At 45.2% G+C, this 72,089-nt stretch overlaps 1 protein-coding gene across 4 annotated transcripts; it reads right to left on the reverse strand.

The window, feature by feature from the left end:
* Window positions 1–9,354: 9,354 nt before the first annotated feature.
* LOC134525227 (potassium voltage-gated channel subfamily A member 6-like) lies at window positions 9,355–32,012 on the reverse strand. 4 transcript variants are annotated; one of them, XM_063355883.1, is made up of 5 exons: window positions 25,655–32,012; window positions 25,264–25,347; window positions 22,328–22,591; window positions 17,794–17,887; window positions 9,355–11,577 (listed from the first exon to the last, which is right to left on the reverse strand). In XM_063355883.1, exon 1 carries the CDS (start codon window positions 31,873–31,875, stop codon window positions 30,295–30,297), a length of 1,581 nt encoding a protein of 526 aa, XP_063211953.1. In that variant the 5' UTR covers window positions 31,876–32,012; the 3' UTR covers window positions 9,355–11,577; window positions 17,794–17,887; window positions 22,328–22,591; window positions 25,264–25,347; window positions 25,655–30,294. The 4 variants fall into 4 exon arrangements, with proteins under 4 accessions (XP_063211953.1, XP_063211964.1, XP_063211946.1 ...); XM_063355894.1 differs by lacking the exon at window positions 22,328–22,591; XM_063355876.1 differs by lacking the exon at window positions 17,794–17,887.
* Between the last annotated feature and the right edge of the window lie 40,077 nt (window positions 32,013–72,089).

Consider the following 72,089-nt stretch of genomic DNA (forward strand, 5'->3'; position numbering starts at 1 on the left):
GCCCTGTAAATGCAACCAGCTTTTCTCTCACTGTCACTCTCATACCTTCCCTATCATCTAAGCCTACAAGTTACCCTGAAAGGATAACCTCAGCAGGCAGACACCCCACACTTCCATCAGCAGTGGCTTGAAACCCCACACTAGTGAGGCAAAGGACCTACCTTTAACCACCGAAATGTGGTTAGTAAAGGAGAAGTGAATACAGCCCAAGCCTAAAGTCACCAACGCTGTCATATCAACTTACTTGTCCAGCTTGGGGAGTTTTAAAACAGCTGTGGCATGTAAAGACAGATGCACGGGCAGCTCCATAGACACTGCCTAATTCATGAACAGCAGCAAAAAAAACCCCCCAAACAAACAAACAAACAAAAAAGAAAACCCCATCTACTTAGACTGCTAAAAAAAAAAAGAGAGGGAAAATTCTAGACAGCTTCCGAGAGGAAGAGTCTGTAGGAACAGGTATTTACACACCTGAAATAGCGCTGCAGAGGAAAGACGAAAATAAGAAAAAAATTAAATCAGGCATTCAAACCTTCTCCAGCTCACCTCTGAATGCATCCTGCGCCCTCTCCTGGAGCGCTGTGTTCATCTCAGCTAAGGCGGGGCGGAGGGAAAGGGAAATAAAGGTGTGGAATGGAAAGGATCAGAGCTAGGAAAAGGCAGGAGCCATTTAGAAGTGAGAAAGCTCAAGGGATAGAATGATAACATAAGAGAAAAACGAAGCGCTACGCAACAGCTGATGTGCATGAGCTTGCTTGGACAAAGGGATCTGGGACACTCTTAGCTCACTCCACAGCAGAGTTAAGAGAGTAGGCTCCAAAATTTGGAGACTATAGTGGAGCAGGCAAGCAGAGGTGGGGTTCAGAATTGCAGATTTACTAAAAGTTTGAGCAGAAGTCTCTGGCATCAATCAGAATTATGCTATCCTCCAAACACAAGCCAAATCAGTGGTACTGACAAAGGGTGTTGCCAGCACGACCCTTAGCCTCCGGGAAAGGTTCCTCCGTGTCGGGTACGTACCGTGTTGTTCACCTCACTGCGGCTGCTTTTGCCAAGAAGTTTCATGGACTCCTCTGATGTCCCAACAACAGCTCGGTACAGCAGATGTAAGGCAAGCTATCCACTCCCTTGCAGACTTCTGGCTTCAAGGAGACTCAGGAAGAGCAGGTAAGCAACCCAAAATAGCAGCTCCTGAAGTGGCCCTTCCTGAAGCTCACTCAGAAGTGTGAAGGACACTCTCTCAGCAGCTGGGACTTGCCTGGGAAATACCTAATGCTACAAGTGTCACACCAGCCATTTCCCTTGCAGGCTTGTACACTTCTAGAGAACTCAGGGAAGAGCAGCTGATCAGGTCTTCAGTTTTTCTTTCAAAAGGTGGATTTTCCTTTGAAATCATGCTTCTCCAGAGATTTCTACTGAATGAAATTCAACCCACTGAGCCCAAAAGATATGAATTTACTGCAAGAAGTTCTCACTGAGTTTTATGAAGCTGCAAGACCCTTACATTTAAGCTGGTTGGCATAAATTTCATCCTGGAGTATCACAATCAATAATGTGGTTTATGCTGGGAAAGTATGAGGCATAAAGCCTGCCAAAACACTATGGCCTCATGCAAACTGCTCATCTGAGGATGATCTAACTCCCAGATTCCCAGAACAGCTCCTCAAATTATTAGGGAGAGTACAAGTTGTCACAGGCAAAATCCACATTGGGGACCACTGTGGCGAGTTGGTTCCAGCATCCAAGACTCGCCAATTGAATTTATTAGCACAGATGTCACCTAAGCATCTTGTGCAAATAAGCCTCAGAATCCACGTTTAAAGTCACTCCAAGTGCTGTACATTGCACCGTTAAATTGTGCCCTCTTCTGTCATTGGGAAGAAGGCAGAGCAGATGAAATCAGTGCACCCAGCCCTGAAGATGAACCTCTGCTGCCTTGTGCCTTGAACAGTCATGAATGCTGTTGCAGAGAAGTGAAAGGTTTCCGGACACAGTCACATTTTCCAGGGAAAAGTAACTAAACATCAATCAAAACTGAAAAAGAAAAAAAAAAAATTAAACCAAGAAAGGCCACAGCAGACGCAGCCAAGAAAAGGTAAGAAGATGTCAGCTTGCACCCTTCCCTTTCAAATACAGTCATGCTGCCCTTGCCAACATTACTGCAGTGCTACCCCAGCTGCACACACCAGTGTTGGCACAAGCAGAGTCAGCGTGTGTATATTATCTTTTTCCTTCTCACGTCTGTATTTCTTCCTGCTGCAGCATCCCATCTCCATCCCATCAGCGTTTAAACTAGACCAGACTGAGCAGTATGGTCTGGATGTGGTTTAGTGTGACTGCAATCCAATACACCCTTCTCCCTGTGTACTCCAAGAAAGGAGCTCTGAGACATCTGACTCCATGTGTAAGGGCCATAGTGCATCTCCCTCTCATCTGTATGAGCTATGGTCGTGGATGATACAGTGTCTGGATCTTTCATGCAACACTCACATCAAACAGCATCACAGCACCACCAAGTATCATTAGCAGTGCTAACACCCTCGCTCCCTCTCTCTCCCCCACCACCAGTCCCCAGATCCTTGCTAGTCTCACCTCGTGGGTGGAGCAGGTTCCCAAAGACAGGGGAAAGTCATCCCTACTTCTGGAGACTCTACCCATAGTCACAGTGAGGAGACCAGGCACCACACCAGAAGCAAGTCCAGAGGGAGGTACAGAGGCTGAATCATAGTAGGACTACACATCACCAAGCAGGTCCTCGCAGGGTGGCTGGGAGTTGGGCCCTATACTAAAGACACTGCAGTGTATTTGCACCTCGGCAACTTGGTGGTGCCTCCGATTTGGAATTGCACTGCTCCCAGCTTAGTCACCAACAGGAGTGCACAGTATGGATGAAAGTCCTAGATGCTTCCTTCTTTCCTTATGTGATGCCCAGGTTTGATTCCAATACAGACATACAAAGCAACAAAAGGACTAATATTGTGTTTACAGACTAATCCAAAACCAGAAAACGAGCAGCTGCAGGAGGTAACCAGTACCCAGCTGATTTGGAAGAAGCTACGACTACACATCCTCATATAGTAAAGCAGTTTAGGAAAAGAGGAGACTTCCTGAAACACAGTATCTCCTTAACACTTTCCTCAGATCATCACTACACCTCTCCCAACCCAGGGATGTCCCAATGCTACCTTCAGCCCCTGCTTGATGAAGATGCATACACACGGAGCCTCCACAGACACCTCCAGCTCCCAAAAAACTTTCAGGTGCAAAATTACAAAAAGCAAAATTGCTTTACTGAGTGTTTAGGCTTGGATTCTCACTATCCCCAAGCTGCTTCCTACAAACCACTGGGGAAGGGGTCCTGCTGTTTTTCACCCTCACAATTGCACGCCAAGAGAGAAAGATCAAGTGATCATAGCAAAAACAAGTCTTACATGAACACTTGCTTCTCCCACAGGACTGGCTTAACTTGCTAACCCTAAAGACACCACACTGGGCCCAGAATCCACTCCAGGCTTGTTGGCTGCAAGCGTAGTAGAGATCGTGGCTACATGATGCATCTTTGTCTATTACAAAGTGGCTTGAAATGGTCATTTTCTGTTCAGCGTCAAGGCACACTGTAAAAGGTGAATTTTTCTATTAATAAACAATGCAATTATTCCCCTATGAGTATGCAGATCGCTAGTCAGGAAATGGCCTGGGCTATTAGGAGCTATTAATGTGCACAAAATCAATACACAGGCAGATTGTCTGCTCCATTCAGAGGTAAACACACCAGTCACACTGTCTCAGATTGGCCTGGGGGATGGAATATTATTACTTCCGTTTTAGAAGAGCAAGAGTGTACTATACAGACCTTGTGTTATCTGATGGTGTCACCAGGAACATCTTCACTTCAGTTCAGTTTTTTGGACATGGTAATTAATGAAGACACATTTGGCCAAATCACAAAGTCAAATAGATGTAGAGCTCCCATCTTTCTCTGGTGAGCCCTTCGTGAACTTCAGACTTTTACTGTTGTATCTGGTGACTTGCCAGTTTCCCAGGAGTGGGTGTCTGCTGCCTACAATAAATTCAAAAAGTAAGAATACTCTACATAGTGCAGCCAGTGTCCATCGAACCATTGTTCAAGACTCTTTGAGGATCTATGTACAAGTTTTAAGGAGTCCATAAAGGTGACTAAGAAAAAATAGTCAGTTGTCAGTAATCTGGTATTTACTATATTCTTATTCTCACCTCCACAAACAATATTTAGAAGATCTGCAAATCAAAAAAAGGTTGGAAAACAGTTATCTAACTCCATCAAAGCTTGGGAAAGGTCAGATCTGGATCTTCAAAGGGTCAAAGCTATATAAACCTATTTAATATAATTTACTATTGAAGTTGATCTGATTTTGGTCTAGATATAGGCTTTCTGTTTCTGCAAATCTTCTGCATGAATATTAGCAAGTTTTAAGAATGGCCACAAGCAGACACATAAAGAAAAATAAGAACAGAACAAACATATATGCTAATTTCCCACCTTTTAACCATTAATAGGTCTCAGGGTCTACTGAACCTGATGTGTTCTGTTTGTTTAGTAATCTGCAATCCATCTCTTTTACTAGTATTTATCAGGTCTCCCCTTATTTCCGTGCAAATTTCTTGCCTCCTCACTGTCCTTTGTCAATGAGCTCCCCAGTTCTGCTTCTCTTTGCATGAAGTACCACTTCCTTCTTTGTGTTTTGAAGCTGGATCCCAACAGCCTTATTTGATTACTCCAAGTCTAGTTACCCAAGAAGAAACAGGTAACTCTTAATCCCTATTCGAGCTCTCCAAGCCATTCATAAATTAGACTTCCGTCATACATTCCCCACCACCCATAGTCCCTTTTCCAGGTAGAATAGTGGCAGCCAACTCAGTCACTCCCCAACCAGAGCTGTTGCTTACATTGATGATTGTCCTTGCCTTCTCCAAATATTTTCCAGTTAAGGTCTGAAGATGGGGTACCAGGACTGCAGATGGTCCTCAAGCGCCTAGCAGAGCCTTACATTTGATTTGCTATTTAGACTGCTACTGAGCGCTGAGATGATTTTTGATGCAGGTATCCATCATAACCACATTGTCTCATTCCTGATCGCCGAGGACCAACTCAGTGCCTATCACTGTGAAGCTAGGATTATTTTTTCCCATACCCATCACTTTACATTTACCCACACAGAATTTTATCTGCCTTTTCATTGCACATTCAGTGCACTTCATTGCACTTAGTCTTGTGAGGTCCTTCTGCAACTCTTTACAGCCAGTCCTTTTCCTTACTACCCCGAAGAGGTTTGTTATCATCCCCAAAGCTGATCATCTCACTGCTCACCCCCTCTGCCAGATCATTTATGAAAATGCAGAACAGCACAAGTATCAAGACCGATCCCATCCAACAGTGACTTCTCTCCACTCTATCAGTTGGCCAGAGACTCTGCCGCTGTCTCACATTTTTAACCATGACAGGATCTTGTCTCCTACCCCACGTCTGTACAGTTCCCTGTGAAGCCTTCTGGAAATCTAACCTAGCCAAATGGACTCACCATTATTGTTGTGCTTGTTTATCCCTTCAAAAATTTACTTTTCTAAGGCAAAACCTCCCTTAATAGAAACCATGTTGACTTTTCCCAAGGAAATTTTTTGCATTTATCAGTCATTCATTAATTCAGTTCTTTGTTATATTGTCTATTAATTTGCCTGGTACACATGTCAAACTTATGAGACCACAGTTCCTTAGACACCCCTGTGGAAACTGTTTTAAAGAATGGCACCATGCTTGCTACTCTCCAGATTTCAGGCACCAGTGGAAGTTGAAGTGGATTATACAGCCTGACAAGTAATTACACTATTTCTTTTGAAAGTCATGAGTGAATATCACTCAGTTCTGGCGATTTGTCAGCAGTCATTCTGTATATCTGCAACACAATTTCTGCCACAGTTATTTAATAGGAGAGATGCTAGTCTGTTTTTGATCTAATTTCTTCTAATTCAATGACTCTCCAAATTGCATTCTCTACTGGGATCGCTAATTCACTTCTAGGAAAATCATTATAATAGGCCAATTACGATCGCAAATATAAATTATGTACACAAAATTAATGAATTTATATTCCTCTCTGCTGCTCCTTCTTTATGCAGTTTCTTTTATACCTATATAACCCACGAGTGCAGTTGTGATCTCATGCTCCATAGGCTCAATGGGCCTTTACAGCAGATGTAGCACAACAGATCAGCTCCTGGATTAGCCTTGCACAATTTATGCCTTCCTCCATCCTTTCTCCAAAAACAAGCTCCCACACTTACCCTAAACCTGATTGGATCAAAACGCTCTTTGGCTCATCCATCATACAGCAGTTACACTGGAGTAAGTCAGACTAAGAGGATGTCACAGAACTTAAGATCACATTTGAAGACGTGTAGAAAGACAGATTTCTGGAGCTTGCGGACCCCGTCCTGAAGTAGTTGTATCTTTTGCCAGGACTCTCTGAATCACAGATTTCAGAAGGAAGCCATGTAATAATTTGCTTTACCGTCAGCATCACTGAAAATTAAAGTGTGCCCTTCCCTTCCCTTCCCTTCCCTTCCCTTCCCTTCCCTTCCCTTCCCTTCCCTTCCCTTCCCTTCCCTTCCCTTCCCTTCCCTTCCCTTCCCTTCCCTTCCCTTCCCTTCCCTTCCCTTCCCTTCCCTTCCCTTCCCTTCCCTTCCCTTCCCTTCCCTTCCCTTCCCTTCCCTTCCCTTCCCTTCCCTTCCCTTCCCTTCCCTTCGCGCAACTAGTCCATTAGCTTCAATTTGTGGCTGCCTCCCCCATCAGAGTAGCAGAAGTCATATTGTGTCCATGAGCCAGGCTGCATGTCACACTGTCCTGTTAAAAGAAGACAGCTTGTCCAAATAGATAAGGATGTCGAATTTAGGAATGGTGCCAGCATGCAGGGATAAAATGGCTAAGGGTCCCAAGGCCAGGCTGGATGGGGCTTTGAGTAAGATGGTCTTGTGGAAGGTGTCCCTGCCCATGGCAGGGGGGTTGGAACTAGATGATCTTTAAGGTCCCTTCCAACCCAAACCATTCTATGATTCTATGAATGTGAAGCGTACAGGAAATTATGATCATTGATAATACAGCATCGCCACACATTAGTGCAGTATGGTTCTGTGCAAAAGTATGTGTTTCTATGGGGTCACATTTTTATTCTGTAAGTATTTACAAGAGTGGATGTGGACTAAGCTTACAGCCTGACTAGAAATGCTTTTATCTCCATCATCCATTTACAGTTCTGACCCCCTACATGCAGCCTGAGAAAGATGACATGACCACTCCTCCCTTGGTAGTACTTCAGATTTTTGTTGCCTGCTGGATAAAATGGGCATTTTCATAGGAAAAACAATTCATTTTTTTCCTAGGGCATTTCGAGTTTCACTTAATAAACAGAAAAGGGGGGAGATGGGGGCCATGGGGAGATAAGGGGGTTTGCATCCTTGGACGTGACTAAATCTGAATTGTAATGCGAACCTGATTAATTATAATAGACTTTTTTTGGCTGAATAGAATGCGATTTATCTGATGCTATTGCCTATAACATACCTGGACATAATGCATCCATCTGTAAAATGCTTTGGCATTTGTGAGCAATCTCATTTTTACATGTTGCTGGAGGTTTTGACCACTGCTGATGCAGGGTTTGCAGTGATAGTGTCCGTAATCATGGGAATAAAGACACGTTTTGGTTCTTCAATGGCATTTGTGCCGTTCACTTTAATGTAGAATTTTTTGGGACAGTAACTTTCCTCTTTCCTCCAAAAGAGGAGTCAAGAATCATCTGGACTGAAAGAAGAAGGGAAAGAGATGAAATAAGACGGCAAGTGGGGTCAGGCTGAGACTGTGGTTTGAAATAAGGCAGCTGCAAGAACAAAGGCTTTGTAAGACAAACAAAAGATGGGTGTGAACTCAAACTTGAAAGTGAGAGAGTCCAGGGCTCAAGGAACTAGAAAGACAGCCAAGGACCTTACATGATGGTGTGTGAGGCTGTGATTAGAGACAGTCAGGTCTTTGGATGAGTGATAGGGAGCAGACAAATGCATATACTCGCTGGTAACACCGCCATCACAGCGTCAAGCTAGAAGAAAACAAACGCTGTGTATGAATCATTGCCCTTGCTTCATTCAGCAAGATACAGACTGCTGCATCTACTAAGGGAACAGGATCTGGCGTTTACCTTGACTGCTGTCTCATCACCCTCTTTCAGTGTGATTGTAAGGCAGACAGAATGCCTCCCTGGTGGATAAATTACAGGTACATGGACTTACTGCTGTGGCTGCCAAGTCAAGGAGCAAGCAAAAGATGTGAAGAGTAAGTTGGGGATTACCATCGAGTATTCCCAGATGCAGGGGGCCTGACGGAGCAAGCTAGCTCTCCTGGGAGGTGGCAACACTCAGAAAAGTGCCTGAGTCAGCTCGATTTTGCCTAGGTTTCCAACAAGTCCCAGAATCTGGGAGATGAAAAGGCACGCACCTCACGTGTACCTTCAAAAACATCTTTTCTTGGGCAAGGTCTGGAATGGAGCCAGACGCTGTATAGAAAAGGAGAAAGTCCTTTAAAACACATCCATCCTTTGGTATCTGTAGGGCCATGAAGCGAGAAGGGGAGGGACAGAGGCAGTAGCAACAGGTGTGATGAGACACACACACCTCTCACCAGCACTATACCGATCGATCTCTAGCCATGAGATCGCTTCAATTTGATGTAAGCTCGAGCGGCCTTGGCTGCTCTGTCACAGAGCAGAGGGACCACCCCTGCAGCACTAGGAGGAGGACGTGCCAAGCTACCTTCACATCCATCCTTGTGGCAGGTGTTCAGCGCGGCACTGCAGTAATCACCTCTGAGGGAGAAAAGATGCACTTCTGCAAGTGGATGTGAACTTCCCTAAGAAAGCTGTACAGCTGTACTAATTCCACATCAAATATTTCATATGAACATATTAAAGTCCAAGAGTGCATCCAGTCTTTTTGATGTAAAAAACACACCACACTTTAAAAAATATTGATTTTATTCATGTCTAGCCTATTTAACAGTGGATCACACTGGTAGGAACAATCACAAATACCCAGTTACACGATTTCATCAGGTTCTGGCCTGTGCAACATTGGGTTTGAGTCAAGCACATATTATGGCATCACCAATAAGGACAGCGATTGCTGTTCAAAGCTCAGTTGAGTCCCACCTCCTTGGTCAACTTTCAAGCCCAGTTATCTCTTCTCCCACTGTGTGTGGGATTCTCTACAAAGAACTTGTACTCTCAAAGTCTGAATCAGCAAACAGCGTGAAGGACACGCTCCATCTAAAAATTCTGTTTACCTCATGTACTTTATTTGAAAGGTTTCAGGTTTTCAGTGCAACAAACAAAGAAAAAACCCCTACCATCCACAGTTCCTCATAAATGTTGGACCAGACTTGTAATAATCAGTCTAGCTCCAATAAGGGAGCTGGAATTACTTATCCCACCACATGATCTGGCCTGCAAATCCCAACTGTCTTCCTTGAAATAATGCATCAGAGCAAGGTTTCACAGCAAAAGCAAAGCAATCCTGTAACTAACATTGCTACTGTTTGTGCTGGCACATGGTATGGTCTAAAGTGTCTGACCTGAGTGCCATATGTCTGAAGGGTACCCATAGACTTCTGCAGCATATTCACACCCTTCTAAAGGCAGCCTGCGCTTTGCTCGACTCTGAAGACAACTGCCCTTGCAAGAAGGGTCCATAGCAGCTCTGGTCAGCCACATGGCCTTGCCACACAGATCAGGATACACAGTACCTCAGAGAAGTCCTACATTGCAAGCCGGCCTGCACCAAGATATAGAGTAGGTCTCTGTTTTGTTTGCACCCAAGCAATATGAACGTGGAGGAAATGTTGCCTCCTAAGAACTACAGGCTCACAGCCACCCTCAGGACTACTGAGCAGACCTGCTCCAGAAGCATCTTTGGATCTGGCACCTCAGGTCTATAAGCCTGTTGCAGTCACAGGTAGTCAGGAAGACACAGGTCATCAGAGGATCAGATCCTCAGCCAGCAGCCATGAGGAGGTATTGTGGTCCTGGCCTGTTAGAGGTGCAGAGCGCTGCCAAAGTAGAGTGAGCTGCCTTCCGCCACTTTTCCCTCACACATTGACTGCGAGGACTGCCAGACAGGCTAAAAGTCGCTCATGAAAATGTAGAGGGTGTTATTGACAAAGAGTCCTAGGGAAGCTGGACGCCCGGCATCCATCAGAGTACCTTCTGAAAATCACAACTGTCTTGCTCAGGGTATGCTTTAGTCCACTTTTCCTCTCAGTCTCTCCCCTCCCAGAATCAATTCTTTCTACCCACCCTCCCACTCTCTCCCCTCCCAGAATCAATTCTTTCTACCCACCCTCCCACTCTCCTATGCAGAGAGCTGACAACACATACAGGGTGGACCCACCTTTGGCCGTGGACATTCGGCTGCACGCCTGACCTTGGCTGCTGCCAAAGGAAGGGGATTCCAGGCCAGAGCATCCCTCTCTACCCTTCACTTTTCAGTGCTAATTGGGGTTTCCATCAGTTTCAGCACAGCACAGCATGGACTTGGGGAGCTTGAAAAGCAACACAGGGTTTTATCACAATGGTGCAATGGGGGAAGACTTCAGAGCATTTTCTGGGAACACTGCATACAATTATATTACATTTTCAGAACTAGCTGGCTACTGTGCCTTCTAAATCACATGAAAGACTACAAACAGTGCTATTTCAGAGAAACTCTCTACAGCCACTGAAACTAAGTCACGACCTCCTTTAGAGCAGGCAATGGACTCACATGTTCACAACAAGAATTGACTGTACACATGCTAAAGCAAGACACTTCATAGGTAAATGAGAAATGCCTCTAGTTTAGGCCCATCCCTTAGATATCAGATATTATGAACAGGATGATTACTACTGGTACAGCTATGTGAAACATCTACCATTTATCTGAGTTAAGAAAATACAGTTTTAAATAGCACAGTAATCCAAGGCCAAAAGACAGAGAGACAAATGGACAGACTCTGGCCACTTGTTCGATTCTCTAGAGAAAGCTATTTGCTCTTCTAAGGGCTAACCTTAAGCATTTGCCAGGACTGGATCCTTCACTTGAAAAAAGGTTTAAAATAAGTTTCAACAATGGAGTCTTTTTCCAGCTTCCCACAGGACTTGGTGCTTGTCTGGGGCTTTTGATGAACAGCTCATAAATTGCTGCTATTTCACCACTGGCAATGGAATCCTGTTTTATTTAGTTTCCCCAGAAATTACACATATTTGAATCTTGTATGGGATTCTCTCTGCCTCCTCCTCCAACCCCTGTTCACATCTAGTTTCAGTTTCCTGGAACTAAGAGTGTTATCCCCTTTAAAAAAAACAGCAACAAGAAAACGGCAAAGCAAAGAAACCAGTTTCCTGTCCATAAATGTTGTATTCCCTGCACACAGGGAAACTTCACCAACACTACAGTGAGAAGATGCAACAACCTCTTTTGCAGCATCCTGACGTGAAAGCCTTGCAGCATCCAGGATCCAGCCTAGTAAGGAAAAAAAAAAAAGTGTTAGGTGTTAAAAAAATGTCCAAGGCAAATGTGTTATTTTGCGTGGATCGCAGTTAAGACATGTCAATCTAAGGGTTCATTTCTTAATGAGAATGTTTGAAGGGACTGTATTTGAGGTAACTTGTCAATATAACTGCAGCTGCCTACAATGGCAAGTGCTACATTTCCTTGCTTACCTTCATGCCTGGTGGGATTTGATTTATGGGGGAGTTTTCCTTACAGCTGCTAGGAATTACACACATCTCTTCTTGCATGAGATGAAATATGCATATTAGAAGGTTGCAAAGTTTGTTAGGATGCACTGGAGTTCTGTGCTGTTCCAAGGACGGAGTCCAAAGGTCTGTTCTTTACTGTAACTGGGACTTTGTTAATTCCTGTAGCCATTTTCTTGGTGTCTAATCTTAAGCCCTTTTAAGACAGATCTATATGAACAATTTGGCTTATAACCCTCTTCCTGCATGCCAGGCTCAGGAAAGTCTATCAGAGCAAGAGAGATTTTTTTCTTTCCCTTCAGTCGTACCTGAAACAATTTTTTGAGGCAACTAAGAGAAAATGTGTTGGGCCTGCAAGGACTTTTCTTCATTCAGAGACCTCTCCATTGTCATACTTTGATGTAGTCCATTCTAGCTGCATCTAGGTCCGTCCGTGCCAGTGACACAGGAAGGCCTATTCATAAGTTATTAAAAATATCTGCAGTCCTCCACAACAAAAAAGAGAGAAAGGGAAGACAGAAGTAACTGGAGTAAATGTGGCACCTGGGCCTTCCTAAATTGGACAAAGTCTGTTACAATCTGAAAAGTCACATAGCAGTTTCTCATAATGCAAGCAATACTTACATTTCTTTTCCCTCTGCATGCCAACAGTGCAAAGTCTCAATTCTGCCAGTCTGACACACCCCTAAAGGTTGCCTGTTGCATTTTATTTTACACAGGATGGCTCACGTGTCACTATGATACATAGTTAGGACGTGATATTAAATTAATCATTTTTGTACTGAGTTCCAAACGAACAAAACTCTGAGGTCCAGACTTAATTTGTCTAAGTAGTTGACAGGGGTAGTCATGAGGGTAAAGAAGTTAAGCGTGTACCTGCCTAAATGCCATGAGTAGCTTAAGCCTTGCATTGCAAGGAATTTACACCATTTATAGTTTTTACACAGTATTTTCCACCATTTCCCACTCAGTACAGGAGTGTGAAAGCAGCTTATTCCACTATTAAGACCATACACTTTCTAGTTCTCTCCCGCAACTCCTGCTACTGCTCCACAATGATTCAAGTAGCCAGAAAAAGAAGAGCAAGACCAGGCTATAAAAAGAGTGTACCAGTGAGAAAGCTCTGGGCCAGAAAGTTGGTTGCAAGATTGCCAAAGGCCACAGAAGGAGAAAGAAACAAGTGGGAGAAACATCAGAGACAGGAGAAGCCTACAAAGTGAACAAGATTTGTCAAGAGCTCTATTTAGATTCAGAAAGGAGAAAATGGCAGTGGTACATAAAATGTATAAATATCTATATGTTATGTATATGTGTATGTGTATGTATATGTACATAAACATAAACAATATAAATAATCATATAAATAATCATGTAAATAATTATATAAATATAAATATAAATATAAATTCACACTCACACAGAAGCTACATATATACGCAATGACTATAGATATAGAGAGAGAGATGTAAAATATTACAAGTGAGAATTCATGAAATGCATTTGCCCTTCAAAAACTTTTCTAAGAAAAAGCCAGCTCTACCAATAAAATGTACAACCCACTTGCTTTGAGTTCACCAAAATTGTGAGAAATCTCTGATTTGCACGCTAAATCTGTGCTGATCTTCAAAGCAAAATTCCCTCACAGAGTTTTCTCTTGTGTAAGCTTTTTCCTGCAGATTTGTATGTTGGATACAGAAGTTTTCAATACAAGGATTACAGAGAGTTAGAAAGCCAGTAGAGAGACACGAAATCTAGCTCATAGTTTTCCAAAAATTCAGAGCAACAACAACTGGATAGTAGTGATTGCCTGGAGTTTACTAAGTCAGAGACTCCATCAAACAATTCACAGGCAGAGACAGACATCTGCAACAGCTGCATTAACTGAACCTGTAACAAATTTCTGTATTTTCCTGCACAGTGAACAATCACAGTGGGGTTTGTTGGTCTGATTCTACTCTTAGTTTTATACTGATGTACCTGATGTGGATCCTCCCCAAAGGCTGTAGAGATGCTCCACTGAAAAAGAGTAGAAGTTGAGAGTCTACACATTCAATAGTTGACACCTAGGACCTCCTTTTATCCATTGTGTACACTAATAATCCAATAAATGCTTAGAAATTGTGAAATATACTTCCTTATAGCTTGTTTCCTGATCTACAGGGAGAAAATCCGTGCTCCTTCATCATTTGCGAATTTATTTAGAAAGGCTCCTTAGCAGCAAACAACACTTCTTGCACTGGAAGTATTGCATGGTTAAGGTATGTAATGTCATCTGCCTGTCCAAGGGAGGATTATGCAAAACAACATCACTAGCGATAGAAATGGTCCCAGTAAACAAAAAGAGATGTGACATAATCATTTAACATTGGAAATATTGTGGAAATCCCAAAGAGAATGGCCAAATGACAGCAAAACTGTCCTTTTAAATCTTTCAAATAAGCAAGGGATTATCTAGTATAATACAGCAGTGAAGGACTGATATGACACCAGGGGCCAGATCCAAGTATATAATGGTGTTTGAAAGCATCATTTAAATAATGATCGCTATCACTCACACAGAGAAAGTGTCAGTAAGATTTTGACTGGGCCAGAAGAATGCAGAGGGACTGAAGAGGATTTTTCTATGCCTATAATTCTATAAATGTAGAAGTAATAAAGTATCTAAAAGGAACTGACATGAAGTAAGGCAACTGTGGAAACAGAAGATAAATTAAAGTACTCCTTGTCAGCCTATGACTTATTCATTACTTAGCTATTGCTTATCTACTTTTAAATACTAATTTAATATGAAGTACAAAACTAAACCCGGAATTTCCAAAGTGGCCAGTGATGTTGGATGCTCAGCTTGACACTCCAAAGGGACTGAATTTCAGAAATGCAGGTCTTGTACGGGCATCCAGAAAAAAACCCGCCACTTTCTCTCCCGTCACACCAGACAGGGGAGAGGCAGTGAGGGTTATAAAACAGCTCAGGGGTGAGGGCACTCATCCAGGATACCAGACACCTTGTTTCTGTGCTCTTCTCTACCACAGCTGCCTCCAAAGATTGCTCCAAAGCTCCAGGCATTAGCAATTTGGCCACCAGATGCTCCCAGAGCTGCCTGTTTATATGCTCTTCGCAAAGTGTTACGATTTCAAGATCCACTGGCAGAATGACAAAACAAGGCAGATCTGCCAGGTTGCTGGTGGAAAAACTCTCTCCCAGGAAAGAAGGAAGGAGCAAAGAGCAGGAGGTCTCATGCCCTGCTCCAAGGAGTGCTCTGGAGCCATACCTCCTCCTCTGCATCATTAATCCTATGACAATAATTCCTATCCTACGAAGCTTCAGCAGCAAGAACATCCTGCTGCACCCCTAAACCAGCCTCTTCTGTTGCCTGGTGTCCAGGGGGCTCTCGCAGCAGTGCGGGGGTCCTGCTCACTGCACAAAAAGAAGCTGCGCTCTCTCTCATGTCGTGAAAAAGCCAGCCTGTGCTCAGCTAAAAATAAATAAAAAAAAAAAGGGGGAGGCTGTATCTCTGCTATCAGGGGAGGTTTCTGCCCTGTGAGTCCTGCTTCTGCGCAGCCAGGGTGTAGGGCTTCATGAACATTGTGGAGGCTTCATGGCACAGCCCAGCACAGCTCTCCAGCAGCAAAGGAAACGGCTTAAATACTTTAAACGCCGAGGCAGGCCACTCTTCTTCATGCAAATGGAGCCTTGGTGGCCAAACTCGCCTCTGCCACAAGCTGCCAACACTCCACCGCAGCGCGGGTCGCGCATCCCAGCGTCGCCTCGTCAAATACCTCCATAGCCCACAGGATGGCACTGTGCCACCCCACAAACCCGTCAGCGGCTTTTGGTGGCGTTTCCCGACAGCAACAGCCAGTCTAAGGCAGACTTTTCCCCGTCACAAGTTTTTTCCTTTGAATTTTCAGGCATTACAGACTTCAGCATAATTCTACAGGCTCTCCCGTGCCAGCACACCAGCTGATCCTCTGTGTCTTTGCTCAGAAAGATCACCATCTGCTTTCTGTGGGCATTTTGCTTGAATAAACAACAGTAAGCTTAACCCCAAAAAGGGCTATCCTAGTACCTACGCAGCAACCTCCAGAACAACTGCTTCTTTTTGCTGCTGAGAAATTCTATTTGGTAAGCCTGAGACTAATTAATAACGCCTATTGCTTCCAACGTGCTTTACACGTTCAAAGTACCGCACGAAACTAAATTCAGTTAACAGTCTTCCTAATTACCACATCATTTGCATTCTACTTAAGATCACTGCAAAAGCTTGGAGTTTGTTTAGCCTACAGCCACCCAGCACGGACTGGAAGGGGGCTCAAGCCTTTGCATGCACATGCGTGAAGACACCTGGCTTGTGCTCCAGCTCAACTGATACAGCATCCACACGGTTTCACGACCCTCTCCCACTTATGGGTCAAAGATGGAGCCAAACCACAGACGGTAAAATTTGGAATGTGCATCAGATTTCAAAGCCTTCTTATCAGTGTTTAAGGATCCTATGACACGGGATTTAGAATTTTCCCTAGACTCACAAAGCATGCCTTCAAGAAAAATATTCTGGGAGAACTGCAGAGTCAGTGACTTTAAATTAAAATTCAACAAGATATCCTTGTCCTTATTAAAACTTTTGAAAAGGATCACCAAGGTCAATTATTTCAGCTTAAAGCTGCTGAGAAGATGAAGTAACTTGAGTTTTACTCAACTTCAGTCTAACCTTCCTTAACAGCTTTAACTGCAGTTGCTAGCCCTTGTTAAAGCCTTATCTGTTTTATCTTCATTGCTGTTTTAAATGTTGGTTTGGGGTTTTTTTCAGTATAGATATACCCAGGGAACCAGCACAAAAAAACACAACAAAATATTAGAGCTGGATGTACAGCAGAGGCAAAGACAACAGTTGCTAAGGACAACAGGCTGCTGGGGACAGCAAAACAGCCACGGTCCTGCCGCCTGCTCTGCTTATACCTGAGCCCTGGGAAGCCAGGATTGCGGCTGCTGGTGAGAAGTGTGGAAAGGGGCCTGGGGACAAGGCAACTGCTGGCATGGTTGTGGCGGTGGTAATAGTCATCTCCACTCTGCACCTCTCCCCTCCTCCCAAGGGTCTCCAGGGCCCCTCCGGCTCAGCTCTCCTTTCCCTCTCTCTCTGCTCCTCCCCAAGGCGTAACTCTGGCCCCACTCTCACAGCAGTATTTAATTTTGCCTTCGCAGCTGAGCATGGTAAAACATCAATAAACTGAAAGCAATCGTGTTCATTTATAGGAAAGTCACCACGCTTCGATGAAGTCATGGAGCTAAAAGAAAGCACCGTCAGGGAAGGCATTGCTTGGGTGGGCTCCACACGTGGAGGTGTGAAGGGGGGTGGCGTGGTGCAGCTCATATGCTCAAGGGATCACCAGAGCAACAATTACCTGGAGACGAGGGGCATGATCAAAACCAGCAATGTAAATACAAGCAGCAAGTTCATTTACGGCTCACCAGTCCCTAAAAAGTGGGTGACTTGGGTCAAAGGATCCTTTACTCCTGTCGCCGTTTCACTGCCAAGCACTAATCCAGCTTAGACCAAGAGGCGGGACTTTCAAATGTGCTTGCTATCAGTCCAACTCCGTTTCACTAAAATCACTAGAAAAAATTCCCAATGGCCATGGTGTGTTCAGGCTTTAACAAGCTTTTTTTTTTTTTTTTTTTTTTTAAAATGCTACCTTCTACCGAAGTTCTGGGAGTGAGATTTATAGTACCATCTAAGTGCCTGTCTGATTAGTTAAGTATTTATACTCCCACTATGGTAACCTGAAGACCCAGTAGTCAGGTTTATGATTATTGATGGAAAACATGGAAAGAGGTGTAGGGGCATGGGGAAATATTAACAGAGGCAACGTCACTGAAGCAGGTGAAGAGGGTCAACATCCCATTTATCCTGTTTCCAACTGTGAAAATAATTATGCCCTTTATGGAAGTTACAACCACATGAAATCAGAAACAGGCTTACAGAGAAGCTGACTGAAGGTCCCACAGTAACCAGCTGCCCAGCTGCAAACCCATCAACTTCCCAGCCCCGCCTCACAACATCTGCTGGTGATGCCCTAGAGGAAAAAGGGTCATTTGCATTATCTGGAGAAAAATGAGTTTACCAATGAGTACATTGATTGTTCCTATAGATCCTTATCACTGACAAGCACCCAACTGCATGCTGAGGAGAGTAAGACTTTATTTCCCTTCTAGAGTTGTGGAAATTGAGGCACGGGAAAAATGAAATGTCAGATACAGACCAGATCCAGACCAGAATGTCCCTATGAGCATCAGTCTGTTCACAGACTGGTATGGTGCTGGGGCAGATCTGACAGTCAAAACTCAAACACGTTCAAATGGGAACTTCAGCTATGCTTCAAGACACTGACTTTTCAAGATAACAGGTCTCATTTCCTAACCATATGGAAAATTGACCAGCTGAAAAACTAAAGACTTCTAAAACACCCCGTTACCACCCTGACTAGTTGGCATCAGAAGAAAAATGTGCTGATGTATGAATACCAGCTGAGAATTTGGCTCCACTTGCCCGAAACCAGCTCTCTGCATCAGTAGGGGTTTTTGTAGTATTTTGGCCATCAAGAAAACTCTTCATGCACATTGGTGGGCACAAAGACATGGCAATGAGCCCTCTCCAAAAATGTAAGTGACTCAGGCACCTAAATAGACTATAGGACAGGAAGGAATTTGCAAGAGGATTCATCTGGCCCTTTCTGCATATGCTTGCTTCTGAATCACCAATATATGACTAAACACAAACCATAAGGAGCCATAATTGCTATTCTGTGTATCCTCATATTCCTCTGAAAGCCCATAATGGACTAAAAACTAGCAAAGCATTTAGGAGGATTAGTTCTTAAGAATGCCAGTGAAAATCTGTAAAACAATGATCTTGCCAGATTCAAAGTGCAGATTTGACTGCTCAGTACCAGTGATGTGCTGCCATCCAAATTACCTTCGTGCTTAGAGAACTAACATAAATCTATGAAAAAGATGGTGAACTCCTCCCATCTCCAGCATATTTTCTTCTGCTGCTTTAATACCTTGGTCCCTGATATCAATTCAAGGGGTGAAAAGAGAAAAACCTGCATAAATTTACTTCTTTTGGACTAGCTGTGAAAAGTTGATGGCAGCCTCTTATCTCCATGGCGCATTCAACGGGCTTTCAATTTACCTTGCAGTAAGTCAGCTCTGGGCTTTGTCAGATAGAAATATTTTGCACGCCTTTAATTATAAGGCAGCCAGCAAGGGAACAGAGAGTCACGAATAAGGGGGTCGCACTGAATATTTTGTGTCTGAGACTAGAAAACAGAAATCAGATCGGCGTGGCCAGAGCATTGGCCCAAAGCCAACACAGAGCTAGGTGACAGCAGGACTTGTTAGCGTTTGGGTATTCCATGAGCCTCATGCACAGGGCCAAATGTTTTTCTGTGTGTGTTTGATCCTTGCGGCCCGCATGTTAGTTACTACTGTTACGACAGTAATACAACACGGTGTCCTTAGGGAGTAAGGGTCCCCAGCTGTGCCTGACATTATATAGGTATTAAGTAAGGGATGAGGCGTACTCAAAAAGATCTCCCTGTGTAAGTGGTTTAGGGAAAAGGAGCAACTAAAAGGCATAATACTGTCACATTTTATTGCCGTGGCAGTGAGATCTGTGGGACATCCAACGGCCACGTGACAGTACTGGGGACTGTCCCCTTGACTCCAAGTCCAATATTTAATTACAAGACTTTCCTTGTTAAGTGGTGGCTTAACTAATGAAAAACCTTACACAGCCCTGTGATGCATCTTACTAATAAGCAGAAGCACCAGCAGAAGGGCCAGAAGTACCAGTGGCTGTTTTTTCTGCTACATAGGTTACATGACTGGAGGATGGAGAGGAAAGCTGCATCAGTCTCCAAAACCCACCACCGCTATATCACAGCTGCAGCTGGCTTGATCAATATGTATTCAGACATCTTCTATGGAAATGTTGATTAATGGTTACTACACAAAGAAGAGCTCACTACTCATCTGCTCTGAAATCCACTTAGCTAAGTGTTAATGGCAGTTCGCAAATCTGCGCAGTATTTTTTAAAGAGCCAACCAACAAAGTTAAATAAGGAGGTGAGCTACAGCACACTGCAGATAGCACCTTCTACTTCCGTTCTTCCCAATACCCCCAGAAAATGGTCAGTAATCATTTTGGGGGGTTTTGTTTGTTTGTTTTTTTTCCTATTACAAAATCTATGAGTAAAGAGATCCTACAAGATTACCCGCTGAGTGGGAACAGGGGAGCTCAGAATTCATAATGACGTGTTCTAGTAAGTCAGACTGCATTGTAAAAGCAGTCTGGACTTATTAAACAACTTTTTTTTTTTTTAATCTATGCAGGTTTTCCAGTTGCAGAAAAGAACAACTGGCTTTCCTCGGCATCCCATCTGTCACTACTAATACATGCTGTAGTATCCATACCGTTTAGTCTGTCATTTCATCTCTTTTGGAGCATCTGAGTATCACCTAACTGAATTCAAGGAAGTACTGGAGCTGACACTGGAGCCACACTGCTAGCAATCAGGAACAACTAATGGCTACCACTACCTTGCTTGGAAAAATTTTTTTTAAAAAATAAACTCTCCTAGAACATTAAGAAAATGATCACACAAATTACAAAATTTTCCAAACGTGCACATTCTAAAGAGTACCAAAATGAGCTGAAATGAAACTCCTGCACTCCTTCTTTAGACTCTTGCTTTCCCACCACTCTCCGCTAACTGTGGACACTGCTAACTGTGTCTTATTCTGTCCCTACTATAAAATCAAAATGCAATGATGCCTCCTCACCATTGGAAAGTTCTTCAGGCTCAAAAGAGGTATATACAATTTTAACCATGTAAGCCCTTTGACCAGCTTTTTGCTCTGTGTTTGTGTGGTGATTGCTGCAGTAGGATCTTCACCATTAATACGTTACACGCCTCAAGACCAATGCTCTGTACACAACGGCACTGCACGTGATATAACAACAGTAAATTAAGAAGCACATAAACATATGCTGGTGGTGGTGGTTTCTTCCATCAATTTCAAAGTGAACTGAGCTTAGAAACAGATGTGACACAGTTTTCGTGGTTCAGACGAAATTCATGGGCTCACTCTGTAGTTGTTACAATTCCTTTTTTAGTTTGGCTTACTGCCATAACTCAAGAACTGATGTCAAGCACTTGGGACAAGCCCTCAAGACATCTTATGGGCAGCTGGATTTGTGTGCACCATCTTGCTAACTTCACTGATAAAGCTCAAGCGGTGTCTACATTCATATGCTTTCATAATGTACATGGCTATTCATAAAATTTTCTTTGCTTTGCTTTTTCTTTCTTTCTCCTTAAAGGAGAAAAAGCAGAGCTATTTCAAAGTTAAAAAGCAGAACTAGCTAGCCAAAATATAGACACAAATCGCAAGATAATGGTTTCCTTAGAGAAGTGAACAAAGAGCAGCAACAGGCTAGAAGGCTCAAGGACAAAGTATAAGGACAGATTCTTCTTGGAGCTTTTGTGACATCGAGCTGGCTGGATGGATGAAGGTCCCATCTTGGCCAATGTCTATTCTATCTGATGAGCAGAAGGGGATGGTTTGTGACTTTTCCACAGAATGAAATGAACTGAAAGAGGTAAGAAAGGAAATGTGAAGCTTTATTCTGTCTCCATCAGAACAGTGCCTGGAATAGGAAATTATTCTGCTAACATCTTCAGGCTGTTGATTTCTGCATGCAAATCAGATAACCTGGCTGAGCTGCAGCAGAGCTGGCTCAAGGCTTTTCTCAGAATCCGGTGCAGTGCATTGTTCCGATGATTCCAGGGAGCTCACAGTAGTGAGGAATTACCACAGACACCAGGAAGGAGGAAGGTCAGTGTAGAGCTGCAGAGCTCTGGAGAGGGGAGAAAGGGCCAGACAAGGTCGGCAGAGGTTCCAGGCCGAGAAGAAAAGCAGTGAACAGAGATTGGTGTTCTTTTTAAAGGGAATGAACTTTGCCTCTGTCTTCAGACTAGCTCCCAGAGTGATGTGGTATGCCCTGCCCCATCTTACCCCACTCGTAGGACTGCTTTCTCTTCCCTCAGTCCCATAGAGAAAAAACATGGGTGCGGTGTGGCAAATGAGATGGAGGACACAAGAAACGAGGGAAGATCTTACAATTTTTCATCTACTTGGCATCTCAAATACATCCCAGGTACAGGAGAGCATTCTAGTAGACAAAGTCACTGAACTTAGGCTATTTCCATTGCATGTAACTACTTCCATACTATCCCTTTCATAAATTTAACAAAGTCCACCTGAAAAAAAATATTTGATTTTTGCCCTCACTTCTCCTATTCAGCCTGGAATGAGCTTTCATTTCTCCTTCTTTGTCTGTTATATTAGAAATCACCACCTTCTTTCCAGGGTAAATTTATTCATAGCCAGCGTATGCTCTATTGTTCAAACACCAACATTGCCTTTTAAATAGCTTAAATAGCTCTTACCTCTTTTGGCTATTCTGCCCCCATTATTTTTGTAACTATAGGTCTTGTCAGTCTTTTGCTGGCCTAGAAAAGTCAGGCTCTTCCAGCTTCCTCTTGCAAAGCAGTTTCCATTCACCTGATCATTCTTGCTGTTCTTCCGTGCATCCTTCCTGACAAAATTTAGGTCACCAAAAATACCACAGCATTCCAGATGAGGCTTTATGGAAATAACATTTCCCGGGTGGTACTGAACGTGCTTCTTCTGAGACTTTCAAAGGCTTGCACCTGCAATTTTTATGGCTGCATTACTCTGATGGCTCACTAAGTGACACTGATACTCTGGCTGATCTTAGCACCTCCAATCGTTCTTTTTGTCTGTCCTTCCCAATGGATAAGCTTGCCACCAAAATCTCTACCAAGACTTTAACTTCCGTGCTATTTAATACCTTTCAGTTTCTTTACGTCAAGTATTCAGTCATCTAGTTCTGTGTCCTAATCCACAGTCTTGATGATGGTGCTTAGGTTGCTTCATTGCTAAATTTCACAGTCTCAGCTCTACTGCTAATATTTTAAACAACCCAGGACTAATCCTGGAGGAACTCCTTTAAGAATCTCCCTCCTGTCTCAAACTGCTTATTTACTGTGTTCTTTACTAACTCTGATTCTTCTATTCACCCTTATCTGCCCCATCTCAAGTGGTATTTTTCCATACAGCATGCTAATGGCTTTTATACGAAGCTTTTTGTCCCGTTTCAGGGAAGGCATGACTGGGATCAGCAGAGTTAGTGCAGCAAAAAAGTAGCCCATTTTTTTTAAACTTAGTATTCCCTGAAAATGGAGACTGTGAAGCCAGCAGATGTATAGTCAACCTACCAGGGCTGCAACAATTTTCACACAGCCATAAGAGCAAAAAAACTGTAGGAGGGGTAGAGTTTGTCTCCACATCTACCTCTGCTACCCTTCTGTTATTTTATTACTTAAGACTTGCAATCACACTTCTTCAGCTTAAAAAGCTCTGTCTCCTTGGAAGACATATCCAAGCAAGAGGAAGCTGGTGGAAATTGGAATGGGAGAGCAGTCAAGAATCTAGGACCAGCAACTGCTCCATCCAACATGGGGAATCTGGTGACCACGCACGCCCCACACCAGCCTGACTTCTGCTCCAGCCGGGCACATGGGTGTGATGTCAAGGACACAGAAGAGCTGAGCATGGCACAGCAGACAGGCGCTCGCCTTCCCCTTATGGTACGGTAATGGTGCACCTTCCGGAGAGCACCGTAGCAGATAAGCAAACAAAAAGACTGTGGTCCAATTCTGCTTTCACCGGGGATAAATTTGGAGTCACTTCACTGACGTCAGTGGAGTTATTCCAGAATTGCACCAGTGTAAAAGAGGGCAGCATCTGCTTCCTGAAAATGGATGCCATCAAGCTAATTGAAAACAACAGATGCATCAACAAGCAGCAAGAAGAGACAGTAATGTTCCAGTTTTCTTGTAAAATACCATTTAATTTCTCTCCAGAGAATGTAAGAGAATAAACCAACATGTACTCTGAAAGCTAAATCTTCTGTTGGTGTAAAACTGTATACAACCTTTTAGGGGAAGGGACCAATGTGTATCTGCAACACCTAAAGAGATCTGTTCTAGACATCTGCATTTGCAGCCCTCCTCTTTGGGCCTGATTCTTCTCTCACAGTTACTTAAATTAGGAGTCACACCATTTACCTAACCTCAGGTAGAGAGCAGAATCCAGACCCCAGTTTTCTTCAAACCAACAATGCCTACAACACCAATTAAATATGGTAATTTCATTGGTAAATTTGGTAATTAAATTGGTAACATTTGTGATTTATAGAACTTTTTGACTAATGGTCTTCCAAAACTTTACACCGAGTAAATACTTTTATATTCATTTAGTGAAAGTGAAGCCAAAGAAGGACTTACTGAACTTTCAATGATACTTTGTATGAAGACAGAGCTCTCCTATGAGTCTTGTCTCTAATGAATAGGCAACACGGCTTCAGTATTTTAGGGTGACCACGGAAGTTGATGAGCACTTTCCCTCCTGTAAATCCTTTCCTTTCTTCCACTAAGAAGAAGTCCTACACGGGGAAGTTCTATCTATTACTTCAGCCCCTCTTAATTTGCACTACAGACAACATGGATATTTCCTGTGGTGAATGTTTATCAATGAATGTTTATGCTTTAGGAAAATAAAACCCACACTGATTGCAGTTACGTTTCCCAAAGTATAAAACTACACTATAATAGTCAAGCTCTTGTGCCAGCCAACAAGCTCCAGACTTCCCTGGAGGAAGTGAAAACCCAGCCAGTTAGGCAAGGCAAATAGAACTGACATGTACCAACAACACAAGCTACACTGGAAATCAAGCTTACTGCTGCTTCCCCAGAAAACATTATTTCGGGTTTTTCTCCCTGACTAGGGTCTTGCTGTTACGTGGGACCTGACCCTCCACAAGAAGAGCTCCTTCTTGTAATTGTCGGGCTATTTCATCACCAACTGTCTTTGGTGGCAGCTAAGGACAATCAGCATTCGCTGGCGATTGTTCATTTTATCAGAGGATTAAGTCTTTTCATCCTGCAAGCACCTGCTCCCGTCCTTAACTTTATGTGTAAAGCAGATGACTGCAAGTCAGGGATTTGACCGTGAGCCTGCTGATCATATGGCTACAAATGTCTTCCGAATAGGATTTGTCTAGAGTGCGAGCTCCAAAGAGCAAAGATGAAGAACTCAGTTTAGGTTACACCAACGTAAATAGAGCTATCTTGTGCTTAGAGGGCTGCAGCTGATGGCAGAATCTCGTTTAGTCTTAAACTTCCCTACAAATTCATCTGCACATTTCCACCATTGAGGAAAAAAAAAAATGCTGCTGCTCTTATTTTTGTCAATATAAACTTAAAGAGAACCTTAACTTTGCTGAGTTTGGTAGACTTACTTGGACTCAAGTCAGATGAGAGCTTTTGGGAAAGCTGTTAACTCCTGCTGTGATCTTCAGATCTTTCCCTGATGTAAACAGGACCTCAAGAAAAGAACAAACAAAAATAAGCATTTTAACCAATAGTTCACATGCTTTGACTTGATGCAGAAGATTGAAGTTGCAGCCCAATATAAACCAAGGTAGTTGTACTAAATGGAGATTTGCCAATTTGAATCAGCAGATGGTGAGGATCTGGCTCATACCATATTTTTGTAGTTTATAATTATCTTTCTTTTTTACCTAGAACCAGATTCTCCCTTTAGGCTGCAAATCTTAATTAGGAAGTCCTTCCTCATTAATCGCAAGAAACTCTTAGTCGTTAATTTCACAGATGAAAAAGAAACCTTACCTACTTCTGCTATAGCAGCAGACGCTGGAGCTGTTTGTTCCTTTGCTTTTAGGGTTGATGCTGTTCTTTCCATCACAGTATGGAAGACACTTCAGTCCTTAGCCTGTCTCTTGCTGCCCTGAATTTCCTTTATGCTCATTCTTCTTTATCTCCATAGGCATCTCTGTACGCTGAACGAAAGGGCCTAGGAGAAAGCATCAAGTCCAGTCACCTTCACCCCCACAGCTGCTCTAGCAGTGAATTTTTATCTGTGAAAGCTGGATCAAAAGGAACAGGGCCAAAACAGAAAATTGCTCAGAAATCCCAAATTGCAACATTTTCCAAACAGGAGCAGAACAGGCGTTTCATCTTGGAGGTAAGTGCAGGAATCCACCAGTAATGTAGACTTTGAAATATCGCAAAACAGCTCTTCACGCCTTTCATGCTTACAATCTTTTAGGTGGTTGATGAGTTGCGTATAAAAATGGTGTCCTCAGTAAAAATTCTTCCTTTCCTTCCACCCCCACCTCCAACAAGATGGTTTCTGCCCTGTCCTGCTTTGGTGCAAAACATCCTGTGGGAAAATTATCTGGGGAACTCATTGTCACAGAACAGCCAAGGGTTCGGGAAGGAGCAATAGCCTTTTCCACTGCAAAGCTATTTCCTAGTGAGATTGCTGAAAGAGTTGCTGTTTTTTTTTTTAATGTGATGCTTTAGCTCATATTCCTCACCACCGCACACCCAGACGATGGATTCACAGGCCAGTTGCCCCTCAGCCCCTTGACTTGAAGTGCTCAGACTGTCCTTCGCACACGCCCCACCTCTCTGTGTGCAAGGATATACAGATAAAATCCCTTCCCATCTCCTGGGTTTGCACACTCTGCTTTCAAACGCTGGTAACTGTCTGTCTGGAGCTGGACAGGACTGTTGTACCTGATGTAAGTTGACGGGATCATCTTCAGTAAGCAAAGAAAACAGCTATAAAGATAAGGTACTAGTTTCTGAGAACTGAAAATATTCAACGAGTGCTTTTGCTTGTAGCCAAAGTCACGGCGTAGAGAGAAACAGTCTGGGAGGTTGTTATGGAAACAAGTCCCCGGAGGTGCCTACTTTGCTTCACGAGGATGCGTGCTCTGCCTTCAGAAGGAAAAAGCTAGACAGACAGACAGATTTGTATTTCGAACATCCAGGAGTGAGTGCTAAGAGCTGCGAACTTGAGGTAAGATTTCTGAAAGCATCTCTGTGATTTGGCGACACGAGTCCTCTGTAAAGTCAACGGCACGGGTGCCACTATGTGACTTCAGTCACTTGAAAAAAATCCAAAGGCTCTTTAACAAAAATGACAAATTCCAGAAGTCCTATAATTTATAGTATTATCGATGACTCTGGGACTTACACTGCCTAGCTTTTCAGGAGATGCTTAGAGAAGGATTTACATGCCCAAATGAAAGTCCCTGGGTTACCATCTCCAAGCTTCTGTTGGCTTTTTGTATTTCTCTTAGCTCTAACACAGAAAACCCAGGAAGCACGCCCCATTCCCGTTTTGCACATTTCCACTTGCACTTTCTTTTCAGAACCAGAAAACGTGGATCGCAAAAAAAAAAAGACAAACGCACAAAGGTGTCTGTTTGCCACAAAGTTCCTTCGCACCAGCGCTCTGCGCGTGCACGCGCCAGCACGCGCGTGTCTGCATGCAGGCGACACGCCGGCTAGAAACTCACTGCTGAATTTCACCTGAGAAATCTCTTGACAAGAGCATCTCTGCGAGACACGTTGGGATTATGCTACCAGTATCATTTGCCTCACATCTTTTTCTTTTTTTTTTTTTTTTTTCCTCCCCGGTGTCTCCATGCCTAGCCGTCTGTCACGCTGGTCGGAGCAGAACAACCTGCTCTGAGCGGGGAGGGCTCCTGCCTGGCAGGGCCAACAGGGTCAGGCCCAAGGGAAGAAACAAGCACGGGAATTTTCTGACGTAGGCTCAGCGTGCCTCATGCCTCCTCCTGAACTTGTGCTTAACCTGAGTTTTTTATATCTTACTTTGGGGAAACTTTTATCAGCTGATACGCTCAGGCATAAAATAACCCCAAACATGGGCATTCTGCTGAGAGACGGCAGCAGCCTTGCAAAATCCCTCTTAAATAGCATATTCTTTTGCTGCTTTCTAGTGCGTCTGCTATAAGCAACACAAAATTTGTAGAAGAGTCACACTCTTGCACTCACAGAAAATATTTCAATATAGTGGCCCTGAAACACAACTAAGAACGGCAGCTTTTTACTGAACTCAATGACCAAGACAACTTTTTACACAAAATCAACAGAGATGCCGCCGTGCTGATCCTTCCTCAGTCCCACTTACTCACCACGATTACTTATCCACTGGCTGGTTACATGCTTCAAGGGATGCAGAATGGCTCCCAAGGCCCAGACCTTCACCGATATTTGCCCCAGTCCCGACGACCCAAGGAGGAATCAGGCACCTATGTATTCAGGCAAACCCCCCTCAGCTATAGAGCCCTCACCACATCGCACTTGTGTCTCCCAGACTGACTGGCAGTAACCGAGACAAGTGGCATTTTGCTACTGATTTCAGCGAGAGAGAGAGAGAGAACAGAGGTTTTAATATAATGGTTGTGCGCTGACCCCGAGGGAGATCCCAGTACATTAAAAACCTCTGAGAAGACGACAGGACTCTGGAGAAATGCAGCAGTTCGGATTTACACAAACAACTTCTACCTTATGATCAGGGCCCAGATGAGGAGAGGCCACAATAAAAGCACTCTAGGCACAGAGCCAGATCTCAAGACGACAAAAAACAAGCAGGGTAACGAAGATGCAAACAGATCCCATCTCACAACCAGTTTTATAGCCAATTCTGACTATATTAAAGTATGCGTCTTTAGCATTCTTAGCCTTACGGTTGAAAAGCATAATATATACATATACATAAAATGTATTCTATATATTTTGCATCATGGTATTATGTCTGGTATTACATGTGTCACATGCAATATGTAGTACATTCTAATATGCATATCATACAGTATGATGCAAGGCATTAATGGCTGCCTTTGCTTTCATACACATGCACACATGTGAATGCAGAATATACACTTAGATTTAAAACAAGAAAGAGATTTCCTTGCAGGAAAATTTGCCAATAGAATCTGAAAGCATCCATTTCCCCTTCTCACCCACTGGCAGCATCTGAAATATTTTAAAGTTAGGTGTAAGGCAGAGCTGATTGATTAAAAAAAAAATGAAAATATCTGGGAAGCAAAATGTGCATCTTAAGATGCAAATCTCTGGTCCCTTGGCAAACCCAGCACTGCAGGCCAAGCTATGCATTTTGCCCAGCGTTAAGATGCTCTCACAAAACCTAGTGCATACAAAAGACGTTGCTGTGCCTTCTATCCATGAAATACCAAGAACTGGCTAGATCAGTAATACAGCAGAAGCATCTCTCCAAGGCTAGCTGTTTCTCCCCTTATTTTAAAGGTCTGGGGTGTGCTGTTGGGTTTGTGCAGATGGCTTCGGGAAGTTTGTATCTGTGCCAATCTCAATCTCAAATGTTGACACACTTACCCTGGGGCGACTTATTCCTGTGACCTGCTAAATCAGGGCAATCTTCAGACAGCACAGGTGCAGCTGTCTGGGGGGAGGGGGGCGTTCAGCAATGTCAACAAAATACCAACACGCAAACTTCCCTCAGCTATACAAATGCTTCAATAAAAGCGCAGTGGAGTCAATTGTTCTCACATGCCTGAATACAGAACTGGATATCTGAAGCATAAAGCACATCTCATTAAACGCTATTGTGTGGAGATAAACTGCGGAGATAACAAACGAATTTACTCAAATGTGCCTTGCATCAGAAGGCACTTACCACTATGAAGATTAAGTTGGTACTATAAAAGCTAATTAACATCAGGGCACTGGCATAAATAAGGCTGAAATAAGCTCAAAACAGAATCTCCATCAAGCCTGTTGATTTCTTTAAGCCCGCTTTCGGTAAATGGTGTACAGTCACAAGTAACGAAGAGCTTTTAGATCTATGCACCTTTTTTTGAAACACAAACCAAGAGGATCTTTAGCACGCCAAGGGTTGCAAAGAAGGAAGGCATCTGCTTGCTGACTTTCCCCTACAGCTGCAGACCTCGCTGTGATGCTGGCTACAGCGTTTCCATTATTCAAAGGCAATGGCATGGCAGGCGTGACTGATCCCACAGCCAAGGGCACTGCGCTGGCACAGGAACTAAGGGCACAGCTTGAGCCAGATGTTTGTAGCCCCTTTAACTGTTTACTCCCTGCCGAATCCTTCGGCTTGAAGTAGCGGCAAGGGCTTCTCTGCTAGTGGAGTAGAAAGGCTAGGTTTCAGAGCAAATATTGGATTAAAGCAGTCTTCGAAAACAGAGAAAGAAATTCACGAGGGAGTGGGGGATGACAGCTAGCACTCCACGGAATAAAGCAAGAACATTTCTGGCTGCACACGGTAATGAGAAACAGCAAATCAGGACAGAAGAGCCCATTATCACAATCGTTCTGTTTACGGTATCACAATTCACAGTCTGGCATGTAAATGCTGAATAGATCCAGCTGCTAGTGGGAAGACGGCTGTGCAGCAGCTTGCAGCTCCGTGTCTGGACCCAGGATAACAAAACTGATCACACCTCTGTCAGCATTTTCTTCTCTTTATAACCCTGGTTGTTGGGAGGAATGAAGTTGGAATATTTCATGGACTCCAGGTCTTCTGCTTCCAGGAATTCAGATTTGCTGAGAGACTGATTACTGTCCCCCTTCTTGGGCTCAGAGAAGGGTGACTGCTGCTGACCACAGGTGACATGGGTGTACTGGCACTGCTCTTCGTGATCAGTCTCTCGGTGGTAGAAGTAGTTGAAATTGGACACGATGACAGGGACAGGGAGGGCAATGGTCAGCACACCCGCGATGGCACACAAGGAACCCACAATCTTGCCACCAATTGTCATGGGATACATGTCCCCATAGCCCACGGTGGTCATGGACACCACCGCCCACCAAAAAGCATCGGGGATGCTGGTGAACAGGGAGTCGGGGTCATCAGTCTCTGCAAAGTAGACAGCACTGGAGAAGAGGATCACCCCGATGAAAAGGAAGAAGATGAGGAGGCCCAGCTCCCTCATGCTGGCCTGGAGGGTCTTCCCCAAGATCTGCAGCCCCTTGGAGTGCCTGGAGAGCTTGAAGATCCTGAAGACTCTGACCAGGCGAATGACTCTCAGGATAGCCAGGGACATGGCTTGCTGCTGGCCCCCATTGTTGCTGCTGCTCCCGGGCTGCTGCTTCTGCTGCTGTTGCTGGGCCAGCTCGGTGCCCAGGGTGATGAAGTAGGGGATGATGGCCACGATGTCGATGATATTCATGATGTTGCGGGAGAACTCGGGCTTGCTGGGGCAGGCGAAGAAGCGGACGAGGAGTTCAAAGGAGAACCAGATGATGCACAGGGTCTCTATGAGGAAGAAGGGGTCTGTGAAGAAGGGTCCGGCGCCGGCGGCGGGGCGCAGGGGCGGCGGGGACCCGCTCGGCGGCGGCGGCGGCGGCAGCAGCAGCGCCTCGTCGCCGGGCGGCGCCGCCTCCCCGAAGCCGGGCTGGGCGCCCTTGGGCTCCTGGCGAAACTCCGGCAGGGTCTCGAGGCAGAAGATGACGATGGAGATGAGGATGACCAGCACGGAGACGATGGCGATGGCCCGGGCCGGCCCGGAGCTCTCGGGGTACTCAAAGAGCAGCCAGACCTGGCGCTGGAAGTGGTGCTGGGGCAGGGGCTTCTCCTCCTCTTGAATGAAGCCCTCGTCCTCCCGGAAGGTCTCGATGGCCTCCTGGCCCAGTTGGTAGAAGCGGATCTCCTCCAGGAAGATGTCGAGGGGCACATGGACGGGCCGGCGGAGCCGCCCGCCGGACTGGTAGTAGTAGAGGATGGCGTCGAAGCTGGGCCGGTTGCGGTCGAAGAAGTACTCGTTGCGGAGCGGGTCGAAGTAGCGCACCCGGCGGCTGGGGTCCCCCAGCAGCGTGTCGGGGAAGATGGAGAGGGTCCGCAGCTGCGTCTCGAAGCGCAGCCCCGAGATGTTGATCACCAGCCGCTCGCTGCTGCAGCAGCTGCCGCCGCTCCGCTCCTCGCCCGGCGCCTCCGCCTCCGCCTCGCCGCCACCGCCGCCGCCGCCGCCGCCGCCCGCCCGCGGGGCCGCCAGCGCCAGCGGCTCCTCCGCCCGCATCCCGCCCGCTCTGCCCCGACACCCGCCGCCGACACCGCCTCGTCCCCTCCGCCTTCAGCGGCCGCCGCCGCCCGCCGCCATCCGCCCGCCGTCGCCCCGCCTGTTGCGCCTCGGTGCGGCCGCGCTCGCCCGGCGGCTCCTGGGGGGGGGGCTCCCGCCGCGGCGCAGCTTCTGCTCCGGCCCCGGCTCCTGCTCCGGCTCCGGCGTGCTCTGCCCGGCGGTGGGGGCACCGCGCTGCTGCACGGCGCGCCCGGCTCTGCCCTCCCCGCCGCGCACACACACACGGGAGTTTGCGGGGGGGGAGGGAGAGAGGAGGAGGAGGAGGGGGTGTACGAGCACACGCACACACACACACACGCGGTTACACAGAGGGAGAGGGGCACACGCAGGCACACGCAGAGGCGGGCGGAGACACACACCCGTGAGCAGCGGCACGCAGGGACACCGAAGGACAGAGGCGCGCAGGCACCGGCAGCCGATGCCCGCACCCGCACAGCGAGACACACGCACGCACCCGCGGACGTGCGCGGAGGCCGATGCTCGCCCCTCCTCGCTCCCCCCACCCGCCGCAGCGGCCGCAGCGGCCCCAGCCCAGGGGCGTCTGGCTTTTGTTTTTTGGGGGGAGGAGTGGGGGGAGGAGTGGGGGGTACCCCCGAGGGGATCCCGCTGCGGGCTGCAGCTCTGCGACCAGGCGCTTCGCAACAGCTTGCCCAGGGGCTGGCACACCGCCCCCCCCGCCCTCCTTTTCCCCCACCCCTCCACTGTGAAAACCTGCCCCTGCCCCTTCAGTCAAAACTGTCAGATGCTCCTGTCAAGCATCGCCGGCTCCGGGCAGCGCTCGCAGCTCAGCCGTGGGACCCGTGAGACCTCGGTGTCGTTCCTGTCCCTGCCGCAGGCTGTAGTTGACCTTGAGCCAGTCCCTCCATGCCCGTGGCTCGCGGACCTCCATTTATAAAGGTCATTGCCATGATGCAAGCACGAGAGTGGCATCGGACCATCCGCAGATGGAGACAACCTGTCACACAGTGAACAGTGCAACTGGGGAAAGACGCAGGTAAATACAGCTTCTCTCATCTCGTTTGGGGTGGAAGCCCTTCTCCCAGGTACGAAACAGGCAAGCTTGCGCATTTTTTTGTTTCCCACCACACACTCAACACTTAGTTTCCCTGGGAGCCAAAACTGCATTTTGCAGGCAATCAGACCAGCTCTTTTGCCTTTTCAAACCTGTGGCTTGCTCCGTCCATGTCATGCTTTGTTTCTGAAAGCGCAGAGAAACTCATGGCGGTGTGCTTTCTCCCTCCGAAAATGGGGCTAACAGGTGAGGCTGCTTCCATCCTTCCCGAGTCAAAAGTCTGTCTTTCCCTTGAAAGCCCTTTGTCGGTGCTAAATATTATTAAGCAGGCTTTTATCATCATAGTATCTGATGCCTTCGCTGGCTGCGAGCCATACGTGTAGCCTACACTATCTCTTAGCAGCACAGATCTAGAAGAAAACATTCGCCTCTTTACCCCTCCTCCCAAATCCTCTCTAACTAGCTGGTAATATTCAGTTACTTCAGGCTCTGGACATTTTGACCGGCTGACTATGGCTGCCTTGTTTGGCTCTGTCCTCAGGAAGGAGTTGAATATGATTTAAGTGTCGCTTAATCCTTTTCCCTTTCTCACCCATTAGCATTGAAGATGGCTGTTGCCAAAGGAAGCATATCTTTTCATTTATATGAAGATGGCTGTCACACAAGGAAGCATATTTTTCTTCCATATTATACCTAATTAGGGTATGGCCACCAGATGAAAAATACTTTGCTGGAGAATATACCTTTTCTTTTAAAAAAATGAATCAATGTTTACCTTTGTAATAGTAAAATGCTTCTTGCTGAGATTCAATTATTCCAATGAATTATTCATTCACAGGATTATTTGAATCATAATTATGATTTATTCATTCACATGGTTAACTATTGAGAAATCCTTTAAAAACAGCTTTTGGGAGGGATGAAAGAGCTTCTAAGGTTTATAAGAGGATACAGGGCATGTTTCCATCACAATCACTGCTGCAATTGAGCTCATCCTGTACCGGGTTTAAACGAGCAAGCTTCAAGCAGCACAGCAGAGACAGTGTGGAGCTCCGCAACGATTTGCAGGACGATTTTCCAGCCCACGCAGACTTTTCATGCTGCCACAGCTCTGGTCTTCACGTTACCTGAGCTAGCAGTGTTACAGATAGCTGAGGGGCCTCCACGTGAGCTGCAGTCCCATCCGGCCATGTCTACCTGTTCTGCCCACCTCCTACCGCAGTCCGTCTCTGAGGAGGCACCCAGGCTGCTATGTACCGCTTGTGCTTGCTCCTGAAAGCCCTTAAAAAGTCACTGTGTTTCTCTTAGTGTACTTATGCTGCACCTCAGACTCAGTATTAAACCCATGAGCCTTTGCAATGTGCAACTAAACTCTTTTTAGCACACAGCCTGTTCCAAACTGATCTGCACCACACTGCCTGAGCAGCCACACCCCTCACTGCTATATTAAGAGGCGATGCCAGCTGCCACCGTTCAGCCTCCGTGCGGATCTTGCTGGGCCAGCATCTTGAGATGGTACACAATTTGCAAAGCTGAAGAAGAACAGCAAGGGAGATCCAGAGATGTCAGGGAGGATCAAGAGGTGAACCCCAAAGCAGCACTCAAGAAAGCCACACAGCAGTACCATGACACTCCCTGCAGAGTTATTCGGCTGCTAGGTCTGAAGCCGACACCACAAGACCAGTGCCACCTAAAGGTGCCACTAAGCTTCTCTTTGAGGTGGTGACTGTGTTCACATCTCCAAGCTCAGGTATGTTGCTGTGCTTCAAGAGTTTAGGATGACCACATCCTCCCCCAGGCCGTATCACAGAATCCCAGAATGGTAGGGTTGGAAGGGACCTCTGGAGATCATCTAGTCCAACCCCCCTGCCAGAGCAGGGTCACCTAGAGCAGGTTGCACAGGAACGCGTCCAGGCGGGTTTTGAATGTCTCCAGAGACGGAGACTCCACCACCTCCCTGGGCAGCCTGTGCCAGTGCTCTGCCAGCCTCAAAGGAAAGAAGTTCCTCCTCATATTTAGGTGGAACTTTCTATGCTCAAGTTTGTGCCTGTTACCTCTTGTCCTGTCCCCGGGCACCACTGAAAAGAGCCTGGCCCCATCAGTCAGTAATATTGGTCATATTGGTCACTAATTCCAAGATGCACAAAACCCCCTTTATAGATACATGGGAAAAACTGTTGCTGACTTTAGCACAGGAGGACACCTGATTCTGGGATCCCATCCTACTGCAGAAGCTGGAGGGACATTGTCTCCCTGGAGCCTGGTCCTAACAGGCACCTATCAATATACGGTACAGTAGAGCAGCTTCAACAAGCCAAACAGTTCCTTGGATTTTTAATTGACCCCTGAATGTGGGTCATCATTTTGGGTAACACTGCCACCCTTTAGATTCCTTTTAGCTCCCTTTCATTGGCTTTGATGTGCTCAGCACTGCAGCTGCCACAAAATTATGGGAATGTAGCATTTTCTCAGGAAAGCCAAACTCAGAGACCCTCAAGGTAAGCGCTCCAGAACTGAGATACCCCAAGTGGGTATCTAGATTTGCATCTAGCACATGCAGAACTTCTTATCCACTTCCTGCCTTTCTGGGTTTGCCAGGCACTCCATCTTCTCCTGAACTTTCCAGTTCTCTCCTCCATGGCTCCTGTGCTAACCTTATCTCCTGCTTCGCACATGCAGGTACTTTTCCCAGTTATGGAGCATATCCTCCCTCTGACCCTACTAGTTCCGTCACTTACTTGCAGACCAGTGGCCTCTGGTATCAAAGTCGGTATACTTTTCATATCCCTTTTGCAAAAATTCTATTGGGATGGGACCCTGCCCAGTAAGCACTGAAGATGGTGGCTGACTTCCCGACTCACTAGAAGGAGACACTGGGCAACCAGGAGAATAGCTAGAGATGCTTTGCTCATGTGACTTCTTGTAATTCTCACCCAGTCCAGAAGAAAAACGAACAATCCTTCATACCTGCTGTAACTTTAGTGAACTACGGAGCTCTGAAATGCATCACGCATCATGAACACCTTATCATGCAGTCTAAGAGGTACAATATAACCCCCCCCAGTCTTGAGGCCCTGGCTCCCAGAAGCCAAAATATCCCACGTGTAAAACAAATCCCAATGGTCTAAAAAAACCAATAGCCAGGGAAATTAAAAAAAAATGTAATAGCTGGCAAAGCATCCACATCTGAAATGGTCATTTACATTTATGCACAGTACCAATTACAGCCAACTTCGTACCTCCTCCCTACTTACTCAGAGTCATAAATCTATAAAGGAGAGTGCTAAACAGGAGAGGGAAGCAGAATTAGGTTATGCCCCGAAGCCATTAGCCATACCACTCAGAAACTGTTCTCCTGTTTTGTTCTCTTACCAGAAACCAGGAACAAACCTATGTGTTTATTAACCTCTTTCCAGGCACCAGAGCAACCAACCGATATGCTATCAAATGTTAATGGCCAAATTCTTTAGTGCCTTCAGCCTCTTTATCCTAGTCTGAGTGAAGGCATAGGTCTGAAATATTACTGTCTTCATCTGGCAGAATGCTAGACAGACTTATGATATGAAAGATGAGTGACTTCACTGAATATGGGAAATGAAGCATTGTCTTTCATACTCACATTACACTGTAACAGGGAAGAAAATACTTGAGGACTTCTCAGTTTGTGTAACTGCAGGTGTCCAAGCATCAGATGGCAACAGGGTGAGTGGGGTTCGGGCAGTTAACAATACGCTCTCCACCTATCTCCTGCGCTGCTGTTGCCCCCGTTACCCAAAAGGCCAGTGATAAGACTTCCCAGTTTTCCATGACAGAAGCAACCCTGACTATTCTCTGGTAGGAAACCTTCCATCCGAGTTCTCTGAGCTGCTGTCTCCTTTCATTCATTTCATATAAAGTCCCCTCCTTTCACCATTAGTTACATATTTGCAGCAAAGCCAGCAAACTCAGTGGAGATGTTACTATATAGATATGGCATCAGCCATAGCACAACGAATTCACACGTGTGTGCGCGCACACACACATACACGTGTGTTCACACACGCACACTTGAACAGTCTCCCTGTACCATTAAGATTACAGTTCTAATTTCATAACCAAACAGTGTATAGCTTCCGATGCTCTCATATTTACAAAACACTACACAGGCTGTCTCTGCACTATGCTTTGAATGGGATGCTTGTGCCACCGTTAGCTGATGGAGGAAGAATTACACTTCCATGATAAGCTGAAGATGACAGTCTCATTCACTATATCACCCAGGACTATTCCTGGAGCACGATCTTTTCTGTGCATTGAATGAGGACAGGTTCTTGTACTGGGAAAAATATACCACTGTGTAACTAAAAATTGTGTCACAATACTGGAAGAATAAAGGGAAAAGGGGAAGGGAAATCAGGTTGTGCCAGAAACTTTCATCCGAGCATTTCCTAGCTTTCAAGTACTTACCTCAGTAAAAATAAAGTGCCTTTAATGCTGTGTTTGTCTTGGGCTTTCAAAAAAACCTAAAATTGAAAATAAAATTCCCCAACTTTTGTCCTACAGATGAGTAACTTTTCAACCTCTTTTAAACATTTTTTAAGCCTCTATTTCCAAATCCTTTAAGTATTTTCCATGTAAACCTGTTTTTTCTCAGATGCCTTCCAGGGAGAGAGACCCCCTAGAAGTATTCCAGGGACTCCAGGGCTCTATTTATCACAGGATGAAAAACATGCTGGCGTGCCAGACAGTCACAATTTTTAGGCTCACAACACAACCCCCTGCTGTGTGAGCAAATGAATGAGCGGGACAGAAGATAACAACAGTATGCAGACCCATGACCAGAAAGAAAATGGAGGGTTTCGCAACTATTTGATAGGGATCTTAGAATTACCAAGGCATACAAACACTATGTCCAAATTCAGGTACTGTGGTGTCAGACACAACTCCTCTGAGATGTCTGTCCACCCTTCATCTGGACTTTGTCCTCTTTTGGTTCCATTCAACCCCTTTTGGTCCTGGAGTCTGCCATTCAATTTCCATCCCTTACTTTATTTCTGTCCTACAGTCCCTGAGCTGGTCCCAAATTTTTATCCTGCCATCATGTGCCTCGCTTCCTGCCCATGTCTGCTCATCCTGTTCCCATCCTCTATCCTCTCCAAAACTTTTCAATTCATTGTTCTTATCCCAACTCGTTTCCCCAGCCCTTCTGCTTCTAATCCTTCTATATAAGTCTGGCTCAGTTCCCCAAATCCCAAATATTTCAACACAGCCCCCCTTCTGTGCCAGAGAAGAGCATTATTTCCAAAATGACAGCACTTCTTTAAAATCCTCTGTGACATTTGATACATCTGCGTTTGTGTGCAAGTGATATTTACAGCCCTCCTAGTTCTTCCAAATGTATAGTGAGGAAAATTATTTTAGCGCGGGTACAGAAAGCCCTTGCTAGGAGTCTTGGCTAAGAGCAGATTGCACACGCTGCCAGTGGCACCTCTAATGCTTTTTAGCTGGCGGTGTTTGCAACAGAAGATTTTATTGTAGCCTTGTGTTTGCATGCATATAATGCAGTGGAGGTTTGAGAAAGCAGTATTGTACAAAACAACAACACTACCCGTTACTCATTATTGAGCTCGTATTAACAAAATGAGAATATGTAGCTGTATGTTGGGAAAGAGAAATAAGTGACATCGTTACCTTGTAAGGGATCCTGTAACTTTCTCCTAAGTCCTCCTGTTAGCGATTCTTCCCAGTGCCAGATACCCAGTGTAAGGGTATGTGGAAGGAGAAAGCATCTGCCTCATTAAGATAATGAATCAAGGCCCCTTTCAATGCAAAGGTGATAAAGGGGAAGAGAGAAAGAACAGAGGCACAAATCTGTTAGATAAGTGTTGCGTGAAAAGGGGCCAAGCAGTTTTGGCAGAAGATAAACCCCCTTGCCTTCTAACACTCCTCACCGAGGTGGGAGGCCAGGTGCGGCTAGGTTTAAATTCTGAGTGATGCCCAATTCAGCACTATCAGTCCAATCGCGTTTAATATGTATTAAACTATTACGATTTGGATACACTAATAGTGGGCTGCACCTTCAGTCTAGTCGTGCTCCTGAACTAGCACGGCCTCTCTGTAGTTTTGGTCGCGTTCAGTGAGAAAGCGAAATGACTAGCTACTTAAACAGTGCAGTTTATTTAAACAACGGATATACAGGTTCTTTAGGATTGCCGGTGATAAATACAGTCTGCAAAGCACGTGCAAATAAAGATATTCTTAAGTATACAAAACGCGTGACAAAGTTATAAACAACGCAGCCTGGCTATAAATGTAGGAGAGAGATTCTCTAGAGAAATTTCTAAGTTCCCTGAGGAAACACTTGGTATCATCTAAGTCTTACCCAACGGCCTCCCTGTTGTGGGTGGGGGAAGAAAGGCTCAGCCCGTTGACTGGTTCTGGAAGTCAGTGGTGGGAGTTTTCCTCAATTTGTTCGCGACGGTATCTTCCCTGGGTATCCCCCCTCTCTCTGGCTATTTTTATACTATTTTTTTATCTTCACAGTGGAGTTTGAGTGACTTTAGTCATAAATACTTTTATTATGATTGGTGTACTAAAGGAGGAGTGGTCGCACCTTGCGGGGGGGAGCCTCTGGGATGGAGGTGTGTTTTGGTACATTGTAATGAGCAAAGTTCGCACAAAGGACAGCATTTCATCAACATTTGATGAAATGTTGGCTCAGGTAGCGAGTAGGGCGCTTATCTGTTTCATAGTAAGCAAGTAGGCCGCTTATCAGTTCCGTAGTACCATCTCATCCCCATATCTGCTATTCGTCACAAGGGAAGGCCACGGAACAAGCGCATTCCGTTCCACCCCTTGTGTAGGTAGTTTCACAAACAACCTTGTACAGGGAATCACAGATGTTGCATTCTTCGCGTGCCATCTGTGGCTGTATTCTATCTCAGAAGCCTCTTGATTTTATGACTTTCCTTAATGTGTGAACAATGCTGTATTTTTGTACTCTCGGCCAATTTAGTAATTATTCCACAATAAGGGATAATGGAGGCAATGGCAAAGGCCAGAAGTCTTCATCCACTAATTAATGGGCCATTAAGAAACTCCTTGGAGAGGGGCAGCTTGGGCTTTGTAAGTGATAAGAACAAGGAAGAAAGCAGAACAGGAGAATCTGGGATGTTCCAGAGGGGCCTGTGGGACTGTGTAAAACTTGTCGAGGAAAGTTTAGGGGAAGGGGTGTGACCAGAGAGGAGGGGTCATAACAAGGTGTGGATCATGTGTGAGCAGTTGCTGATGGTGCGTAAGAACTTGTCAGACCCAGCCGTGCCCTTGATCACCGCAGTCTGTCCTGGCTTCTCACTGAACCCTTCCTTCACTCTCTCTCCCTGCCATCTCACTCCCTGCCCCGTGTGTGTCAGTGCTGTAAGGATGAGGGGCCAGCAACCAGGGGCACCCTGCGAGTGGATGTGGTCAGAGGGGGGTGCAGGACGCCGGGCGGTGGTGCCAGGCGCTGGGGCAGGCGAGGGGACTCAGCCCAGCCCTGGGGTCGGGACCGGTGTCCATGTGCCCTGGGCACAGCTGCTGGGGGGACCGGGGCGAGTGAGAGACTCAGCGCCAATGGCTGGAGCGGGACCGTGGGTCACAGCCTGTATGCCGGGTGCTGGGGGGAGAGTGCTTGAGTCCTCCCCCAGCCTGGGGTGCGTGGGCTGTGCCTTTGCAATTCCCTAGCAAGCTCCAAGCCGGCGAGTAGGAGGTTCTGGTGTCGGGGCAGGGGTATCAGGTGGGCAGAGGGTCTGTGCTGGTGTTGGGAGGGAGTCCCATAAGTGTGGGGTGCCTGTGAGACGAGTGTGTGAGTGTGTCTGCTTGCTAGCGAGCACTGAGCTGGACCCGCTGGTGATTAGGGGACCTGTGTGTCAGGTAAGAGGGGCTGGGATCTGGGCAGGGGCGTCGGATGAACAGCAGGGCCGTGCTGGTAATCAGGGAATCCATGAGTGTGTGCGTGTGTGTGCCCTTCTGAACGTGGAGGGTGTTGTGTATGTGTCTTCACTAGTGACCTTCAGTCCTGAGCAGCTGGAGAGGTGGAAGGGAACTCACCTGCCTACAGCTGTGTTTTGGGTGAGTGTTACCTGCGGGTGCTGCGGAAGGAAAGTAGTGCCTTGTCTGTGGCAGTCAGTGCAGCCAGCCGTGTCAGGGCATGTGTCTCTGGGGCGCGCATTCAGCCTCGCTACTGGTTCAACCTGCAAATGGAAAAGGCAGCAGCCACGTCCATGGCCCAGGACAGAGACCTCCTGGGTCCTCTGGGCACGTGGGGCTGTGCTCCAGCATCCGGGCAGGAGGAATCGCTGGGTCCTGGAGCTGCTGGAGGTGGTGGCCACTTACAGCATCCCTTAGCGTCCATCTCTAAGAGCTTGGGTCAGCCAGCGGAACTTCCACTGAGTGCATCTCTATAGACACATGCACATGCAGCCTGTTTGAACATTATCTAAAAAAACCTCAAACCAGAAACAATCCCCCCCAAAAAAACTAGAAACTTGTTACATTTAAATAGTTACTCATTATAACACGTTAGATGTTGCCTGTATTGCAATGTCACATCCTTTATTTTATGCCACCACTGAGTGTTACTATTGAGAGAGAATGATAAAGAAAGATTTTAATGATATTTTTATAACTCTGGTGTGAAGGGAACTCACTATCCCCAAGGTAAGCCCCCGTCCCATGTCCCCCCAGCACACACATGCACAGTGCTATAAGGAATATCCCATCTGAACAAAGATCTCCCCCACATCGTGATTCCATATGAGTCATTTGTCCCCCAAACAGCATGTCTGTCTGTCCTCATCCTACTGACAGATCATCCCTCTGTACATGTAAGTACTGTGTGTCTCAGCCCCACATCTGCCCTGACCTGTGAGGCATCTTCACTACCCTGTCTTTGAGTGGAGGGTCTCTGTAAAGGTCATCTTTCCATTTTTCTCACTAGGCATTGCTAGGGTGAGCGTAGGCAGTAGACTGACCAGTTGCACGGAAGAGGGAAAGGAGAAAGGTGCTCCCTGGAGCCACACAGCTCTTTCTACTTGCTCTCCCTGTCCATCCCAATCCCACCCGCCAAGGGGAGGGAAAGAATTTGGCCTTTCCATAACTTCTAACTGCCCTTCACAGGGATTTCTGTTCGCCCCTGGAATGGAAATGATGAGACTCCTAGAGATCATCTGGCCAAAAAGGGATCATGTCACTGGCAGCCCTGCGTTCCTTCTCTCGTCTCAGGCTGCCTCTCCCTTCCTCCCACTCCGTGCACTTCCACACCTAACACATGCACCGTCCCACTTCCCCAGTATCCTGCCTGTGGGCACGGAGAGCACTGGAGAAACATCTCTCAGGTCTGCCACCTGGTACCCCATCCATCCCGCACAGACAGGAGCAGCAAGGTCTTGGTTAGCCAGTACAGCTCCTCCCACTGACGTGGAAACATCTGTTCTTCTCAGTGGAAGGAAATCCTCAGGGATTTTGGTAGTAAATCTCTGACAAGTCCCTAAGGAAATCCATCTTAAGGAATATATTTGAGCAAATTTCCTCAAGGATGGCAAAAAGCACATGATGACATCAGAACAACCTCCCTGCCAAATTTTCCATCTCTGCTCAAAAAGTAGTAGAGCTTTGCAGCAAAATGAGTGTAATAATTTTTGACAGGCAAAGCAAAACATTTTCCAACAACTTTGTTTCAGAGGCAGCCAAATAGTTTTTTCTTCCCTTTGTTTGTTTTAGCAGAAGCTTTCCAAATAAAACCAAACAAGCAAATTAGCCCCGAGGTAGACAACCAACACGAAAAAATGCTATTTGTACAGTCTTAAGATCGACAAGAAACCCTCTAGCTGGAGCAGACAGGGCTTTACCAGACTCTTCTAAGATAACAGTAATATGATCATGGTGCTCAGTGGCAATATTTTAGGGCTTTTTTCATATATTTTTGACTATAGACCAAATAGGTACTAAACCCAATTAAAACCCAACAGAGGAACCTGATGTATAAAAACCAGTACACAGACTAATTCCATTCACACAGTCCCCCAATCTTAATTGCTATAAAGAATAGAAATAACTTCCCCTCCTCTTGACCACTGGAACAATAAGATGATCTTTGAATATGAAGCAATAAGAAACAGATGTAAACATCAGCCTTGTAACATGAGCTGTCTCTTCCCCTGGATTAAAATTGCTGAAAATCAGTGGGCCATTGCAGAGAAGCTGAATGAAAACCATAAGGGCCGCTGATAAGGTGAGAATGAAATGTCTGGTGGGAATGACCCATGCAAAATAATCTCCATTCACTCCTGGGCTTTCTGGAAACCACTGGAGAACCACAAGCTTTCAATCTGAATCAGACTTCGGAGCAAAGGGAATGGGCTCAGTAAGTAAACAGGCAGCAAAAAGAAGGCTAGTAGATAAATGATCCCATTGCTCAGTGAGGCAGGGGTTGTAGGGACAAAGGTCAAGAAAAAAACTGGGGTATTCGTTGCTTTTTCTTTGCATTAGTTGTTACCAGCAAAGTTTGACCTCAGGCCTCTGAGGACACTGAACCTAATAGCAGAATCTGTGGGGGTGAAGCATTAGCCACAACAGAGGAAGGTGGAGTTAGGGAGCACTTAAGCCAACTGGACATACACAGGTCTATGGGGTCAGCCAGGATGCTTTTTATGGTGCTGATGGAGGCTGCCAGTGCCATTCAAAGACCAGTTTCTATCATCTTCAAAGGTCATGGTGACCAGGGAGAGGTTCCTGCTGTCTGAAAGGCAAATACAAACCCCATTTTCAAGTAAAGGGATTCAGGTAGCTGCAGGCCAGTCAGCCTCACTGCCATCCCTGGGAAGGTTATAGAGCAAATCCTGCTTGAAGCCTTTTTCAGCCGGATGAAGGATGAGAAGGTGACTGGGAGAAGCCAGAATGAATTTATCAAAGGCAAATCATGGGTGACCGACTTTATTCCCTTTTATGATGAAAAGACTGGTTCACTGGAGGAAGAGAAAGCAGTGGATGTTGCTTGCCTTCTTTTATCAGCAAAATAGTGTTCCCTCGTGCTTAAATGTACATTATATAGGAAACAATGCTACGCTTTCCTCACTATATATACCAGCACTGTGCTGCAACTTAATGAATCCTGAAAAATGTGTTAAACAGCAACGGAAATAGAGAGATACACTGCAGATCTTTCTGATATGGGTCCTCCAGTTTTAGGATTTTTTAAGATTTGGAGCTTGGCAGAATCACTTTAAGCATTAGATGCATTTCAAAGTCTTGTGTGTTAATCTGGGAAGCAGGTCTGAGGTAACTTCGTTATAAAACTTCTTCGAGAGTAGGTAAGGAGTTCTAAGGAAAGGGTGCATTTTCCAAGCTCCAGCTGCTTCCTGCAGAGCACAGGTACAGCACTGATATCTGTCTAACTGGAATGTGATCAGCCTGAGACATTCAGGAAAGGCGCCTCAAAAGGGGAGGAAGAGTTTCAGGATCAGCAAGAGCAAAGGAGAAAAAGCGATCTCTCCCAGTCCTGGTGTCAAACTATAGATATGTAGTTTGGCACCTAACACCAAATTAAACCAAGTGCTTGAGCTCTGTGCACAGCTCAAAGCAATGAATCACACTCTTTCCATGACATCTCTCCTATTAGAGCTGTCTTATCCACTTATATCCAACAGTTTCCTAATGGCTGCCAAACCAAGCTTCAGCTCTTGTGAGGAGGAATAACAGCAGCACCACTCTTTTTTTAAAACAAAACCCAACACTGAACAGGCAAAAGCTGCCTGCAAAATAAGACAGGGACCTTCCCGAATCACCCTTCGGAGTTTAATGAGATATACATACAGTTAACCTTGTATATCCTTGCCGGGTCACGGCTTGCTGTGAAGATGTCAACACCCAATGGATTATGATTGTAACTAACAAATACTACGCCATCTTGTACTCGTGGGAAGCCTTATATAGTAACTTAGGTACTGTTGCAGGGACAGGCACGGGAGCAGGCTGGTGGAATCCCGCTAACCTCTTTGGGATTGCTCGGAAGGAGCCCAGCACATCAGCGTTCGTGGAGCTAGGCTCTAACTCCGCTGAGGGTTTTTCTGATGAGCGGTCTTGCCGTTCCGTCACAGGGGATGTGCCCATAAAGGTGTCAAAAAAAATTCCTTAATTATAATGTTGATGCTTGCTTCTTTAGACAACAGAGGAAAGAAAAGAGGGAGAACACCTTCTCACAGCCTCTGTTCTCTCTCCCAAGACTGAACAGATTTTAATTTTTTACTCTAATAACCAGAACTATAAAAGTCTTTTTCCTTTCAAAATATCGAACATCTTTTTAATAACATGTAATGAAGAGGCTGTGGTTAAATAATGCAGTTCTTTTGCCCCAGTTCTGATACTTTTTTTATAGTGCTCATCTAAGTCACTAAAAGGAATTAATATTTTATTGCTTTCTATGAAAAATGCATAATGCCTCTCCCCTAGCTTTTCAGCAAGGTTTCAAACTCTCGTCACTGCAGTTCAGAACAGGATTTCTTTCTGATTTTGCTCTCGCTGGAGTCAATTAGGCCCTGCGGGAAAAATCCCTAAATTATTTGTTAAAAAGTTAAGAGGAGCCTTAGATTTGTCATGGAAACAGGTTTTGAACTTGCACGATTAAGCTACTGTCATGTTTTAACTTCACAGCCCTGAAGAAACAGAAATTTCAGTTTCTGCTTTTATACATCACCATATACTGTGAGCCTTTCTAGAACTCCGGATTGAGTAGCCCCCGATTTTTAGGAAGGAGGCTTTCTTTACAAAAATATAATCTCCTAAACCTTTTCTGTTGTACCCTGTCTGTGCAATGGGCCAGCCAAACCCTGAGAACTAAGTATTTGCAAACAAGACTTCATCAGACCAACACTGTCAATTAAGCAAACATAACTGAACTGACAGGTCTGTGTAATCAAAACTATTGTTGACATCTTGACGTTGGATGCAAAATAAGCAACCTCACTTGATTATATGAAGAGCTTAAGCATCCCTAAAGCAGACAGATTAATTGCCAGAGAACTAAAAATAAAGGAAGTATTTCAGGCTTTTAAAAACAAACAAAACCCCTCTCATTTCCAGTAGTTTCTCAGGAGCAGATTCTCTAGGATTTTTCCCAAGGGAACCATTTCACGTAATGATAGTGATCCTTATCCTGCAGTTTTTTACCCAGTTGAGAAGCTTTCCTTTAGCCTTTTTTGCATAAATAGCACCTAGTGTGATGAATGGTTTGACTAAATGATTGGTAATTGTGGAATTCTGGACTTTAGATCTTTTATAGAGATGTTGCTATTAATATTTAAGAATAATAAAAAACCCCGTAGATTAGCTCAGGACAGAAATAGCATTAACTGTATTTCATTTTGTAAGGCATTTTGAGCTGTCATCAGAGCCAGCTATTGGAATGGAGCCTTAAGGATCCAATCTATTTTTGTGAGCCCAAAGTGACCAATAATTCTGCAAAGAAAGAAGCTGAGGTATTTGCAACACCTGATGCCCAGGCTGTAGGAACCACAGTAGCCCAGTGAAATGCTTGGTGTATGCTCCACAAAAAGCATACAAGGAAGGCTGAACAAGAAAAAGGTTTTCCAAGCCTCCCGAGGAGGGCTTTTGCACAGATTTGTTTTTCTGTAGCCAGCCGGTGTTCTCTACCAAGCAGGAGTACCCACATCCCAAGCGAACATTGTAAGGATCAGAATGCTTTCCACTCCAGTGGGCATCCTTGGCAGATGTTTCTGTAAGGTAATGCAAGTACATGTTCTGAAAGAGGAATCCTCCTCCTCCAGTCTCCTTGACATCTTCTACGGGCAACACTGGCCTGAGATTCATTCCTCTGCCTGTATTATTAGAAGGACAACAGTGCTACTGAAAACCCATTAAATGCATTTACTTCCAGCATTCTTTCAATTACATGTAAGCCTATCCAGCTTATACTGATAGATTCAGAGATATCCACGGCCATGCTATATACTGCTATGAGGAGATGTCTCATCTGCTCTTTATTTCTGAGTTATGCGGAAAATTGCAGATGGATCTAGCAGAGGCAGAACACTGTAGCAACAAAGCAGTATCGAACCGCACAGGCTGCTCCTGCCCCATGTCAGGTGAATTCACCTGACCTCTTACACCCTACCAAGTGATAACCTGAAGGAACACCATGTGCCTGTCTTCCAATTTTTCTTCGTTCTCCGCATCAGAAACACAAGGGTGGAAATTCTGACTTACTAGATGCATGCCATTAAGGGGTTCGGTGCCTTACCTGTGCATTTATTGCTTCCCCCATTTTCCCTGGCTGCTTCTAAGGAGAAAGAGAATTTGACAGTAGCTCTTTATAGAAACCATAAGGCTGAGCAACAATGTCCTTTGTCTTTCTGCTTCTCCTCTTTCCCAGTGCTTGGCTGCCAGAGGTGTTGCTGAGTGGGACAGACAGGGAGGTTGCTGCTGTGCATCCCCACTTGAGAAGTGCTCCTGCTGAAGCTGGAACCTTCTGAGCAGACAACCAAGGATGCCTCCCTCCAGTCATCCCAGGGGAGAGAGGGGGAAATAAAAAGCTTTCTCCCCATTAAATCACAATGCCTGACAACACTCATTTTCCATCGGAAGACTGTTCTCACAGAATATTCCCAGTTAGCCCTGGTTAAAACATGATTTCCAAATCCTCATAAACAAATAAGGGCTACCATCTTAATTGTCTGAAAGAAAGAATGTCCGATCCCCATTTTTTCATTCATAGGAAGACAAATGAAGGAGGGTCTGGTAAAGAATCACTCAGCTTCTGAACCCAGAGTGTTATTATCCCTGGGTAAACATGCAGACATTTGACTGTGGCCATCAGGATTACGGCGAGTCAACGTGAGGGTAACTAAAGTCCAAGAGACCCACAGAGCAGCAGGGAAGACTGCTCAGTCCCCGGTTGATATCCCAGGTGTAGAATTTGATCCTAGATCAGAAGTGAAAATGAATAGACTAAGACCTTTTAGCAGACTCAAATTTAAATTAAAAATATAAACTAGATAGTTACTTAAAGCCTGGCAGGGTGGTTTCTGCAGAGTCCAGCCACAGCTGCTGTTCTTTTCAAGGGTATTATAAAAGGTAAAATTCATGGTAAGGTTACTGAAAACCTAAATGCTTCTGAGGGTCAGCATTTATGTGCTCCAAAATCAGAGCAATGGGTGTACTGCACACAAAATCAGAGGCACAAGCCAATATTGCAATTCAGATAAGTGTGTGAGGAAGAAAAAGGAGGGATCATCACGAAATGCGTTTCTTTCTCTGCTGTTCCCAGTTGATCGCCATTAAGTGCAAAAGCAGAACCACACCAGGGAATTCCATGAGGACTTCCAAGCATTACACCTTGCCAAACCATCTAATTGACATCTTAGGAAGCATACCAATGTCTCCACAGGGGGAACAACAACAATAACAACAACAACAACAAAAGTAAAAAAAAAAAAAGTAGAGACTTACTTTTTTCCTTCTATGCTTATTACAGAGGCACTACACTCGGTCTCAAGTTCAGATTCTTACCCTAGACACAGAGAGTGCTGCTTCCAGAGACAGTTGAACTTACACATGAGCTCATTAGTACATTTCCACAAGGAATTGCTGCCTTTGTGTATTCTTGGTACACGCTGAAAAAAAAGGAAGCCTGCTTTTTCAAAACAGGCTCTTACCACTTGTCAGGATCACACTCTTCAAGGCACCTGACTTTAGATATTCAAAATGAATGCGCTTCTGAATCATTAGTCCCTTTTTTCAAAACTGAGATGCACAAATCATGCCAACATGACTGGCATTAAAGGGAACATTCTGCCGAGTACAAAGATCTTCTGATCAACTTATAAAGGAGGTAAAACACTTTGCCAGTAAAGTGACAGCAGGTGAATACCTCAGGCTCCATGTAAAACAAAAGGTGCATTGAGCCTGAGTGCCTCAGATGAAAGAATCCTTTCATTTTGGGGTAGTTTGGGAACAAATTAAGTGGGTAGGCTCTTTCTCAGAATATAACCATCTTTTCTCTCTCTGTTACATTAAGTCAGGTCAGATTTAGTGTTGAAAGTTTTGTCGAACTGTCTGCAAGTCCCTATTTTGAAGGGTCTTTCATGAAATAATTATTCTATGTTTCAGAAATGCCTTCCACCCAAACTTCTTGACTCACCTGTAGAATTGCTGTTGGATTCAACTTTACTCTGTTGAGATATGTGGGTAGTTATTAAAGCCAAATGACTGTAGGATTTGTACAAATCTTTGGGTGTATGGGTGCAGGTTACATGTACATGTTTGGTTGCAGGGCTGTACTTACTTACAGAATTACTCACTGATCATAGAAATATGCATCCTTGTAAATTTATGGAATAGAAGGATTCTGAATCATTTAGAGAGTTTTTGCAGAATGTATCTGAAAATTAATGTTAAAAACATTGCATTCACTATTCTCTTTTCATGGATTACTTTCCTGCTTTAGTGGTTTCAGACATTGGAGAGAAAACGACCAACACACAGCAAGAACAGCGAAGGGTGGAAGGCTTACCTTGCTTTAGCAAGCAGTTCAGAGACAGTCTGTAAAATAACATGATTTCACATCTGCTTTTCACTGTGACGTTTCAAATATTTATTTCAAGAGAGATCAGGACTGGATGGCTCCAGAGTACAAGGAAGATTTGTTCTATAATTTACTCACAGAAAACATCTCAGTGGGCTTTAAATCAAGGCTTTAGAAGATGAGCAGTCCTATTTTTGGTGCAGGGATATTCAGCACTATCTGTAAGTTAGCCCCATTGCTATTTTCTCCAGATGAACTACCAAAAACCAGATGTTTCCCTAAAAAGCGTACAGCTTTGGAACAGGCCAGCCTTAGCAATAGTCCCCTTTTCATAGATGGGGAAAAGACCCATCAAGCTCAGGGCCCAAGGACGCAAAGCATGTCAGTGGCGGAGGGTGCCCCAGAGCTGAGGTTGTCTTGCCTCAATCCAATGGTCTAATAAAACCATATCCATGTGCGGCCACGTGCCATCACTCTCTCGTCACATAGAGGGCATCTCGGCTGGCCATTTCTGGATGCAGCATTCAGCTAAGGGGCCCCTAGCTAGAGAGGTGGGGGCAGATAGAGATTTGTGCCCTGACCTCCCCCAAAAGCCCTATTCTCCTCCTGGAGATCTCCAACTTGCAAGTGTCTTACAGGCAGAAACAATGATAAAAAAACGCTATAAAACTACAGAAATCTTTCCCAGCCATTAATGTGATCAGAGCAGAAGTCAAGAAATTAGATATTGGAAACAACATATCTCTCCCTTCAGAGAAAGATGCAATGTTTTTCCCATACCACAGAGGATACCTGCTCGCACTTATACCACCATCACTCAGAAGTGATTCACCTGAAATGAACAGAGCAGCGTAAGTGCTGAACCCAGTGAAAACAGGATCAGGCCCACAGCCTCTTTAAAGGACAAAGGCAAGAATATATTCTGAGACTCGTCTCCCATTTCACAACAGCCGGATGGAAAGAAAGCAAAGCCTTCAAGTCTGCCACACTTCTCAGAGCTTCAGAGACACTAAAGAGAACGTGAGAGTACCAAGTATAGGTTTTGTAATTTAATTTATGTTTATTTTGGTCCAAGGTTGAGGTCAATGCACAATGAGGAGGTTATCAGATGACTCATATTAGCCCGAGCGCTGCGCTGGGATAAAGTTAGTACTGTGCCTACTGGGAAGATGTAAGATTGTCAGATGGCCAGGGTACAGCCTTATATAATTCATTTCTATTCCTGAAGTAATTTTCTTGACCAAGTCTGAGAAGGGAAGGAACATTCTTTTGTAGAGGTGTGGAGGGGAAATCTGGGCTTTACACACAATGTGCTCAGCTGAATTGACGGGAAATCTCATTCAATCGCATTACTCGTTTGAACTGCTTGTGCTGTTTAACACTTACCGTGATGACAAGACATAAACAGTGATATCCAGATTTTTTTCTTCTACCTCACAAAACACAGATGTGCATTTCTAAGCAGCAGTTCCTTGCTGTTTTGCCTAATTAATAAAATAAGCAGTAGGAGTAGGACAAAAACTTAGGGACCCCATTTTTTTTGCTTCATTTAAGTCCAAAGCAAAATCTCGGTGTTTTCTTCATGAAAACATAATGGGACTCCTGGGTGTCATGGGGGAGACACAAAAATAAAAAGATGACCCAGACAGGATGTCAGGAACATGTGAAACAGATACTGTATTCATATATTTGAACATAGACCTATAGGAAATCCAGTCAAAATGTTTTAGTCATAATAATCCATCCTTTTAGATTAAACATACAAATTTCTTAAAGGACAAATAGCTATTTCAGGGACTTTTAAAAATAGATTAATGTTCATCAGGAAGCAATACCTGCAAATATTGGGGTTTTTTTATTAATTGGTCAGAAAATGTGTTTCTCTGCTGCACTGTAGACAGGGTCATCCTACTACATGGACTGTACTTTTGCTGACAGGTATTACACCAGACTCACGGGAGCAAGAGACTGAAGTCCACAACTCTTGTGTAAGGAATCTGAAACTCCCCAGCTGGGGTTGCTCTTCAGAGCTGGAAATGGGACAGGTCCGACATCTCTGTGAGGAGCTGCTCTCTCCAAAATTCCCTGACGAGACCCGTGAAGAGCTTTTGAGTATTTGGAGATACTTCTTACTTCAATGCCATGCCCAAGTCTACTACATAGGTGTTCTTTGTGTGTAGCGTGGCACCTTACAGGCTCGCACAGGTGAGCGCGCATAACTGTATCAGCATAGAGAGATATCAGCATAGGTGCTGCATCCAGCCCATTCTTACGAGATTGACTTTGCTCGTGGGGAATGCACCAAATACACAGTGCATGGACACTTCTTTCATTGCTTTCCATATCTGGTTCTGACCAGAAGCTTCACAACTCTTCACTTATGTCCCAACAGGAACTTTCTGAGACCTCCGCTATACTGGAGCTGCTGTTAATGTTACTCTTTGGCCCTTTTTTGATGAATAAGTATCGCTGCCTATGTCCAGAGCTGGAGTATGATTAGCTTCAGTCCAGCTGCAAGGAATGAAATGAAGTCCCTGTCCAGAAAATTGCTTTTCTTTGCTCTGCCTGTCCTCATTTTCATAATGCCTGGTCCCTCCACCCCAAGTTTCACAGCTTCTGAGATACAGTATGCCTTCTTTGTCTTGGTCTTCACTGACAAGCTCTTTCAGGTCTCTGTGCCTGGAGGGACAGGTCAGGGAGACACAAGTCATGGATCTGTTGAGAAGTCTCAACCCACACAAGTCCATGGGACCAGACTGTGTGGATCTGAAGGTGCTGAGGAAGCTGGATGATGTCATAGTGGGAACAGTCTCATCATGTCTGAAAGGAAGATTGGGGGGTTTCCAGGTGACTGGAGAAAGGTGAATATTGCACTTACCTTCAAAAAGAGCAAGAACTATCCAGTGCACTACAAGTCAGTCAGCCTCACACCAGCTCCTGGGAAAATTTAGAAGCAGGTCCTGTTGGAAGCCATTTCTGAGCTTATGAAGGAGAAAAAGGTGGCTGGGAACAATCAGCATGGATTTACCAAAGACAAATCAAACTTGAACAACCTGATTAGGTTCTGTGGGGAAAAAACCAGATAGACAGTGAGGGCAAGGCTGTGGATGTTGTTTATCTTGACTTTAGCAAAGCTTTCAATGTGCTCTCCCACAACATCTTTATTTCCAGGTTGGGAAGTTACAGTCTACACAGACAGACAATTGGCTGGGTGAAAGACTGGTTGTAGTGTTTGGATCAAAAAGGTGTTTGTTAATGACTTGTACTCGACCTGGAGGCTGGTTACAAGCAGAGTGTTGAAGGAATCTATTCTAGTCAATAGCCCTGTCCTGTTGTGTTCAATGTCTTCATCAAAGGTGTGCAAGAGGAGACCGTACATCCTCATAAAGTTTGCAACTGATACCAAACTGAGGATACAGTTGTACACTCAAGGGCACAGCTGCCATTCAGATGGACCAAGACAGGCTGGAGAAAGTGCTTACAGGAACCTCAAGAAATTTGACTTAACAAAAGCAAAAATCTTACATCTGAGATGAACTACCTACCTGCTAAGGTCTGACTGGCTTTGAAAAGGCACTGGAAGTCTTAGTGAACTAAACAGAAATTGGCAGCACACCGTGGCCATGATGAAGGCTAACAGCATACTGTGGTGTATTGACAGGATCGTAGCCTGTAGACAGAGGAAAATCATTGTTTCCTTTACCAGGTGCTCATGAGACTTCATCTGGAATACGTTCAGTGGAGGGGCACCCCCTCCCCAAGTGGAGGGGCTAGAGAATTTGTCCCATGAGAAGAGGCTGAGGGAATGGAGCTTGATTATGCTGAAGAAGATAAAGCTTTGGAGATACCTTAAAGCCACCTTCCAGTTCCTGACAGGCTGTTACTGAGAATAAGAAGCCAGGGTCAGGTTCCCAGCTACAGAACAATAGGTAATGGTCATAAATGGTTCTTATTGTATGTTAAGGTTGGGAAAAAATTTGCAGAAATGTAACAAAGCATAGGAACAGGTTGCCCAGTTGTGCTGTCTCTATCCTTAAAGGTTTACAAGACCCAACTTGACAGAGTTCTGCACAATCTGGTCTGACTTCAGAGTTGATCTTGCTTTGGGCAGCAAGTTGGACTACTGGCCTACAGAAACCCCTCCTAACCCAAATCATTCTGTGATTCTAAGCTATGGCCCTGAATCACGCCATAAAGCAGTAGCTGCTTAGAAGCCTGTGCAGCACTGAATTGCTTTGCGGTCTGTGCAAGCATACAGAAACTGATAAAGAACAGCATAGGGCTCCCCTGCTTCTGAAACTTCCCAAAACCATCACCTGGAAACACACTGGGAAACTAAGGCCACAAGGCTTTTTCTTGAAACAATGCACCCATAGTGTAATATTCACATTTTCAGGCAAAACTTTAGGTTTTAAGGCTTTCAAAAGACAGGCAAAAAATCTGGGCCACTCAGTTTTTAAACAAGCGGTAACTCCCGTAACCAATTCTGCGTGTCCTGATCTCCAATTTGAAGCCTGATTATCCTAAGGATCAGTGGAACAAAAGCCTTTTAATCTTCTCTAGAAGTATAGGTGCCAAATATAGAACTGGCTTAAACTATTGAAGTATAATATGCTAATTCATTTTAAAAGCAACAAACCAATTAATCTTTATTTCTGCAGTTGTAGGCACATTCTCTTCTTTAGTCGTGGATTCCTGCAACGCTACTTCATGCTACCTATTGTGAGATGATGTTAACACAGATGACAGGGTATAATTTTCAAGGGCTCCTGTGTCACAGAAACTCCATCTTTGGAGGTCTTCAAGATTCAGACAGGCAAAGCCATGACTGATGTGACCTAGTGTTGGCTGGCAGTTTGCCCTTGCAGGAGGACAGACTAGAGATTTCCAGAGGCATCCTCCAGCTAACACTCCCATGATTTTTCAAAAGCCCCTCAACATAACTCTGGTAACTCACTGGTCATATAGAAGTGCATATAGAAGTCATATAGAATGGACCTTTTAAAAGTCTGCAACATTTACCACTTACCATCCTAATGACAAAAGTCGTTTTCTCCAACACACATATTTTCCAGCAGTAACATGGGGAATCAAATCTGCATGAACAAGAGTAAACTCTGGAGTCAAGGGACTGGTATGTCCTTGTGCAGTTTCTGTTAAGGGGTCAGATAGAAAAATTGATGTGCATGTCAGCTTGAGAAAAGGTCTTTTTCTGCTAAGTTTCCTTGCCCTCATTGAAAAAAAAAAAAAGAAAAAAAAATTCTATTTGAAAAGTCTCCTGGGTATATCTGTATAAAACAGATTATGCTTCTTTTTCATTAATTTCAGATCAAAGCCCTTCATTTTTTTAAGTAGGGAACCAAAGGGATCAGGTAGAGTAAATATCCTCTTCTCACCAATTTCATGTGCAAATAACTGAGTTTTCAGGCTGGGAAGACATGATTTAGTAGCCTTACTGCAAAAGAAAAATCTGCATTTATGTTCTGTTCTTCACATGGATGACTTCGCTCTTTCTGAGTATTTTTTTTAGTGTGATGATTATATCTAACTAGGCATGGCCTGGGCTGATATTGTCACAGTCCTGGAGATCACTACCAGGGATAGACTGAATAGAACAGAGGGGAACAGGCTTGTGCCATTGGGGTAGGTCTCGTACAATGCATTGTATTGGTCACTCCTAATGGGGGCATAAGTCCCATCCTTGCATGTAGGACATACCTACACCTTCTCCCTCTCCTTGTAGTCACATGAATAATGCCTCATTAATTACAAAAGCATTCCTGGTTCTACTTTTCTGTCTATAGTTCAATATCTTTTCTCCTATTTTCTGTTCGGTCTTCTCCATCAGTCCATCCTGCAGAAGGCAGTTTGCCTTGCACACAGGACTTTGCGTGGTTGATCAAATCAAGTAATGTTAGAGAGGTTAGGAATTGCACAGCCATTTTGTGCTGATAAGCTGTTATAGCCAGCTCAAAGGGGAATATATTGTGCTGTGTGGTAGTGTCCTAACAACTATTTCTTCGTGTCCTGGGAGACCTAGTCACAGCCCCTGCCAGAACTCTGCTGGGACATCGTGATTCCACATCTATTAATACTCTAAGCTGTTTCTGTAAGACACCAGCCTCTTCCAAGTTCTTAGTAACTTCCTAAGTACTCAGATATCCTAGAAAGATTTAGGTTGGAAAGGATCTCTAGAAGTCTCTATTCAAACCCACTGCAATCAGCAGGATCGATTTCAAAGCTAGAATAGGTTGCTCAGGGCTGTGTCCAGTTGAATTTTGAGTATTTCCTAGCATGGAGATTGCACAGTATCTCCGAGCGCCTGTTCCAGTTCTGCAGCACTCCTGGGGTAGGGGGACAGGTGGAAGGAGAGTCCTTCTGTCTGGTGAGAATTTCCTTTATTGTAGCTTGTGCCCATCTCTACTTTTCCTTTCACTGTGCACCTCTGCAGAACCTCTCTCTGTCTTCTCTATAACTTCCCTCCCTTTCCATTTCGTAGAGGAGAACTGTAATTAGAGCTCCCACATACTTTCTCTAATTCAGGCTGAACAAGCCCAGCACCGTCAGCATCTCCTGGTATATCACGTGCTCCAGCCCCCAAGCGTTTTAGCTGCTCTCCATTGGAGTCACTCCAGTTAGTTGATACCTCCCTTGCATGGGGAGGCCCAAAACTGAGCACAGCGCTCCAGAGGTGACCAAGTGCCGAGTAGAGGGGAGTGATCATTTCCCCTGAGGTGCTGGCTATGCTTTTGATGACACATTTCAGTGTTCAGCTGTCCCTCCTCACTGCAACTGCTGACTCACGTTCAACTTGTTGTCCAGCAGGAATCCTGAGATTTTCCCTGCAAAGCTGCTCGCTAGCCAGTCAGTGCCCAGCTCATACAGACGCGTGGTGTCATCCCATCCCAGAGCTTCACAGTTGTCTTTGTTGAACCTAATGAGGTTGTGGTTGACCCAGTTCCATCAACTCATGAAAGTTTATGTTATGTTCATGGTTCAATAAGTTCTTAGGCTTAATACAGGAAGACTAGATGAAGTGACATACCCACCATCATTAAACATGTTAGACTAGACATACTATTCTATGACATCTGCAAAAATAAAGTGAGTAGGTACTTCAAGTCCATAGTAAAATATTACCCAAAAGTCCCAAGAAACGTACAGGCTATATTATGCTCCACTGCTGTACAAACACTGACAGAGATTGTTCCTGTCCAAACCAGTCATTCAGATTTAAATCCCATGCAGCTGAGGTCTGTCATACTCCTATTTTGAAATTTGTCTGCTGATGAGAAGTGCACAACCAGTCAAGTTTTGCTCCCAACAGTTGTATCAAAAATAAAAGTTTGATCATGACATCAGACCAACGTTTTTGTACCACCTGCCAACCTTGAATGAACTTTCCTAACCAAGGCAGAAAACCTTAAGACTAAAGATTTATAGTAAGAATGCTATTACAAAATTTTACTCCACAAGGGCGTGGAGCTCTTCCCACCTAGAAGAAGAGGGGAACTATACAAGTGTATGTTTGCAGACTCAGCTTCAATCAGCTCCATTATGGAGCTGGATTTATTACTGGGGATGGGGGAGAAATCCATTTCAGACATGTTGTCTGTTATCTATTCCTCAGCTTTTTACTAGTTTGATAATAATCTGCTAATGCTACATTTTTTTATGTTGGCTTCCACAGTTGTCAAAAACTATCATTTGAAGCCTAGATAAGATCATGGCCTTGTACACAAAGTCACATATTCCACTGAGAGGCCCTCTGATTTATTTGGTAACTGAAATGTGGTAATCCTGGAAGTTAGGCAGCAAGATTAAAGTGAAAACTATCCAATAAGCCACAGATTTGTCAAGTTCATTGTAAATAGCATAGCTTTAGGAGAAGATAGGTCGAACTTTCAATCTGGCAAACTTTATGTTAGCATAAATTGGGCCTGTCTACATTGATGTTTTTAGAACAGTTTCCCAAACTTGATAGGAGCATATGCAAAGTTACCATTTGCCTAAGAATGTCAAGGCACCAACCACTCACAGCCAAGCTCCAGCAACTTCTCGTATCTGTGATATGAGAAAGACTCCCCAGGAGCACCAATGCTCCCATGTGGGATGCAATGGGCTTCCGTAAGATGCTGAACAGCATCTGAACAAAATCAGCCTTAGAAACCCTCACTGGCTCACTTCCTGGCAGCTCTCATGCCAGCATGTCTACAAACAGGTCATAAAACATGCTAAAAATACTCAAGAACTGCTTTTTTGCTGAAGTGCCACCTGATGTCTCTCTGACCAAATGGCTGCCCTTGTCTCTCTAGCAGCCATCACTGCCGCACTGGCCAATTTCAACAAAATGTGACAGAAAGGCATAAATCACTGATACAGCAAGTTTCTACGTTTTCCACAGAGGAGAGAAAACCTAGAAATTTCCCTTCTGAAGGAAAAAACCTCAATCCTTATTAACATAGAAGAATACTTACACAATTCATCCTTGAATGCATGCAGAAGAAAGTTGTTTTGGTCGATTCCAGTGGTCAGATTTCTCCTGATTTGTATAGTGGGTTGTTTGTATGTGTGTTCCTTAGAAAAATATGAGGTTTGTAGTGGTTAGACAAGTGGCTAGTCAGCATGAAAAGCAACACACAGAGCCCACATTTTGATCTGTATTTAAGAAATTCAGCAAAGGGTTTTCCTGCTGGATGGCCACATTTTAAGCCTGCTGTGAGCTTGTGTAAGCGTTAATATTTTTGAAAGCTAGGGAGATGCATTTGGGGCTGAAATCTTGTCTGCCTGTTTCACTGCATGTTCCTGGCTTTAGTCAGTGGATGAATACAGACAGAACCGGGGGGCAGGTGAGATGATAGATACAACTCAACTATTCGGAAAACAGAATTACTTTTCTGATTAATTATCTAGCTTTCCTGTATAGTTTTCAAGTACTTACAAGGAATGAGTGGGAGTTATGTTTCTCAACCTGAAAAGACCTAAGGCTTTGGGGAAACCTGGTCTCAGAAGGGAACACAAGGTGAAATACCCCTTCCACACACAGAGGCATGTATTTCAAGGTTGTAGGAATGATTCTAGAAGCACAGGGATAATTTTATTTGTATATGGTAGTAGGCTTCTTTTCTTACCTAAAAGGTTGTTCAAGGGCAGTGGGGGGCAGGGGGAGAAAGAAAAAACCCAACAAAGCACTTTATTTTAGAATTCTCCAAGTGAGATTTGGAAAAGTTTAACAACAACAAAAAAAAAACCAAAACAACATGAAACTTCATGGAAAATGAAAATAAATAAATAGGCACTTCCTCATGGAAAAAGAACACAACCCTACCACAAATAAATTCTGAAGTTCGTCTACAGTTTCTGGAGCAAGTGTATCTCTTCAGTACCTACAGTAAGCTATACTGTTGGAACTAAGGAGGTTTGCCAGCAATTTCAGCCAGGTGCAGTAAACCACAGGGATTAAAAAACACTTCACCACTGAGCACTTCTAATACCAAGCTGATCCCTGAGAAATCTGAAGATAAGCAGCAGCTGAGGCAGAGCAGCCTCAGGGTGGTTTAAAGTGATTAAAGAAGAGCACAGACAGCTAGGGAGAAAAGAAAATCTCTTAAATTAAAAGGATGGCTAGTGAGCTCCTGTCCTTTAGCAGATTTGTTTTCCCCTGAAGGGTGCTGGAGAGCACAGGCAGAGCCCGGTGCCTGTCCTGGCCTCAGGGTGGCACAGCAGGTACAGGAACTCCATCTCCTGGGTGAAGTCCAGCTCCCTGTACACAAGAGCCAAGGGAGAGCTGGCCTCGTTACCTCTGCCCCATGGGTGAAAGCCTGGAGCTGTCGGTCACAACAGCGCCCTGCAGCCAGGGATGGGTGGGCTCAGTCTGTCTGGTCTGGGGGGTGAAAAGCACCTGCAGCACAAGAACGGACCTAGGCAGGTGCACAAGCAAGCTTCGTGAACGCTTGCAGAGTGAGAACTCGTAACGGCTAAGGAAGAGAAATTCACCAGGAGGGGAGAGGTGTCTTTTACTTTTTTCCATTTCGGTTCTTTAGGACGCCTCAGTTTTTACTGTTGTGCTGCCTCTTGTAAAGAAGGGTATTGCTTATGGGCAGATGTCCTTTGTCATCCAGTAGCAGCCTCTGCCTGGAGAGTCTAAGACAAAAAATGGGTCCATGGAGCCCAGTTTCCTCTCTCTGCAGCAGCAGTAAAGAATTGTATTAGACTGTCCTTCAATTTAAAGCCTGCATCAGCGCCCACCCTCACTTGTTCGGCCATCAGGCTGTCTCACAACTGTATGCTGAAAACATGCTGTCTAAATTGTGATATAGAAATACCTTCAGGCTCTGTTTAGACTGTTAACATCCCTGGGTGACTACCATCCACTGCAAACACAGATGTAGATGTCATTGCTTGGTACCTAACTCCTTGTTTTCCCAGCAACCGCAGTAAACACCCCATCACTCAATACATCACAGAGGTTTGATTTAAATTAAGCTTTTTCAAATGAAGAAAGTAAACAGGGTGGTACCTTTCCTTCCTGTAAGAGTGTCCTGGTTCCGGTGGGGATAGGGTTAATTTTTCCTGGTATTCCATGCCATGTGAGCCACGCCCACCCTGAGCTGCCGGGGGAGGGGGCAGGAAGTTGCTGCTTAAAAGCGGGCTGGGGCGTCCCGGGGCCGGCCGGCGAGCGGCCGGGAGTGGCGGTTCCGTAATTGCGTTTGTATATTCCCCCTGTCGTCGTCGTCGTCGTCGTCGTCGTCGTCGTCGTCGTCGTCGTCGTCGTCGTCGTCGTCGTCGTCGTCGTCGTCGTCGTCGTTTGCCTGTTCCCTTTGCTGTCCTGTTAAACTGCCTTTGTCTCAACCCAAGAGTCTTGCCTTTTCTTACGATTCTTCCTGTATTAGGAAGGCGCGAGCGAGCGGCACGTGGCTCTTTGTTGCCGTCTGAGGCTAAACCACGACAGTCCTTTTTGGCGCCCAACGTGGGGCTCAAAGGGTTGAGATAACGACAGAATCCAACTAGAACATGGAAAAAAAACGGTTTTGGGGTTTTTTTTGTATGCATTTATTTTATTAGGTAAATAGTCACTGGTCATCATGTTGCTTGGTTTGTTCTCATGGCTGTGTTACATAAATTCCTATATGGCTTATGTACTCCCTGCGATGCTGTTTACCATGTCTGGAAGAGGGATGAGGATTATCATTCTGCTGTCCTGTGCGATATCTGTTTATGATATGATAACATCACTGTTCAGACGGCTATTTTGGGGTGTTTATGTGGTTTTGCTGTCCTGTCCGTACATTGGACATCGTCTCTCAGAATTTGTTAATAATTTCCCCAGCCCTTTTGCCTCCCTTTTCTCCTTCGGGTCAGGTATGACAGCTTTTGAGAATTTTGAATATCCTTGGGATACTCAAACCAGCGTGTTCCTAGTGCTATGTCTCCTGAATACGTTCCAGGTCTTGTTTAGGGTTAAGCGACTATTTAAGACTACCACCCGGAGATCTGCTCCGAGGCTGGATAGTCAGGGGTGGCACGGCATGTGGGAGAGCATGGGCAGGTACCTAGAGAACTACTCACCTCCAATGGTCTGGGACTTCACCCACCCCTGAACATTTACAGGACCCTGATAAAGTGGTAGAATATTTGAAGGGAAAATGCTGTGGCTATTCTAGAGAGGCACAACTCACCGCGCTGTGCTGGGCCCTGGCCAGTATCTACCAGGCACTGCTCAGAATTATGCAGCACCCTCAAGGGGAAGAGATGGAAACCAGACCGGCAGCCCCTGCGGCAGCCCCTGCGGCTACTGCAACCCCTGTGACGGACACTGCGGCTACTGCAACCCCTGCGGCAGCCACTGTAGCTACTGCAATCCTTGCGACAGACACTGCGGCTACTGCAACCCCTGTGGTAGACACTGCAGTTACTCCAACCCCCATAGCAGCCACTGCCACTGAACCAGGGAACCAACCCGTGCCGGTATCAGTTGCCCCCATACAGAAGAAGAAGTACACAAAGAAATCAGTTCGCTTAGTAAGAGATGATGATGAACCAGGGTCATCACGAGAGCAGGAGGAAGAGGCACAACCAGAGATAATTACTCGATCCCTATCCTTGAGTGAGCTGCGGGATATGCGAAAAGATTTCAGCCGACTTTCAGGCGAGCACATTGTCACCTGGCTGCTCCGGTGCTGGGATAATGGGGCCAGTAGCCTGGAATTAGAGGGTAGGGAGGCCAGGCAGCTGGGATCCCTGTCTAGGGAAGGCGGCATTGACAAGGCGATTGGGAAAAAGACCCAAGCCCTCAGCCTCTGGAAACGACTCCTGTTAGGCGTGAGGGAGAGGTACCCCTTCAGTGAGGATGTTGTATGTCAGCCAAGCAAGTGGACTACCATGGAAAGAGGTATCCAGTACCTGAGAGAATTAGCCATGCGGGAGATGATTTATTATGACTTGGACAATGCAGACTTACCCACAGACCCTGATGAGGTGCAATGCACAAGGCCCATGTGGCGGAAGTTTGTACGGAGCGCACCATCGTCATATGCCAACTCCCTGGCAGTAATGGAATGGAAAGGTGAAGAGGGACCAACGGTGGATGAGGTAGCTGGCCGGCTCCGGCGATATGAAGAAAGTCTCTCTTCCCCCCTTGTCTCAGCTGTGGAGAAACTGTCCCAGAAGATCCAGCAACTTGAAGAGAATATGTTCTACTCCCCACCTATATGGGCCAGCATCTCAGCTATTAGAAGCAGGCATTTCCCCACTCAAGAGAGAGAGTACAGAGGGTACACACCACGAGGCACCCTGTGGTTCTACCTGCGGGACCACGGAGAGGACATGAGGAAGTGGGATGGACAACCTACTTCGATCCTGCAGACATGGGTACAGGAGTTGCAAGGAAGGACAACCACAAAAGGGGATCCCTCCAGGAAAAGTGCCGCCCCAGTTTCCAGTGGGCCGTTCCCCAGACAAAGCAGAAGGCCTGATCTTGCTTCTGATCCTCTTGAAGGAACTTCCAAGTCATTTATGCAAGAAGTGAGTAATGGATACTATGACTAGTATTAGGGGGGCCCTGCCTCCGGCCAGGTGGAGGAAAGGGACAACCGGGTTTATTGGACGGTGTGGATTCGATGGCCTGGCACATCAGACCCACAGGAGTATAAGGCTCTAGTGGACACGGGTGCGCAGTGTACTTTAATACCATCAAGCTATAGAGGGGCAGAACCCATTTGTATTTCTGGGGTGACAGGGGGATCCCAAGAGTTGACTGTACTGGAGGCAGAAGTGAGCCTAACTGGGAATGAGTGGCAAAAGCATCCCATTGTGACTGGCCCAGAGGCTCCATGCATCCTTGGTATAGATTACCTCAGGAGAGGGTATTTTAAGGACCCAAAAGGGTACCGCTGGGCCTTTGGCATAGCTGCTTTGGAGACGGAGGAAGTTAAACAGTTGTCTGCCTTGCCTGGTCTCTCGGAGGATTATTCTGTTGTGGGGTTGTTGAGGGTCAAAGAACAACAGGTGCCAATTGCTACCACAACGGTGCATCGGCGGCAGTATCGCACTAACCGAGACTCTCTGATTCCCATCCATGAGCTGATTCGTCAACTAGAGGTTCAAGGAGTGATCAGCAAGACTCGCTCACCCTTTAACAGTCCCATATGGCCGGTGCGAAAATCTAGTGGAGAGTGGAGGCTAACTGTAGACTATCGTGGTCTGAATGAAGTCACACCACCGCTGAGTGCTGCCGTGCCGGACATGCTAGAACTCCAGTACGAACTGGAGTCCAAGGCAGCCAAGTGGTATGCCACGATTGATATAGCGAATGCATTCTTCTCAATCCCTTTGGCAGCAGAGTGCAGGCCACAGTTTGCTTTCACTTGGAGGGGCGTCCAATACACCTGGAATCGACTGCCCCAGGGGTGGAAACACAGCCCCACCATTTGCCATGGACTGATCCAGACTGCACTGGAACAGGGTGAAGCTCCAGAACATCTGCAGTACATTGATGACATCATTGTATGGGGAAACACAGCAGAAGAAGTTTTTGAGAAAGGGAGTAAAATAGTCCAAATCCTTCTGAACGCTGGTTTTGCTATAAAGCGAAGTAAGGTCAAGGGACCTGCACAGGAGATCCAGTTTTTAGGAATAAAATGGCAAGATGGACGCCGTCAGATCCCAATGGATGTGATCAACAAAATAGCAGCTATGTCTCCACCAACTAGTAAAAAGGAAACACAGGCTTTCTTAGGTATTGTGGGTTTTTGGAGAATGCATATCCCAGATTACAGTCAAATTGCAAGCCCTCTGTATCAAGTAACCCGGAAGAAGAACGATTTTAAATGGGGTCCTGAGCAACGACAAGCTGTTGAACAAATCAAACAGGAAATAGTCCATGCAGTGGCCCTGGGGCCAGTCCGGGCAGGACAAGATGTTAATAATGTGCTCTACACCGCAGCCGGGGAGAACGGCCCTACCTGGAGCCTCTGGCAGAAAGCACCAGGGGAGACTCGAGGTCGACCCCTAGGGTTTTGGAGTCGTGGATACAGAGGATCTGAAGCCCACTACACTCCAACAGAAAAAGAGATATTGGCAGCATATGAAGGGGTTCGAGCTGCTTTGGAAGTGGATGGTAGAGAAGCCCAGCTCCTCTTAGCACCTCGACTGCCGGTGCTGGGCTGGATGTTCAAAGAAAGGGTCCCCACCACACATCATGCAACTGATGCTACATGGAGTAAGTGGATTGCACTGATCACGCAGCGAACTCGAATGGGAAACCCCAGTCGCCCAGGAATTCTGGAAGTGATCATGGACTGGCCAGAAGGCAAGGATTTCAGAATGTCACCAGAGGAGGAGGTGACGCGTGCAGAAGAGGCCCCACCATATAATAAACTGCCAGAAAATGAGAAGAAATATGCCCTGTTCACTGATGGGTCCTGCCGTATTGTGGGAAAGCATCGAAAGTGGAAGGCTGCTGTGTGGAGTCCTACACGACAGGTTGCAGAAGCCAGTGAGGGACAGGGTGAATCGAGCCAGTTTGCAGAGGTGAAGGCTATTCAGCTGGCTTTGGACATTGCTGAGCGAGAAAAATGGCCAGTACTTTATCTCTACACTGACTCATGGATGGTGGCAAATGCTCTGTGGGGGTGGTTACAGCAGTGGAAGCAGGGCAACTGGCAGCGCAGAGGCAAACCCATCTGGGCTGCTGACCTATGGCAAGATATTGCTGCCCGGATAGAGAATCTGGTTGTGAAAGTACGCCATGTAGACGCCCATGTACCGAAGAATCGGGCCACGGAGGAACATCAGAACAACCAGCAGGTGGATCGGGCCGCTAGGATTGAAGTGGCTCAGGTGGATCTGGACTGGCAACATAAGGGTGAACTATTCATAGCTCGGTGGGCCCATGACTCCTCAGGCCATCAAGGGAGAGATGCGACATATAGATGGGCTCGTGACCGAGGGGTGGACTTGACCATGGACACTATTGCACAGGTCATCCATGAATGTGAGACATGCGCTGCGATCAAACAAGCCAAGCGTTTGAAGCCTCTTTGGTATGGAGGGCGATGGCTGAAATACAAATATGGGGAGGCCTGGCAGATTGATTATATCACACTGCCACAAACCCGTCAAGGCAAGCGCTATGTGCTCACAATGGTGGAAGCAACCACTGGATGGCTGGAAACATACCCTGTGCCCCATGCCACTGCCCGGAACACTATCCTGGGCCTTGAAAAGCAAGTCCTGTGGCAACATGGTACCCCAGAGAGAATTGAGTCGGACAACGGGACTCATTTCCGAAACAGCCTCATAGACACCTGGGCCAAAGAGCATGGTATCGAGTGGGTGTATCACATCCCCTATCACGCACCAGCCTCTGGGAAGAGAGAATGATACAATGGACTGTTAAAAACTACACTGAGAGCAATGGGTGGTGGGACTTTAAAACACTGGGATACTCATTTAGCAAAAGCTACCTGGCTAGTTAACACCAGGGCACCTACCAATCGGGCTGGCCCTGCCCAATCAAAACTTCCACGTACTGTAGAAGGGGATAAAGTCCCCGTAGTGCACATGAAGAATATGCTAGGGAAGACAGTCTGTGTTAGTCCTGCCTCAGGCAAAGGCAAACCCATCCGTGGGATTGCTTTTGCCCAAGGACCTGGGTGCACTTGGTGGGTGATGCGGCAGGATGGGGAAGTCCGATGTGTACCTCATGGGGATCTGATTTTGGGCGAGAATAGCCAATGAATCAGATTGTGTGCTGTTAATTGCTAAGTAACACTGTCACTGTATGTCCTCAATGCTATAATTGCTATCAGTTGTACTACAAGTAAGGCACAGGGATGATGGGATAAGAACTGATCTCAGCAGCTGGCACCCAGCAGTTTCCTCAAGATCTACATCTTCAGCCCATGGACTGCATGCATGAGCCACACCAGGTGCACCAGTCACAAGCTCTGAAAAATACAGCATGCAACAGACCAGCACCACCTAGCATCTCACCTGCCCTGAGAGACTGTTCTAACAGATGGAGCCCAAAGCCATGGATTAAAAGAACTCAACGGACACTTTGGAGGGATGGCCCATAAACTAAGGGCATTATATGTGTGTATATATATATATATAACAGGGGAAAGTGGTGGCAATTCATTGGAACCTGCTGGGCATGGCATAGATGGTATGGAATAAGGGGTGGATAATGTCCTGGTTCCGGTGGGGATAGGGTTAATTTTTCCTGGTATTCCATGCCATGTGAGCCACGCCCACCCTGAGCTGCCAGGGGAGGGGGCAGGAAGTTGCTGCTTAAAAGCGGGCTGGGGCGTCCTGGGGCCGGCCGGCCGGCGAGCGGCAGGGAGCGGCGGTTCCGTAATCGCGTTTGTATATTCCCCTATCCGTGTTGTTGTTGTTGTTTGCCTGTTCCCTTTGCTGTCCTGTTAAACTGCCTTTGTCTCAACCCAAGAGTCTTGCCTTTTCTTACGATTCTTCCTGTATTAGGAAGGCGCGAGCGAGCGGCACGTGGCTCTTTGTTGCCGTCTGAGGCTAAACCACGACAAAGAGCACACCCTACAGGGCAGATCACAACATTCTCAATGGAGAGGCCCGAGCAAGAGGCAGCGGCTATACAACAAAATCACTTAGTACTTCTTTGGGAATTAAGGTAGAAAGGGACTTCTTAAGGTCATCTAGGTCAATTACCTAGGCCATAACTCCAAACTTAGATCTGGTTGCTCAAAGCTTACCTATGTTTGAAACTCTCCAAGGGTGGAGATTTCACTGCTTCTTGGATCTTTGCTAACATTGAACCACTCCAATAGTGAATATGTTTTTTTCTTACATCGTGTCGGAAGAGATACAGTAGCCATCATTATAAACTTGAAAATGCAGGCTCAGAACTTTCTACTTCCCACACAAGAAGATTTAGACTAGAGCTATGCATAGCTACATATCTGGACAGAAATCTAAAATTAGTAATATCTCCTCTAGTTTCAAATCCACATTAAGACCCTCTCCTGCTGAAAATGTCTAAAATACACAGGTTCCTGCCTGAAGACAGCATGCTAGGGTTTGCAGATAAAAAAATTAAAAAAAACCCAGAATAATCAAAACTTCCTAGTCACAATCCATTGTCATCAGTGCTCTCCAGGAACCTCCTGGATTGCTTATGTCCTGCTGTGTTACACCTTCAGCAAATATTGGCGTGGTTGAAGTCCTCCATGAGGACCAGGGCCTGGTAATATGAGGCTGCTCCTGTCTCTCTACAGAGGGCCTCATCCACTTGTTCTTCCTGGTCAGACGGCCTACAGCAGATGCCCACTACAATGTCACCCTTATCTGTGCTCTCTTTAATCCTCACACGTAAGGTCTCAGTTGGCCCCTCATCCATTTCCAGGCAGAGCTCCAGGCATTCCAGCTGCTCTCTCACATAAAGGGCCGCTCCAAGTCTTCCCAGCCTGTCCTTCCTAAAGAACCTGTATCTCACCATTGCAACACTCGAGTCTCTGTGATCCCAGTGGGGTCATAGGCCTGGAACTGCACGCATATCTCTTAACTCATGTTGATTCCCCATGCCACATACGTTGGTACACAGGTTCTTCAGAGAGACACCCTGACATGCTCATTTGCCAGAAAAAGTCTGTTTCCCTTCCCTCATGCCTCAGCAGAGCCTCTTGGGAGCTTCCTTGCTTACATGCAAATATTAGAGGTCACCCCACTTAAGCCTTAATTTGTTGATTTTGTCTTCTCTTTCTTACACATCACATTTGCTTGTCAGTCCTGTCCATCACTCCTTCACAGGGCTGCTGTTAAATTAGGAATTATGTGGGAGGGAGAGTTAAGACCTTCTTACAAAGTCGCCATCCTGCTGGCAAAGATGCCTTTGTCCTGCTTAGTGAGGAAGATTCCATCTCTCCCAAGTAGATGTTGATCCTCAAACAGGGTTCCATTGTCCAAATCAAAACCCTGTTACTGTTGTTGACACACAGTTCTCTCCTCTTCCCCTCACCAGCAGGACGGAAGAGTCCCCCATGTCTCTCTCATCCTCTCTGATGCTGCACAGACAGATGATTTCCTCCCATCACTCCTCCACTTGGCGACGCAGCTCTTCAACAGCAACACCTCCTGCAAAACAGAAGGCCATCTCTTCCAGCCTCAGAGACACCACAGAGACTCCCTGCAGCCCGGGACTTGCAAGGCTGCGTTCACCATCCAAACCTCCACCTGGGTAGCGGCCTCTGCCCTGTCAGGAGCTGGAGCTCCTGCTCCACCTCCATGTAGTGGCACATCACCACCACACCCGAAGTGTTTAAGCTGACCTCAACTCAGATGAGGGCCTCTTCTTTGCATCCTGCCCAACAAGCTGCTGTCCCTGTTGGCGGCGGTCAAGATCTGGCTGTCATATATGTCCCTCCCTTGCACTAGCTGAAAGGGCGCTGGACCCTCCCTAATCAGGGGGCAGCTCCAACAAGGCTTCAGGCAGCCTTGGATCAAGGGCAGCTAACCAAGCTTATTAGCAGCTGCTAGAACTTCTAACACAACAGATTTTTATTTTGTGGCTGCAGAATATTTTGATGCAATGAAACTTGCATTTTCTGCTGGAAAAACTGTTCTGCTAACACACATCATCAGCCAAATGTATTGTGGATCGTTGATAAAATGTGCAACCTGAGAACTACCTTTTCAGGGTTTTGGGTTTTTTTATTTGTATTGTTTCATAGGGCTGATAATATCAACGTTAAAGCTGTCAAGAACACAAGGGAACCTTTCAGGGAAGAAAAAGACAAATCTCTGGGTTACCCAAGAACTTAGGCAATGCAAAACTGCCATAAATGCAATGAAGTAATGCCTCTGTTTTCTGAATGTTTCTTTAAGTCTTGCAAATATTTAAGTGTTTTGCTTTGCATTTACTTCACCTGCACTGGGACAACCTGTTTGACCTGTTGCCTTGCATTCACCTAGGCCTACAGTTACCTCCAAATAATTATGTCCCTTTTGGCAACTGGTGGACTCCACCAGTTAGCTGACAAGAGTCCCCAGTCCGACAATTCACTCTCTATACTTGCTCCATGTGGCACCTGTTAGTGCTAAGGAATGGAATTACCTTCTTTTTCCATGGGATGTTTCTCCAGCGAGAGCTGGCTTGAGGCTGCTCTTTCAGCTGAGCAGCACCCATCTGAGAGCATGCAGCTTTTCACCGTCTCCCTCCAGCGACAGTAGTAGCTGACCCCACAGCGAAAAGGAGCAGGTGGCAGCAGTACAGTGGGTGGTTGTGTTAATAATGGAAGAAACAAGGGAGAGCTTTTTAAAGGATATGCTAAGTGAAGTTTCTGCACTGCAATTTGTCACAATCCAAAATTCCCCAGCTGGAAAATGTTGCTGTTTTGTGCAGAACTTTTCATTTCAAAATTAAACATTTCAGTGACACAGTCTGAATCCTGAATCTTACCCAGCTCTAAAGTGCCTCATGTGTGCAACATAGCACAGATTTTCTGTGCCATGAAGAACTGATTCAAAACCTCCTGGGGCTCTTGCTGTAGAGAGTTGCCAGTAAGTAATCAGAAAACCCTTTGCCTTTCCCCTTGAGACAGGCCACAAAGTTTGCCCTAGAGCCATGGACTGCAGGAGCCAGAGGCCTCCAAGCCTTGGGACTGGGTTGAAGTGAGGCCAACTTCTGCTTATGTTTTTGCAGGAGTTTTCTGAAAGCAATATGCCATCAGACGCTGTATTTTCAAAGCTAATATTTTTTTCTGTCTTGATATTTCTTCTACAGAGAAAGGTCGACCTTCCACCCCTCAAGAAACTCTAGCTACGCTGGCACAGGACTGACTGACAGGAATGCTGCAGGCTCAAGTGTTTACATGGGTAAAAACTAATTTTGCAAAAATCAATAATTCCTTCTAAGGTTTCTCAGTCCTATTGACAATCGATTGTAATGTCCTTGCCTGTGCACTCAATAGGCATTTCATTCAACCTGGCAGAAACAAACTCTCCTTCCACTCCAAAACTAGCTCAGGTAGATGCTAATTTGTACATTCACCAACCTCCCTGCCCCCATAACCTTATTTTCAAAGCTGATGACCACCCAGATGAAGCCAAACTTTTTCCAAACCTTTTTTTAAGGACTTACGTACCTTTTCATCTTTTTTACAGAGAGTGTCTTGCATAAAACGTTGTCTTTTTAGGTGAAGAGGGCGAGGGGAGCTGGTTGCTTTGTGGTTTTGTTTGGTTTTTTTCTTATTGCCAAAAATATCTGGAGTTGAAACCAGAAACTGTCACTTCTAGAAGGACTGCTTATTTGACTATGATAATGAAAGGCGATAGCACTAGTTCATTAAACAAGCTTCTTCAGAAAGATTGGGAAATCAATCAGAAAACTGGGTAAACTGAAGGACTAGAATTAAAGAAAGGAGATGAAATAGATTAAGCATAAGCATGTATACTTAGAGATCAATAAGAATTTTTTCTCTCTGTTATGTGTTCATGGACTGGAAAAGAATGAAGATGAGGACTCCATATACGGCTTGATTAGAGGATTATTACAAGAGATCAATAGGATAAGACTATGAAAGCAGTTAAGAAAATCCTAGAATGCATCAAGAAAGGTATTTCCAGCATATAGCACAATACAAATTACTTTACACTAGGTACTGGTAAATCTTCCTTTGCAATACTGTGTATATGAATCTAATCCCAGTGTTTGAAGAGGATGAATTATAACTGTAACAGATGCAGAACAAACACAAGTAGGATGATCTGGGAAGGAGATCATATGAAAAAAAAAACCAACTTAAAAAAATACTTACTTTATTTAGCCTAAAAATTGAACTTGAAAAGGGGGTATGATTCCTTCTTTATTTTCCCAGGAGGGAAAATACAAAGGAGGAGGAACTTCTGAGCTAAAAGACAATGTTGGCAGAAGAGCATATGGCCTGTTTATTTATACTCCCCAAGGAAGGATGTGGGCTGAAAATCTGGGAGAAGTTTCTAATGATCAGAGCTATGACGTTCTGGAACAGTCTTCCAGGATTTGGGGGCAAAAAAGCTATTTTTGATATAGAGCTTGACCAGTTCTTAAATGGCAGGATTTAAGAGACGACTTGCAATAATGGGAACACAGATATGATGATTAAAGAAGCCATAGGAGGCCTTGTATTTCTGCTCAGACTCCTGGTCCTCAACACTGCATTAAAGTTTTAAAAAGGAGTGTCGGGGGTGGGGGACGGGGACAGGAGAGAAGAGAGGGGGAGAGAGAATAGTGAATGCGTTAAATTTTAAAAAAATCACGCTCTGAACACCACCGATGTTTCTTACAGGCAAGTCCTTTTTAAATAACTTTGCTCATTAAGGTAAAATGAGTCAGAAAGCATAGATCAAGCTTTTTTTCTTATTGTCAATAATATGGGCCACACATATATTTTTATAAGACTGTAGCTGAGAAAAATTCAGGCTGGTAAAGAGCAAATGAACCAACCAACTAAAACACTTGAAAACAGAGAAATTTAAGACACCTTGCAACAACAAATCTCAAGCATAATCTGATTTCTTTTTCTGTACACTCCGAAGGCTGCAAACACCACCTACATAGCAGTGGACAGAAAATAGCAAAAGTGGCAGACAGCCTTCAGCCAGGCCCTAGTACAGTTGCTGCCATCTTTCTTTTTCCACTTGGTCTCTCAGCCTTTTCCATCTGCTTCTTTTTATCTCTTTCTTACACCTTTTTTTTTTTTATGGGGTTGGCTTTTTTGAGTTTTCTTCTTTTGGTCTTCTCTTGCTGCAAAGCAGTTTGGAACAGGGAAAGATGTCAAAACTCATATGAAGGAAAAGATGATCATGAGACTAGAGTAGATGATCATAGGCCTACAGGCTGCATGGACTGTGTGTGCATGAGAAAATACTGTAACCAGTATTACTGGAAACTACTATAGAGCAGAGCTGGGAAACACTTGCACAGGTTTTTCCGCATCATGTTTATCAGTCAAAGTTAACTGAATCTTTCCTGTTACTACTAATCCACTTGAGGTGATGAAATCCCCAGAGGTAAACAAAGGTAAGCCAGGCCCTTTGCCAGAACTGCTACATTTTGCCTAAAGACACAGTAGG

This window comes from Chroicocephalus ridibundus, chromosome 1 (assembly GCF_963924245.1).
Source record: "Chroicocephalus ridibundus chromosome 1, bChrRid1.1, whole genome shotgun sequence".
Taxonomy (NCBI): Eukaryota; Metazoa; Chordata; class Aves; order Charadriiformes; family Laridae; genus Chroicocephalus; species Chroicocephalus ridibundus.

What these genes read in the sequence shown, in the direction of transcription:
- LOC134525227 (XM_063355869.1), bottom strand. Translation starts at nt 31,875, where the DNA reads ATGCGGGCGGAGGAGCCGCTGGCGCTGGCGGCCCCGCGGGCGGGCGGC.